The following is a 72089-nucleotide window of genomic DNA, read 5'->3' on the forward strand; positions in this document are numbered from 1 at the left end:
GGCTCTGAATCTGGCTCAGAATATGGCTCACATCAGTCATCAGGCTCTAAACACCAGGGCTCTAGCTCAGGCCGTTCCTCCAGCTCTGGAAGAAAAGGTTCGAGTTCGGGCTCAAGCTCAGGTCAATCCTCCTCTAACAGGAGGCACAGGTCCAGTTCAGAGGAGGAATCAGGAAGCTCTGGAGTAAAAGGACAAAGATCCAGCTCGCATCAGTCCTCTAGTTCAGGCAGATATGGCTCAGGCTCTGGCTCTAGCTCTGGTCAACATAGCTCTAGTTCAGGTCACTCATCTAGCAGACAGAACCATGGATCTAGTTCAGGTGGAAGGTCAAGCAGTAGTGGAGGACAAGGTCATAGATCCAGTTCCAAGCAGTCTTCCTACTCTGGCAGACATAGCTCTGGCTCCACTTCTGGCTCTGGCTCTGGCTCTGGCTCCTGCTCTGAATCTGGCTCTGAATCTGGCTCAGAATATGGCTCACGTCAGTCATCAGGCTCTAAACACCAGGGCTCTAGCTCAGGCCGTTCCTCCAGCTCTGGAAGAAAAGGTTCCAGTTCAGGCTCAAGCTCAGGTCAATCCTCCTCTAACAGGAGGCACAGATCCAGCTCAGAGGACGAATCAGGAAGCTCTGGAGTAAAAGGACAAAGATCCAGCTCACATCAGTCCTCTAGTTCAGGTAAATATGGCTCAGGCTCTAGCTCTAGCTCTGGCCGATATGGCTCTAGTTCAGGTCACTCATCTAGCAGCCAGCAACATGGATCTAGTTCAGGTGGAAGGTCAAGCAGTACTGGAGGACAAGGGCACAGATCCAGTTCCAAGCAGTCTTCCTACTCTGGCAGACATAGCTCTGGCTCCACTTCTGGCTCTGGCTCTGGCTCCTGCTCTGAATCTGGCTCTGAATCTGGCTCAGAATATGGCTCACATCAGTCATCAGGCTCTAAACACCAGGGCTCTAGCTCAGGCCGTTCCTCCAGCTCTGGAAGAAAAGGTTCGAGTTCGGGCTCAAGCTCAGGTCAATCCTCCTCTAACAGGAGGCACAGGTCCAGTTCAGAGGAGGAATCAGGAAGCTCTGGAGTAAAAGGACAAAGATCCAGCTCGCATCAGTCCTCTAGTTCAGGCAGATATGGCTCAGGCTCTGGCTCTAGCTCTGGTCAACATAGCTCTAGTTCAGGTCACTCATCTAGCAGACAGAACCATGGATCTAGTTCAGGTGGAAGGTCAAGCAGTAGTGGAGGACAAGGACATAGATCCAGTTCCAAGCAGTCTTCCTACTCTGGCAGACATAGCTCTGGCTCCACTTCTGGCTCTGGCTCTGGCTCTGGCTCCTGCTCTGAATCTGGCTCTGAATCTGGCTCAGAATATGGCTCACGTCAGTCATCAGGCTCTAAACACCAGGGCTCTAGCTCAGGCCGTTCCTCCAGCTCTGGAAGAAAAGGTTCCAGTTCAGGCTCAAGCTCAGGTCAATCCTCCTCTAACAGGAGGCACAGATCCAGCTCAGAGGACGAATCAGGAAGCTCTGGAGTAAAAGGACAAAGATCCAGCTCACATCAGTCCTCTAGTTCAGGTAAATATGGCTCAGGCTCTAGCTCTAGCTCTGGCCGATATGGCTCTAGTTCAGGTCACTCATCTAGCAGCCAGCAACATGGATCTAGTTCAGGTGGAAGGTCAAGCAGTACTGGAGGACAAGGGCACAGATCCAGTTCCAAGCAGTCTTCCTACTCTGGCAGACATAGCTCTGGCTCCACTTCTGGCTCTGGCTCTGGCTCCTGCTCTGAATCTGGCTCTGAATCTGGCTCAGAATATGGCTCACGTCAGTCATCAGGCTCTAAACACCAGGGCTCTAGCTCAGGCCGTTCCTCCAGCTCTGGAAGAAAAGGTTCGAGTTCGGGCTCAAGCTCAGGTCAATCCTCCTCTAACAGGAGGCACAGGTCCAGTTCAGAGGAGGAATCAGGAAGCTCTGGAGTAAAAGGACAAAGATCCAGCTCGCATCAGTCCTCTAGTTCAGGCAGATATGGCTCAGGCTCTGGCTCTAGCTCTGGTCAACATAGCTCTAGTTCAGGTCACTCATCTAGCAGACAGAACCATGGATCTAGTTCAGGTGGAAGGTCAAGCAGTAGTGGAGGACAAGGACATAGATCCAGTTCCAAGCAGTCTTCCTACTCTGGCAGACATAGCTCTGGCTCCACTTCTGGCTCTGGCTCTGGCTCCTGCTCTGAATCTGGCTCTGAATCTGGCTCAGAATATGGCTCACGTCAGTCATCAGGCTCTAAACACCAGGGCTCTAGCTCAGGCCGTTCCTCCAGCTCTGGAAGAAAAGGTTCCAGTTCAGGCTCAAGCTCAGGTCAATCCTCCTCTAACAGGAGGCACAGATCCAGCTCAGAGGACGAATCAGGAAGCTCTGGAGTAAAAGGACAAAGATCCAGCTCACATCAGTCCTCTAGTTCAGGTAAATATGGCTCAGGCTCTAGCTCTAGCTCTGGCCGATATGGCTCTAGTTCAGGTCACTCATCTAGCAGCCAGCAACATGGATCTAGTTCAGGTGGAAGGTCAAGCAGTACTGGAGGACAAGGGCACAGATCCAGTTCCAAGCAGTCTTCCTACTCTGGCAGACATAGCTCTGGCTCCACTTCTGGCTCTGGCTCTGGCTCCTGCTCTGAATCTGGCTCTGAATCTGGCTCAGAATATGGCTCACATCAGTCATCAGGCTCTAAACACCAGGGCTCTAGCTCAGGCCGTTCCTCCAGCTCTGGAAGAAAAGGTTCGAGTTCGGGCTCAAGCTCAGGTCAATCCTCCTCTAACAGGAGGCACAGGTCCAGTTCAGAGGAGGAATCAGGAAGCTCTGGAGTAAAAGGACAAAGATCCAGCTCGCATCAGTCCTCTAGTTCAGGCAGATATGGCTCAGGCTCTGGCTCTAGCTCTGGTCAACATAGCTCTAGTTCAGGTCACTCATCTAGCAGACAGAACCATGGATCTAGTTCAGGTGGAAGGTCAAGCAGTAGTGGAGGACAAGGACATAGATCCAGTTCCAAGCAGTCTTCCTACTCTGGCAGACATAGCTCTGGCTCCACTTCTGGCTCTGGCTCTGGCTCCTGCTCTGAATCTGGCTCTGAATCTGGCTCAGAATATGGCTCACGTCAGTCATCAGGCTCTAAACACCAGGGCTCTAGCTCAGGCCGTTCCTCCAGCTCTGGAAGAAAAGGTTCCAGTTCAGGCTCAAGCTCAGGTCAATCCTCCTCTAACAGGAGGCACAGATCCAGCTCAGAGGACGAATCAGGAAGCTCTGGAGTAAAAGGACAAAGATCCAGCTCACATCAGTCCTCTAGTTCAGGTAAATATGGCTCAGGCTCTAGCTCTAGCTCTGGCCGATATGGCTCTAGTTCAGGTCACTCATCTAGCAGCCAGCAACATGGATCTAGTTCAGGTGGAAGGTCAAGCAGTACTGGAGGACAAGGGCACAGATCCAGTTCCAAGCAGTCTTCCTACTCTGGCAGACATAGCTCTGGCTCCACTTCTGGCTCTGGCTCTGGCTCCTGCTCTGAATCTGGCTCTGAATCTGGCTCAGAATATGGCTCACATCAGTCATCAGGCTCTAAACACCAGGGCTCTAGCTCAGGCCGTTCCTCCAGCTCTGGAAGAAAAGGTTCCAGTTCAGGCTCAAGCTCAGGTCAATCCTCCTCTAACAGGAGGCACAGATCCAGCTCAGAGGAGGAATCAGGAAGCTCTGGAGTAAAAGGACAAAGATCCAGCTCGCATCAGTCCTCTAGTTCAGGCAGATATGGCTCAGGCTCTGGCTCTAGCTCTGGTCAACATAGCTCTAGTTCAGGTCACTCATCTAGCAGACAGAACCATGGATCTAGTTCAGGTGGAAGGTCAAGCAGTAGTGGAGGACAAGGACATAGATCCAGTTCCAAGCAGTCTTCCTACTCTGGCAGACATAGCTCTGGCTCCACTTCTGGCTCTGGCTCTGGCTCCTGCTCTGAATCTGGCTCTGAATCTGGCTCAGAATATGGCTCACGTCAGTCATCAGGCTCTAAACACCAGGGCTCTAGCTCAGGCCGTTCCTCCAGCTCTGGAAGAAAAGGTTCCAGTTCAGGCTCAAGCTCAGGTCAATCCTCCTCTAACAGGAGGCACAGATCCAGCTCAGAGGACGAATCAGGAAGCTCTGGAGTAAAAGGACAAAGATCCAGCTCACATCAGTCCTCTAGTTCAGGTAAATATGGCTCAGGCTCTAGCTCTAGCTCTGGCCGATATGGCTCTAGTTCAGGTCACTCATCTAGCAGCCAGCAACATGGATCTAGTTCAGGTGGAAGGTCAAGCAGTACTGGAGGACAAGGGCACAGATCCAGTTCCAAGCAGTCTTCCTACTCTGGCAGACATAGCTCTGGCTCCACTTCTGGCTCTGGCTCTGGCTCCTGCTCTGAATCTGGCTCTGAATCTGGCTCAGAATATGGCTCACATCAGTCATCAGGCTCTAAACACCAGGGCTCTAGCTCAGGCCGTTCCTCCAGCTCTGGAAGAAAAGGTTCCAGTTCAGGCTCAAGCTCAGGTCAATCCTCCTCTAACAGGAGGCACAGATCCAGCTCAGAGGAGGAATCAGGAAGCTCTGGAGTAAAAGGACAAAGATCCAGCTCGCATCAGTCCTCTAGTTCAGGCAGATATGGCTCAGGCTCTGGCTCTAGCTCTGGTCAACATAGCTCTCGTTCAGGTCACTCATCTAGCAGCCAGCAACATGGATCTAGTTCAGGTGGAAGGTCAAGCAGTAGTGGAGGACAAGGACATAGATCCAGTTCCAAGCAGTCTTCCTACTCTGGCAGACATAGCGCTGGCTCCACTTCTGGCTCTGGCTCTGGCTCCTGCTCTGAATCTGGCTCTGAATCTGGCTCAGAATATGGCTCACATCAGTCATCAGGCTCTAAACATCAGGGCTCTAGTTCAGGCCGTTCCTCCAGCTCTGGAAGAAAAGGTTCGAGTTCGGGCTCAAGCTCAGGTCAATCCTCCTCTAAGAGGAGGCACAGGTCCAGCTCAGAGGAGGAATCAGGAAGCTCTGGAGTAAAAGGACAAAGATCCAGCTCACATCAGTCCTCTAGTTCAAGTAAATATGGCTCAGGCTCTGGCTCTAGCTCTGCTCAACATGGCTCTAGTTCAGGTCACTCATCTAGCAGACAGAACCATGGATCTAGTTCAGGTGGAAGGTCAAGCAGTAGTGGAGGACAAGGGCATAGATCCAGGTCCAAGCAGTCTTCCTACTCTGGGAGACATAGCTCTGGCTCCACTTCTGGCTCTGGCTCTGGCTCCTGCTCTGAATCTGGCTCTGAATCTGGCTCAGAATATGGCTCACGTCAGTCATCAGGCTCTAAACACCAGGGCTCTAGCTCAGGCCGTTCCTCCAGCTCTGGAAGAAAAGGTTCCAGTTCAGGCTCAAGCTCAGGTCAATCCTCCTCTAACAGGAGGCACAGATCCAGCTCAGAGGACGAATCAGGAAGCTCTGGAGTAAAAGGACAAAGATCCAGCTCGCATCAGTCCTCTAGTTCAGGTAAATATGGCTCAGGCTCTAGCTCTAGCTCTGGCCAATATGGCTCTAGTTCAGGTCACTCATCTAGCAGACAGAACCATGGATCTAGTTCAGGTGGAAGGTCAAGCAGTAGTGGAGGACAAGGGCACAGATCCAGTTCCAAGCAGTCTTCCTACTCTGGCAAACATAGCTCTGGCTGCACTTCTGGCTCTGGCTCTGGCTCCTGCTCTGAATCTGGCTCTGAATCTGGCTCAGAATATGGCTCACATCAGTCATCAGGCTCTAAACACCAGGGCTCTAGCTCAGGCCGTTCCTCCAGCTCTGGAAGAAAAGGTTCCAGTTCAGGCTCAAGCTCAGGTCAATCCTCCTCTAACAGGAGGCACAGATTCAGCTCAGAGGAGGAATCAGGAAGCTCTGGAGTAAAAGGACAAAGATCCAGCTCGCATCAGTCCTCTAGTTCAGGCAGATATGGCTCAGGCTCTGGCTCTAGCTCTGGTCAACATAGCTCTAGTTCAGGTCACTCATCTAGCAGCCAGCAACATGGATCTAGTTCAGGTGGAAGGTCAAGCAGTAGTGGAGGACAAGGGCATAGATCCAGTTCCAAGCAGTCTTCCTACTCTGGCAGACATAGCGCTGGCTCCACTTCTGGCTCTGGCTCTGGCTCCTGCTCTGAATCTGGCTCTGAATCTGGCTCAGAATATGGCTCACATCAGTCATCAGGCTCTAAACATCAGGGCTCTAGTTCAGGCCGTTCCTCCAGCTCTGGAAGAAAAGGTTCGAGTTCGGGCTCAAGCTCAGGTCAATCCTCCTCTAAGAGGAGGCACAGGTCCAGCTCAGAGGAGGAATCAGGAAGCTCTGGAGTAAAAGGACAAAGATCCAGCTCACATCAGTCCTCTAGTTCAGGCAGATATGGCTCAGGCTCTGGCTCTAGCTCTGCTCAACATGGCTCTAGTTCAGGTCACTCATCTAGCAGACAGAACCATGGATCTAGTTCAGGTGGAAGGTCAAGCAGTAGTGGAGGACAAGGGCATAGATCCAGGTCCAAGCAGTCTTCCTACTCTGGCAGACATAGCTCTGGCTCCACTTCTGGCTCTGGCTCTGGCTCCTGCTCTGAATCTGGCTCTGAATCTGGCTCAGAATATGGCTCACGTCAGTCATCAGGCTCTACACACCAGGGCTCTAGCTCAGGCCGTTCCTCCAGCTCTGGAAGAAAAGGTTCCAGTTCAGGCTCAAGCTCAGGTCAATCCTCCTCTAACAGGAGGCACAGATCCACCTCAGAGGACGAATCAGGAAGCTCTGGAGTAAAAGGACAAAGATCCAGCTCGCATCAGTCCTCTAGTTCAGGTAAATATGGCTCAGGCTCTAGCTCTAGCTCTGGCCAATATGGCTCTAGTTCAGGTCACTCATCTAGCAGCCAGCAACATGGATCTAGTTCAGGTGGAAGGTCAAGCAGTACTGGAGGACAAGGGCACAGATCCAGTTCCAAGCAGTCTTCCTACTCTGGCAAACATAGCTCTGGCTCCACTTCTGGCTCTGGCTCTGGCTCCTGCTCTGAATCTGGCTCTGAATCTGGCTCAGAATATGGCTCACATCAGTCATCAGGCTCTAAACACCAGGGCTCTAGCTCAGGCCGTTCCTCCAGCTCTGGAAGAAAAGGTTCCAGTTCAGGCTCAAGCTCAGGTCAATCCTCCTCTAACAGGAGGCACAGATCCAGCTCAGAGGAGGAATCAGGAAGCTCTGGAGTAAAAGGACAAAGATCCAGCTCGCATCAGTCCTCTAGTTCAGGCAGATATGGCTCAGGCTCTGGCTCTAGCTCTGGTCAGCATGGCTCTAGTTCAGGTTGGTCATCTAGCAGCCAGCAACATGGATCTAGTTCAGGTGGAAGATCAAGCAGTAGTGGAGGACAAGGGCATAGATCCAGTACCAAGCAGTCTTCCAGTTCTGCCAAACAAGGCTCTGGCTCTGGCTCCTGCTCTGAATCTGGCTCAGAATATTGCTCACGTCAGTCATCAAACTCTAAACACCAGGGCTCTAGCTCAGGCCGTTCCTCCAGCTCTGGAAGAAAAGGTTCCAGTTCAGGCTCAAGATCAGGTCAATCCTCCTCTAACAGGAGGCACAGGTCCAGTTCAGAGGAGGAATCAGGAAGCTCTGGAGTAAAAGGACAAAGATCCAGCTCGCATCAGTCCTCTAGTTCAGGCAGATATGGCTCAGGCTCTGGCTCTAGCTCTGGTCAACATAGCTCTAGTTCAGGTTGCTCATCTAGCAGCCAGCAACATGGATCTAGTTCAGGTGGAAGGTCAAGCAGTCATGGAGGAAAGGCTCATAGATCCAGTTCCAAGCAGTCTTCTAGATCGGGCAGACAAGGTTCTACGTCTGGCTCTAGCTTTGGCTCTGGATCTTGCTCCTGCTCAGGTTCAGGCTCAGGCTCCACCTCTGACTCAGAAATTGGCTCTGAATATGGCTCAGGTCAATGTTCAGACTCCAAACACCAGGGCTCTAACACAGGCCATTCCTCCTACTCTCAAGAACATAGTTCAAGTACAGGCTCAAGTTCAGGTCAATCCTTTTCTAAGAGGAGGAATAAGTCCAATTCAGAGGAGTAAACAGGAAGCTGGTGGCAAAGGACAAAGTTCCACCCTCCAGCTCTTGAGAATATATCTCTGGCTCCAATCATTCCCATAGCTCTCATCTTTATTTGTCAGAATCAAGCCAGTCATCTAGAAGTGGGGTACATGTAATGCTTTATGTAAGAAATCAGGAAGTTCTGGACCACAACAGTATATTTCTGACTTTTAATTCCCATGTTGAAATGCCCTCCAAACAACAGGATACATGTCTGATGATTCACTTCATCATTCTGGGCAATCGAAAAATAGCCAAGAACTATCTAGATTCAGTCTAATGATAGAGCCAGAATCTTCTAGTCCTAAACAATATGTGTACTTCCTGTTCTAGTTATTGAGTTGGTTCTATACACTATATTTCCATGATTCTTCTTTGACACATGGATCAATTTGGGAGGGAACCTATTCATTTTCACATTCTGCCTTTCATATAGCTACTGTCAATTATTGAATCTTATAGCATTGATGGTCTTATTCAACTATACACCCTCATAAGACTGACCAACAAAAAGAAAAGAAATGAACAACACATGCTATGTCCCAATCCTTCATCTTAACACTTACACATGGGATAAACATCATCTTTTTATCATTCAATATCGTCCTTTATTCTTCTCTTTCTATTTACTCTTGATTTCTTTTTGCTATGCCATATAGTAATGTAGCTTGTAGATTCCTTGTTCATGACATCGTGAGGGGATTAAATGAAGGGAGCTAAAAACAGTCTTTGATTGATTTGGGTATTAAATTAGGAACTGTCTTAGTTACTTCACATAACAATGTAATCTGTCTTCATTTGAGAACTCTTTATTGAACTCCTTTGTAGTTGCAAACTAATATTGTGATTGATCAATAATGATTGAGGCAAAATGTAGTTGACTAGATTACCCGTCCTATAAGCCATATGTGTACTTGCAGACCTATGTTCCAGATTTAGAGTTCTTCTGAAGGAAGGCTGCAGACCATCAAAGTATGGTTGCATCTTCAGCACTTGTGAAACATAATGGTGACTAATTCCTGATTCATTAGTGCATCTTTGATGGATTTATCAACAGTTTGTAAGGGAATTTGGCTCCATGCTCTTCTCCCTCCAAAGTGGATAAAATGGTTATTTTTGAAATATAGGAATGCCTCCCATTTTCATCAAAAGAGCAGAAATGTGGGCTCTAACAACATTAAAGGAAATGCATTTAAAAACTGTTCCAGTGTGGAATGAAATATAGGGAATAATTCCTGGACCTCTGACTTTAAATTACCTCTTTCTTTCACTAGCCTTTCCCCTTAGGAGAATGTCATCTGTAAAGAGGAGAGAAGGATAAATGGATGTTACTATTCTATAGCTGTTATAATTGATCATAACAACCTCAGGATTACCGGCTTTTCCTTCCTTTAGGACATTGGGTAACTTTTAAAATTTGAACTTCATTATAATTGAGAATAAACAATTGGTTATCAAATGTTATGGTCTGTATTTTTTCTGCTTCATACCTACAAAAGTTAGAAAGTATTGATTCTGCCCAATTGTGGGAAGCAAAAGTAGGAAAATAGGGAGGTAATGGAAAACGATATCACATAGCTAGTTCTAAGAGACAATTCAATGTCTTCCAGGCCTTCTATGAAATGTAGCACTTAATCTGAGTATTTAAAAAAGCAAAAATTCTGGTAAGTGGAGCTAAGGTGGAGATTAAAAGTATCAGAGTTAGTCATTCTCCTATTGATAAATAGTCAAAGGATATGAACAGGCAATTTTCCATTGAAGAAATCAAAACAACTTATAATCATATGAAAAAAATACTCCACATCATTATTGATTCAAGAAATGCAACTTAAAATAAACTTGAGGTATCATTTTACACCTACCAGTTTAGCAAAAATGATTGAAAGGGGCAGCAACAAAAGTTGGAGCATATGTGGAATAATTGAGACACTAATTCATTATTGGTAGAACTGCAAACTGATCCAATCATTTTGGAGAGCAATCTGGAATTATGTCCAAAGAGGTATTAAACTGTCTATACCCTTTGACCCAGCAATGCCACTATTAGGTCTATTTCCAAAGATGATTAAGAAGAAATAAAAAGAACCTAGATGTTCTAGAATGTTTGTAGTCGCTCTCTTTGTGTTAGCAAAGAACTGGAAATTGCATGGATACCCATCAATTAGGGAATGGCTGAACAAGTTGTGGTATATGATTGTGATAGAATACTACTATGCTGTAAGAAATGGCAAGCTCAATGGTCTTAGAAAAACATGAGTAGACTTGTCCAAAATAACGAAGAGCAAAATGAGCAGAACCAAGACAATGTTGTATACGGTAACAACAATATTGTTTTAAGAGTGACTTTGAGCAAATATGTCATTTTGACTATTACAAATGCTCAAATTAACTACCAAGAACATATAACAAAGATGCTACCTGTGTCCAGAGAAAGAACTGACAAATAGAAGTATGTATAGAATAAATTTACATATTACATATATGTATATATGTGTGTGTATATATATGTGTGTGTGTATATGTATATATGTATACATATATATATACATATATACACACACACACATATATGCCCATTTGTGTCTAATGGTAGCCATCTCTAGAGCGGGTGGGGGGGGGGGAAGGCAAGAAAAAAAGGGAAAAAAGAAATTTATTTGATTATTATATATTTAAAAGAAATAGCAAGATGTACATAACAGATTTGCAATTTCATGTGCAATCATCTTTTATTATATTATGTCATATAATTGCTTATTTTATTCCACAAATTTAAAATAAATTGAAAAAACTAATAAATAAATAGAAGTATCAGAGATAGCTAGCTGATGCATGGAAAGAGATGACACAGTGAGTTCAGAGAACAACACGTAGACCAGTCTAGCTAAACCATAGAGTGTGTAAGGGAAAGTATCGTGTAAGAAGGTTGGACGGATAGAAAAGAGTCAGGGTGTGAAGGGCTTTAAAAGCCAAAGAGAGGAGTTCGTATTTGATCCGAGGGGTAATAAGAAGCCACGGGAGTTTACTGTGTGGGGGGAGGGGTGACATGGTCAAATAGATGATTTAGTAAAAATCACTTTGTGGAAGGTGAATTGGAGTCTGGAAAGACTTGCAGCAGGGAAACCAGGTAGGAGGCTATTGTAATAGATAACTGTGGGGAGCCAGCTATATCCTGTTTAGGCCTCTTAGACCCCTGCAAGGCAGGCTCAATTGAAAATGGGTCTATTCACGGCAAGGCCAGTTTTAGGATAAGAAGACTTGGCAAAGAAAACCTGCCTTCGTAGCTGATCACCCACATGGGAGATGACAGAAATGCTTCAGCCTGGTTATCTATATGTGAGAGAACATAAATGTTTCAATTTGGTTAGCCTAATGTGTCTCACTCCTAGGAACAAGGAGATAAAAAACTTAACCAATGCTTTACTGTACTCTTCTTTGAAGTCTGGATGATTCAGCAATTAACCTGTATAAAATACTGTCAGTAACTGCATTAAAATCAGTCTATAGCTTGACTATAACGACTCGCCTAGCCCCATGTCTTTGTCTTTTTGTGTCAATTGCTTCATCATATACTCACGCCACTGCGGGCACAGATAACTTACACATACGTCTTCCAAGGAAACATGATAGAACTGTCCTCAGGGAATAATACAAGAAAATTGGCTATAATTTTTGAATATAGACAATAACTCTACTTGATCAAATCTCCAGAATAATTACAAAGGAAGACGCCCCTGCTTGTACCCATTTATCATGTAGCGCCTGAAATTTCATAATTCCAGTACCAAAAAACAAAATTTTAAAGTCACTAGGAAAAAGACCTTCATTTCCAAAGGAACATTGTTTTAAATAGTTCAGAATTATTCTTCAGCCACATGAAATCAGAGAACTGAATCAAATATAATATTCCAAAACTTACAAGGTAAGTAGAACCTTTGAATTGAAAACACTCAAAATAAAAGAAATACAAGAAAGGCAAGTCAATTATCAAAAAAAAGGTGATAATGAAATAAAATCTCACATATTTATAGGCTATTGTTGTTTTGCTATTTAAGAAAAAAAGATGCATCCTGCAAAGCTGAGCCTAATTGTAATTATAAATGGAATGTCAACAACAACAAAAAAGTCATCTGTTGCATTTATATACAAATAGTAGTGATGCTTTGACTACAAGGCAGCTACCCAAATGGCGCAGTAGATTAGAGTGCTGGGCCTTGAGTCAAAAAGATCTAAGTTCAAATTTGGCCTCAGATACTTACTTAAAATATCTTGCTTATTCCCTCCCTCCCTTCCTCAAAAAGATCTCTGGTCAAAGAATATGAGCAAGCATTTCTTAAAGGAAGGAAAAACAGGTTCTAAATAGTAGTTTTGTGGTTTCATGTACAGTGCTTTCCTCTTCTAGAATGTGAATGGAAATACTCATCTTATTTGATGTTTGTTATGTTCAGAATTTTTTTAAGTTTAAATGGAGGTGACTTGAATTTTCAATTGAAAATGCTCAAAATAAAAGAAATATAAGAAAAGCAAGTCAATTATAAAAAAAAGAATGAAATGAAGTCCCATATTTATAGGCCATTGTTGTTTTGCTATTTCAAAAAAATGACTTGGACTGAGTAGTCTTTTTTTTGGAGGGAGGAGGTGAGGCAATTGGGGTTAAGTGACTTGCCCAAGGTCACACAGCTAGTAAGTGTCAAGTGTCTGAGGCTTGAACTCAGGTCCTCCTGACTCCAGGGCTGGTGATCTACTCACTTCACCACCTAGCTGCCCCTTGGACTGAGAAGTCTTAAAAAATTATCACCAAAGGTCAAAAGGGGACTAAAACTTTAAAGAGGAATTTAAATAATTAGGAAAGGAGGAAAGGAAGAAGTAAATTAATATTCAATGGACTAAATTCCATGTTACTTAAAAGTGAGTCAACACTTTTATGGAAGGGATTATGTAATGGGAAATCATATACATGGGAAGACAGGAGATAAGAGAAAGAGAGGATCTGGGGATTTCTCTCCACCTGGCCCCATGATGAGCAGAAAAGATTAATTTTTTATTTAATCACTCAACAAGAGGTGTAAAATCGAATCAATGGAGGAGAGGTATTTGAAATCAAATCTTACCCCAAAAAGTCAAGTAAAGGGATGCCATTAAAACATCACCATAACAGAGACATGGGGGTGGAGGGAAGGGTGATGTATCTGCCACAAAAAAACAGATACCTTGTAATGAATTCCATGTGAGTGAAATGGGCACAATGAGAGACTGCGTTCTCTCAAACGAGGGCTGTACCTCTCAAGACTTCATCTCATCCTGGAAAAGGCTATGTATAGGGCCTTGAGGGCAGCCAGAAGCCAAAATGGTAGGAGGAACATAGAATCAGAGATAGAATAACTTGATCTTAGGGACAGTGAGTGATCATAGTAAGGGTATGGTGTAGGATTAACCATCATAACTCAAGAAACCAAAGACCAAGATCATTAATGTAAAAAAATAACAGAATCCAAAAAAGCTATTGCAATAAATAAAATTTAAAATCACTATGACCAAATTGGACATACCAATAATAGAAAGAGGATTCTATTTTAGGAAACCAACATATTTAATCACATTTAAAACCAAAACAACCAAAGCCACATATTAATAAATAATGAAAAATTCTTTGACAAAACACTACAGTTATTTGTGCTATTTAAATCTATATATGTATACAGGTACATATATATACATATACATATACATATATATATATCTCCCCTGAAAAGTAGATGCTACTATTTTGAGTGTTCTCAGGATAGCCCTATGGGTGGCTATCCTCTTAATTCTCTCTTCAAGGCCCCCAGTGATGTGCTTCCACTTTACAATCAGTCGGTAGTCTCTAACAAAGGCTTTAACTCAAATGACATAGTAAAAGTAGTAATTACAGAGCATTTTCCCAAAAACCAGGTGTGTGCCCTTCCATAAATACACACAGAAGAGTGGGCACAGACTTAAAATACAATGGTAATGAGGCATGCGAACAGGAAACACACATGGTTGGACAACTCCCTACTTTAGAACTGCAAGACCTCTATATATTTTCTTTCTCCAGGGAGTCCCCATGAAGTTCACCATGAGGGATAGTTAATTCTTTTTTAACTTGCTCAGTAATAAATAAGTCTACTCAATGGGCTGGCTTCTCACCGGGTTTGTATAATTCAACTAGTCCTACTCCTTGTAGTGTGCAGTATCTTGGCTATATATGTCAGCTTGCTGCTGCACTAGGTCACATAGTTGCTTAGCTGCTGCTCTTAAGGGATTTAGTTAGCTACAGCTTGATTGGGAAGTATGCACTAGATGGACCAGGAAGCTACTGAGAGACAATGGCAGACAGGGTACTCTGTTATGGGCTCTTTTCAGGGTGTGACATATTGGAAGGATCAATCTGTTAGACTTCTTTAGCTCTTCCCTCTGTAGGAAGTCTTCTTCCACCTTCAGCCATTTACTCAGCTATGTGGTACTGTTCTTTCTTTAATATGAATGTTACAGTGCTCTTTTCAGCTGAGTATTTGTAGTACTTCTTCAGTTAGGGCAATGACCTTTACTTTAGGAATGATAGAGGCCTCCTCTCTTTGACTCCCTCAGAACCTCACCTTTGAGGTTGCTTGTCACCTTCAGGCAGGATGTGGGAAAAGTCTAGCTTCTCCCAACTCAAAAGCCCCTTCTCTCAGTATAGCCCTGCACCTTGCCTTAAGGACAGCTGAATTGCACAGTGGAGAGAGTACCAGGCCTGGAGTCAGGAACATTCATCTTCCTGAGCTCCAATCTGACCTCAGATACTCAGTATCTGTGTGACCTTAAGCAAGTTACTTAACCCTGTTTACCTCAGTTTCCTCATCTGTAAAATGAGCCAGAAGAAGAAATAGCAAACCATTCTTCCAGTATCTTAGCCAACAAAACCCTAAAAGGGGTCACAAAAAGTCAGAAACAACTGAAAATGACTGGGTGACACCACCAAACTTTGCCTTAGGGTAATTCAATCAATTCAATTTTCCATACCCTTCTGGAGACCTTAGGTAGATGAATGCCTTGAAACAGAAGTATATCTCTGTCTTGTTCATCTTTTCATCTCTAATTAATCCAAGTCAGAGACTCTTTACAGGAAGCAATCATCCATTTGTGATCTAAAGGATTTCCCAATTGCCTTTCTTCAGCTCATTACCTTAGCTCCTCCAGAAATCTTCTTTTTGCTAATGTCTCACCAGGGCACATCACCTTACCTCTGTAATGGAAGAAAGCTAGAGACTTTCCCAGTAAATACAAAGGTAAAGAAAGAATCCTCCCTCTCTCCACTATTATTTAATATATTTAGAGAAATGCTAATGATGGAAATAAGACAAGAGAAAGAAATTAAAGGTACAAACATTTGCAAAGAGGAGATAAAATTTCCTCTACTTTTGAATGATGTAATAGTTTATTTAGATTCCTCCCCCAATTAACTAATTGAAACAATTAATATTTCCAGAGAAACAGCAGTATATAAAATTAATCCACAAAAATTCTACATAGCAGTAAGAAAATTCAAGAGGAAATGATTAAAAAGTGAAATCCATGCAAAGGAACTTCAAAATGCCAAAAATATCTGGGAGTCATTCTAACAAGAGTCATTTCATATTTATACAATTATACTTGCAACTCACTCCTTATGAAAATAAAGGAGGATTTGAGTAGAGGGATATATTGTTCAAAGGTGGGCTGTTCAATAAGATTAAAATGATGATAATATAATAATTAATTTATAGATTTCATGCTATGACCATCAAATCGCCAAAGCTTACTTTATAGAGCTAGACAAAGTTATAATAAAAATTAATTTCATGGAAGAAATTATTCTGGAATCTTAAGGAAATATTGAGAGGAAAGGAATGTAGAAAGATATAAGCTATATTTATTTGGTACAGATTTTAAAATAGATCAGTGGAGTAGATTACATGAGAAAGAAATAGAATAATAATTAATGTTAATATAGGGTTTACTAAGTGCCAGGCACTGTGCTAGGCACTTTACAATTATTATCTCATTTGATTTTCACAAAACCCCTGGAAGGTAGATGCTATTATTATCCCCATTTTAGAGATATGAAAACTAAGGCAAAAAAAGGTTAAATTTCTTGTCCAAGATCTGAGGTGGAATTAGAACTCAGGTCTTCCTGGGGAGCAGAGCCAAGATGGAGGCAGGAAAGCAGGGACTTGCTCAGGCTCTCCCCTAAATCCCTCCAAACACCGGTTAAAAAAAATGGCTCTGAACAAATTCTAGAGCTACAAAACCCACAAAAAAACAGAGGGAAACAGATCTCCAGCCCAAGATGCCTGGATGGTCTTTGGGAAGGGTCTATCACACCATGCTGGGAGCTGAGCGCAGCCTAGCATGGGCCACACCAGGACAGACCAGGTGCTGAGGAGATCAGGTGGAGCAAGCTATAGGACCCTGAATCACTGAGCTGTGGCAGCTACCAGATTTCTCAACCCACAAACGCCAAAGACAACTTAGCAGGTCAATGGGAAACTGCTGGATAAGGGTGAGAGGAATGCGCTGTCAGTCCCAGTCTGGAAGGTGGTGGAGGTGGTGCAGCACCAGCAGCTGCAACAGCAGGAAGCTCTAGCGGCTACTTCCAGAGTTCCACCTGCAGTTGCTTCAGGCCCCAGGCCCACCTGGTGGGAGGAGTCAAGCACCAGATCAGAGCAGGAGTGCAGGGAGCACTTTGCTGGTGCAGAGGCAGGGTTCTCTTGCTTTGCCCTGCTTGGATCTGGGTTGGGTCCTGGTTGGCAGTTCTTGGGGGAGGAAGAGCACTGGTGTGGCAAAGCTTGCCGTGTAGAAGTAGCTCTGAAAACAGCAATGCAATGCCCCTGAAGCTTAAGACAAAGCACTCACCATTCTGAAGCCAGTCATACCCTGTCAAAAACCTCAAGGGTCAAGTAGTTGGCTGGGAACATGGCCAGGCAGTGAAAGACTCAAACTATTGAATCTTTTTTTGGTGACAAAGAAGATCAAAACATACAGCCAGAAGAAGTCAACAAAGTCAAAGAGCCCACATCAAAAGCCTCCGAGAAAAATATGAATTGGTCTCAGGCAATGGAAGAGTTCAAAAAGGATTTGGAAAGGCAAGTAAGAGAAGCAAAGGAAAAATTGGGAAGAGAAATGAGAATGATGCAAGAAAATCATGAAAAACAAGTCAATGACCCAAAAAAGTACTGAAGAAAATAACACCTTAAAAAACAGACTAACCCCAATGTCAAAAGAGCTCCAAAAAGCCAATGAAGAGAAGAATGCCTTAGAAGGCAGAATTAGCCAAATGGAAAAGGAGGTCCAAAAGTCCACTGAAGAAAATACTACCTTAAAAATTAGAATGGGGGGGCGGAGCCAAGATGGCGGCTGGTAAGCAGGAACTAGTGTGAGCTCCATACCGAGTCCCTCCAAAAACCTATAAAAAATGGCTCTGAACCAATTCTAGAACGGCAGAACCCACAAAACAGCAGAGGGAAGCAGGGCTCCAGCCCAGGACAGCCTGGATGGTCTCTGGGTGAGGTCTATCCCACATGGAGCTGGGAGCTGGGAACGGAGTGGAGCAGAGTCCAGTGTGGGCGGCGTGGACCATCCAGACCAGAAGCCGGGCGGAGGGGGCCCTAGCGCCCTGAATAAGTGAGTTGCGGCAGTTACCAGACTCCTTAACCCACAAACACCAAAGACTGCGGAGAAGGTTAGTGGGAAAAGCTGCGGGAGTAGAAGGAGTTCGTGGTTCGGCTTCCAGCCCCGGGGGCAGCGGAGGTGGGGCAGCTACAGCTGTTGTTACTTCCGGCTCCAGGCCCACCTGGTGGGAGGAATTAAGTGGTGGATCAGAGCAGGAGTGTACGGCCTGCTGAAGATCTAAGCCCAGTCCGGGTTGGGGGTTGGGGAAGGAGCAGTGCTGGCGTGGCAGAGCTGGCACCTCCCCCCCAAACGGGGAACATAGAACTCTCTAGTCTACAAGCAGTCATACCCCACTGAAAAACTCAAAGGTCAAGTTAGTTGGCTGGGAATATGGCCAGGCAGCGAAAACGCACCAAGATTCAGTCTCAGACTTTGCATTCTTTCTTTGCTGACAAAGAAGACCAAAACATACAGCCTAAAGAAGTCAATAAAGTGCAAGAGCCTACACCAACAGCCTCCAAGAAAAACATGAACTGGTCCCAGGCCATGGAAGAGCTCAAAAAGGATTTGGAAAAGCAAGTTAGAGAAGTAGAGGAAAAATTGGGAAGAGAAATGAGAAGGATGCAAGAAAACCATGAAAAACAAGTCAATGACTTGCTAAAGGAGACCCAAAAAAATACCGAAAAATACACTGAAGAAAACAACACCTTAAAAAACAGACTAACTCAAATAGCAAAAGAGCTCCAAAAAGCCAATGAGGAGAAGAATGCCTTGAAAGGCAGAATTAGTCAAATGGAAAAGGAGGTCCAAAAGACCACTGAAGAAAATACTACTTTAAAAATTAGATCGGAGCAAGTGGAAGCTAGTGATTTTATGAGAAATCAAGATATTATAAAACAGAACCAAAGGAATGAAAAAATGGAAGATAATGTGAAATGTCTCATTGGAAAAACCACTGACCTGGAAAATAGATCCAGGAGAGATAATTTAAAAATTATTGGACTACCTGAAAGCCATGATCAAAAAAAGAGCCTAGATATCATCTTTCAAGACATTATCAAGGAGAACTGCCCTGATATTCTAGAGCCACAGGGCAAAATAGAAATTGAAAGAATCCATCGATCGCCTCCTCAAATAGATTCCAAAAAGAAATCTCCCAGGAATATTGTCGCCAAATTCCAGAGCTCCCAGATCAAGGAGAAAATACTGCAAGCAGCCAGAAAGAAACAATTTCAGTATTGTGGAAACACAATCAGAATAACCAAAGATCTGGCAGCCTCTACATTAAGAGATCGAAGGGCTTGGAATACGATATTCCGGAGGTCAATGGAGCTAGGATTAAAACCTAGAATCACCTATCCAGCAAAACTGAGTATCATGCTCCAAGGCAAAATATGGGCTTTCAATAAAATAGAAGACTTTCAAGCTTTCTCAGTGAAAAGACCAGAACTGAATAGAAAATTTGACTTTCAAACCCAAGAATCAAGAGAAGCATGAAAAGGTAATCAAGAAAAAGAACAAGAAAAAGAAATTGCAAGGGACTTACTAAAGGTGAACTGTTTCGTTGACATTCCTACATGGAAAGATGATGTGTATGATTCATGAGACCTCAGTATTAGGGTAGCTGAAGGGAATATGCATACATATATGTTTATGTATATATATATGGGTGAATGTGTATGTATGTATATATCTATGTGTGTGTGTGTGTGTGTGTGTGTGTATATATATATATATATACACGGAGAGAGAGAGAGACAGAGAGAGAGAGAGAGAGGGAGAGAGAGAGAGCAGACACAGGGTGAGTTGAAGATGAAGGGAAGATATCTAAAAGAAATAAAATCAAATTAAGGGATGAGAGAGGAACGTGCTGAGAGAGGGATATAAGGAGAGATAGAATGGGATGGATTATCTCCCATAAAGGTGGCAAGAGGAAGCAGTTCTGTGGGAGGAGGGGAGAGGGCGGATGAGGGGGGAATGAGTGAACATTGCTCTCATCAGATTTGGCCTAAGGAGGGAATACCATACACACCCAATTGGGAATCTTACCCCACAGGAAAGAAGAGGAAAGAAGATAAAAAAAATGGGGGGGATGATGGAGGGGAGGGCAGATGGGGGTGAAGGTAGTCAAAAACAAACACTTTCAAAAGGCGACAGGGTCAAGGGAGAAAATTCAATAAAGGGGGATGGGTTGGTAAGGAGCAAAATATAGTTAGTCTTTCACAACATGAGTATTGTGGAAGAATTATACATAATGATACACATGTGGCCTATGTTGAATTGCTTGACTTCTTAGGGAGGGTGGGTGGGAAGGGAAGAGGGGAGAGAATTTGGAACTCAAAGTTTTAAAAACAGATGTTCAAAAACAAACAAAAATGTTTTTGCATGCAACAAGAAAATAAGATACACAGGCAATGGGGCGTAAAAATTTATCTTGCCCTACAAGAAAGGAAGGGAAAAGGGAATGGGAGGGGAGTGGGGTGACAGAGGGGAGCGCTGACTGGGGAACAGGGCAACCAGAATATATGCCATCTTGGAGTGGGGGGGGAGGGTAGAAATGGGGAGAAAATTTGTAATCCAAACTCTTGTGAAAATCAATGCTGAAAACTAAATATGTTAAATAAATTTAAAAAAAATAAAAAAATAGACCAACTCAAATTGCAAAAGAGCTCCAAAAAGCCAACGAGGAGAAGAATGCCTTGAAAGAAAAAAAAAATTAGAATGGAGCAAGTGGAAGCTAATGATTTTATGAGAAATCAAGAAATTGTAAAACAGAACCAAAGAAATGAAAAAATGGAAGACAATGTGAAATATCTCATTGGAAAAACCACTGACCTGAAGAATAGATCAACAGAGATAACTTAAAAATTATTGGACTACCTGAAAGCCATGATCAAAAAAAGAACCTAGACATCATCTTTCAAGAAATTATCAAGGAAAACTGCCCTGATATTCTAGAACCAGAGGGTAAAATAGAAATTGAAAAAATCCACTGATCACCTCTTGAAAAAGATCCCAAGAAGAAAACTCCTAGGAATATTAGAGCCAAATTCCAGAGTTCCCAGGTCAAGGAGAAAATATTGCAAGCAGCCAGAAAGAAACAATTTGAGTATTGTGGAAACACAATCAGGACAACACAAGATCTAGCAGCTTCTACATTAATGGATCAAAGGGCTTGGAATATGATATTCTGGAGGTCAAAGGAGCTAGGATTAAAACCAAGAATCACCTACCCAGCAAAACTGAGTATAACACTCCAGGACAAAATATGGATTTTCAATAAAATAGAGGACTTTCAAGCATTCTTGAATAAGAAAAGACTAGAGCTGAAGAGAAATTCTGACCTTCAAATACAAGAATCAAGAGAAGCATGAAAAGCTAAACAGGAAAGAGGAATCATAAGGGACTTACTAAAGTTGAACTGTTTTGGTTACATTCCTACATGGAAAGATGATATCTGTAACTCATGAAACCTTTCTAAGTATAAGGGTAGTTGAAGGAAATATATATATATATATATATATATGTATATATATATGTATGTATATATGTATGTATACATATATACATATATGCATATATACATATATATATATAGATGGATATATATATAGATGGATATAGATATAGATAAAGGGCACAGGGTGAGTTGAATATGAAGGCATGATATCTAAAAATAAATAAATACAATTAAGGGATAAGAGAGAGGTATATTGGGAGAAGGAGAAAGGGAGAGATAGATCTCACTTGAAAGTGGCAAGAAAAAGCAGTTCTATTTGAAGGAGAAAGGGGGCAGGTGAAAGGGAATGAATGAATCTTGCTCTTATCAGACTTGACTTGAGGAGGGAATAACATGCACACTCAGTTGGGTATCTTACCCTGCAAGAAAGTAGGGGGGAAGGGAATAATAGAGAGGGGGTGATAAAAGGGAGGGCAGAGAGGAGAAGGAGGTGATCAAAAGCAAACATTTTTGAACGGGGCCAGGGTCAAGGGGGTAAGGTTGAATAAAGGAGGACAGGATAGGATGGAGGGAAGTGTGGTTAGTCTTTCACAACACGACTCTTGTGGAAGTGTTTTGCATAATGATACATGTGAGGCAGGTGTTAAATTGCTTGCCTTCTCGGGGAAAGTGGGTGGGGAGGGAAGTAGGGAGAGGATTTGGAAATCAAAGTTCCTAAAAGCAAATGCTCAAAAAAAAAGTTGCTTTTTGCATGCAGCTGGGAAGTGAGATTACAAGCAACGGGGTATAGAGAACTATCATTCTGCAACTGGTTTCAATGAGTCAACCATGTGATGAATAAAAGACTTTAAGGCTATGGATTCATTCCCAAAAGGACTCACTAACCAAAGCTCTGGCCATTCTCTTCAGCAGCTCTCTCTTAGCAGATATCTGCTCTTGCTTGAACCCTTTTGCTGATAGCATCCAATGAGAGACAATATTATAAAGCAGAAGGCCTTGGGGACTTTCCCTCCAGGGGTGATATATTCTCCTATTTAAACAGGCCTTCTTCCTTTGCCTCATCATTGTGTAGGTGAAGGACATCAATCTGCATATATCAACCTTGTAAGTTTTAAAAGGTCAGGAGAACAAGCCTTCAGATTTAAGGGCCTGGGAGCTTGTGAGCCAGAGTCCATGTCACATTTTATAGCCATTCTAGAATCAGTACATGGAGGAGCAAGGGGTGACCTTTGGGACCCAGGCCAGCAGTAGTTGAGACAAGGACTCATCTGACAGCATTGCCATATTTGGATATGAAATTGGTGGGCACCAAAGCTATGTAGGAACTGAGCTAAATTTAAGTCCATTCTCACCCCAAATCAAGGCTGTATAAGGGATAAAGTATGCCCCTCTAAGGTGTGAGCAACAGGGGGAGAAATATTTGTACTTTTGTATTTGCTCTATTTTCAAAGTAAATATTTCTTTGTAAAAGCTAATCGATGTCAAATGGAGTGGGGGTGCTAGTCACTGGCACCTAAAAGTGAAGGGAACAAAGCTGATGGAGGGTTGATATGATGACATAGAGAAGAGATTCCCTAAACCTTCAGGGTACCCCTAAAACCTTGGGGAGAGATGAAGCTAGTCTGACTCTAGGATGTTAAGCCTAGAGCAAAGAGTACTCAATACATCTATAGTCAACATGTTCATCATTTTTTATATCACAATAATATACCATTACTTTCGTAGACCACAATTTGCTTAGCCATTTCCCAATTGATTGGCATCTACTTTATTTCCAATTATTTGGGATGTACAAAGGTTCAGGTAAGACTTGTTCCTCTGGTGCGAGGGCTTCTATGTCCTTTTCAGGACTGCTTTCTCCCTTTTGTGTCTACCTGATTCATTTTACCCTCACCTGTTGTTCCAAGAAGCTGTAGCATGCACAGTGGACACACTATTTTGACAGGTAGGCTAAACCAGTTTGGGGATAACCAAGTGGTCTTAAATCCATCAGTGAGTTAGAGAGGTATCTAACCCAAGCATGTGAAAACTTCCCCCAGCTGAATGGATGGATGAGAAAAATTGGTTTTGATGGCCATGAAGGCAACTGAAGCAGGCGCTGTGGAGCATTCACAGCTAGGTTGGACATCAAAGACACCAAATCCATCTTGAGCCATCACCAGTAGTCTTGACTTTTGTCTTGCCACTAGACTCCAATTCATTATGGGTCCTTTGGAATTGTCTTGGATCATTGTTTTGATCGGAGAATTAAGCGTTTCACATTGATCATGCTTACAATATTGCTGTTACCATGTAAAATGCTTTCATTTTGCATGAGTTCATATAAGTCTTCCCAGATTTTTCTGAAACCTTTCTGAGAAGAATACATTATTAAGATGGAAATGACATGTGTGTGTGTTGTGTATGTATGTATATATATATATATATATTACATATGTTATATATACCATATAGGTTATAGGTTATGTACAAGACATGTGCAAAGTAGATCTAAGATAATCTCAGACAGGAAAGCACTAACTGTTTGGCAGACCAGGAAAATCCTACAAGAGGTGACACTTGATCTGAGTCTTAAAGGAAACCAGGGACCCTAACATGCAGATATGATGAGGGAGAACATTACAGGTATGGAGAACAGACATTTGATGTAAAGACACAGAGGTGGAGATAGAGCATTTGTATGAAGAGAAGCCAGCCAGCCAGTATGGCTGACCATGGAAGGGAGTACAGTGTAAGAAGCCTGGAAAGGCAGGAAGGGGCCAAATTATGAAGGGGCTTAAATACCAGGGTATATATATTTGATCCCAGAGGTAATAGGGAGTAACTAGAGTTTATGAAATAGAGGGTGACAGGGTCAGGCAGCTCTACAGAGAATGGATTGCTGTAAAGCAGAGATGGAGGCAGGAAGATTATTTAAAAGGATCATAGCAATAGTCTAGTCAAGAGGAGAGGAGGGCTTAAACCGGGGTAGTGTCTATTCTGTAAAGAAAAGGCAACAGATATGAGAGATGTTTGTGGAAATAAAAATGACAAGATGTGGCAAGTGATTAGATGTGTGGGATGGATGAAAGTGAGGAGTTCAGGATGACGCTGAGTTTGTAAAGCTGGGTGACTGGAAGGATGGTGGTACCTTAGCCAATGAGCAGAAGAAGGGTGGGTTTGAGAGGAAAGACAGTTAGGAAACAATCAGTTCAAAATATTCAATATTCATGATGCAGAAATGGACTTCTGTAGGGTCTGGGGCCACATACATAGTTCTGGAAGTCACCTGACTACAGGCTATGATAAAACTCATGGGAGCTGATGAGATCACTGAACGAGGGTGTACTGAGAGAAAAGGAAAAAGGGCCAAGACAGAGCCTTGGGAGACACCTACATTTGGAGGAGTGTGGCCTGGATAAAGATCCAGCAAAGGAGGCAGAGGAGTGGACAGAGAAGTAGAAGGAGAATCAAGGGAGAGTATTGATCCCCAACCCAGAAAACAGAGTATCCAGGAGAAGAAAATGGTTAAGAATGTCAAGTGCTTCTGAGAAGAAGGGACCAAGGGCAACAGAAGCCGTTACCATACCAAAAAAAACCTCTAAATCTATAAAAGATTAATTCATCTTCTTCTTGTTGTTTTTTTTATTTTTAATACTATTTTATTTTTCCTCCCTCTTACATGTCAAGAAAATTTTTAGCATTCATTTTTATAACATTTTGACTTCCAAATTTTTCTCCCTCCTTCCCTCCCCTCCCTTATCTTTAAAATGGCAGGCAGTTTGATATAGTTTATACAGGTGCTATCATGTGAAAAGTATTTCCATATTGGTCACAGTGGTGAAAGAAGAAATAGATCCAAAAAAAAAACACAAGAAAGAATAAAGTGAAAAAAATTATGCTTTAATATGCATTCAGAGTCCATCAGTTCTTTTTCTGGATACAGATAGTATTTTCCTTCATGAGTTCTTGTATTTATCTTAGATCACTGTGTTGCTGAGAAGAGCTGAGCCATTCATGGCTGATAATCACACAATATTGCTGATACTGTGCACAATGTTTTCCTGGTTCTGCTCATTTCACTTTGCATCAGTTCATACAAGTCTTTCCAGGATTTTCTGAAATCTGCCTGTTCACTTCTTACTGCACAATAGTATTCCATTTTCACATACCACAGCCTGTTCAGGCATTCCCCAATTGATGAGCATCCCTTCAGTTTCCAATATTTTGCCACCACAAAAAGGGCTGCTATAAATATTTTTGCATATGTATGTCCTTTTATCCCTTTTTTATGATGTCTTTGGGATACACACCTAGAAATGATATTGCTGGATCAAAAGGTTTGATCCAACAGTTTGGTTGCCCTTTGGGCATAGTTCCAAATTGCTCTCCAGAATGGTTGGATCAGTTCACAACTCTACCAACAGTTCATCAGTGTCCCAATTTTCCCACATCCTCTCCAACACTTATCATTTTCCTTTTTTGTCATATTAGCCAATTTGATAGGGGTAAGGTGGTGTCTCAGTGTTGTTTAATTTGCATTTCTCTAATCAAAAATGATTTAGAGACACCTTTCTTGGAGGTGAGTGAATGGATGAGTGTGTGAGTGTGTATGTGAGTGTGTGTGTCCCTAGGATCAGTTAGAGAAGGGAGGAGAAATGAAGTGCTCCAGAAGATAGAAAGCTTTATGATGTTTGGGTTGAGGGAGGCAAATGACTAGGATACTAATCTAAGTGCTTTCCTACTTTCTGCTCTGGTTGTTTTCAATGATCTCCTCCATCCTTGAAGTTCTGCTAATATCAGAGCCAAGTAGTCAATTCAGATAATCAGAAATCCCATTCCTTGAGTTTCTGAGCTGTGAGCAGTTAAGTCCAAAATAATCAACAAAGTAAACTAAACCAGAGTTTATTTTAATAAAAATAAGTTCATTTAAATTCATTAGTTTAATTTAAATTTAAATCCATTCATAAGTTCACTAAAATAAGTTCATTAAAATTTAACCACTCAAATAAGTGGGTGACTAATGTTTTGAGGACCCTTTCCATGAGCTGAGTGATTCTTGGTTGGTGTGGCAGCCAGATTACAACAGCAGCCTGACCACCTGTAACAAAAACAAGAAGAACAAAAACCGTTCTGTGCAAATCAACATAGTCCAGTCTGGGGCAAGTATTTGCCAGTTTTGAAACACACAAAACACCAAGTCTTTCCTCTGGAAATGGCTACTGAGAATGACCCCAATAAGCTCTAAGAAATGTTAAATGATTTATGTGGGAAAATAAATAAGACTGAAATTGTACTAGTTGAGGAGAAAGAGAAGTATGCATGGTGTAAGGCAAATGTGTAGATTATGAAAAAGGCTGTTGTACCAAAATATAGTAGAATGTACCAGTTCTTAAGAAAGGAAGAACAGCAGCACCTAGGAAGATTGGACAAGAAGGAAAGAAAGAACTTGGGAACATTAAAGAAGATTGAGTTAAAATTGTCCCAACAGTTCAAGACCTACAAAGAACAGCCATACAACTTGGATTGGATTTTAAGAAGCTAGATTTGAAAATGGTCCTGGATGTGAAAGACATGTTGAATCAGAGTGAAATACTACTACTTCAATATCCACAAGATGATTTCCCCAAATGGACAATGTGCCACATCACTGGGCTGAGGGAAATGATGACGACCTTCCAGAGAGATATAACACTGGATCCTAAAACCAATCCCTATCCCATTTTGTCTCCTGATCTGAAGAGTGTGAAACACTCCTGTGTCCCCCAGCACATACCTGATCACCCAGAGAGATTTAACTATTCTGCCACTATGTTAAGTGCTCAAAGTTTCACCTCAGGTATACGCTACTGGGAAGAGGAGGTGGCTGGCATGACTGAATGGGAAGTGGGGAACTGTAAGGACTCCATTAACAGAAAGTGGACCCCCCATTGTTACCTGGAGAAGTAACTGCCCCGAAAACCTTCAAAGTGGGAGATAATTTCTGCCCTGCAAAGTCACACATTGAGGGTAACATTCACATAAAGAAATCTATGCCAAAGATTAGCATTTTCCTTGATTGTGAAAGTGGACATATATCATTTTCCAATGTTACAGTTGGATTGCTTATCTATGGTATATCAGCTATTGCCTTCCAAGGACCTCTTCAGTCTTTCTTCTCTCCTGTTTCAAAATCAAGATAACACCTCCAGATCTCATTATCTGTCCATGTATACCCATTTCTCAGCAAGTTCATTTAACCTAAACCTTCAGACCTAAGACTAACAAAGAGCTGATAATGATGATAACAATTGTCCAAGAGATTCAATTACAGGTGACTGAAAACAAATGGTAAATTTTTTTTCTACAAATTGGAATCTATGTTGAACTGATCAGTAAAGAACTTGACACTTAAATATCAGGCTTTATTCAAACTGTGCTTCGAAGTCCAGTTGCTTCAACCTCACATAGTACTGGGCAACCACCTTCACTAAGTGAAACCAGCCCTTCCCTCCCCAAGGGACCACTACTTTCTGTATATCTCAAAGAATCTTGACTACTCAGGTAGGGCACTGATCTAGAGTCCCTTTGCTGAGTTCGACTTGATGATCTTCTCAGGAGTTAAGCCTTTGTATAGAAATTTTGTTCATTGATGGAGGGGATTTGACTCCATTTCCCTATAGAACATGGATTCTTAACCTGGTGTCTGTAAACTTTTATTTTTAATATTTTGACAAATTTTAATTTTTTTAATTTTCTTACAATTCTATGCATTTCATTTTGTGCACTAAACATTCTGAGAAAGTTCATAGGTTTCATTAAACTAAGGGGATCGATTACACAAAAAGTTTTAGAAGCCTTGCTGTGGAGGATGGGATGATTCAGTGACTGAGGGTTTGACTCATAGCAGGATAGACATTTGTCAGAAGAGTCATCCAACTCCACTGGCTTATAAAAAGGTGAAGTCCTTGAAGCCCTACTACAGTTTTTTTTTCCTTTTGAAGGCTGACAAAACCCTCTGAGGCCTTAGATTCCCCTTGGGATGAAGCACACTTTGGGGGTTAGTCAATGGAAAATCTTCCCACTGGACCCCTGAAAAACATCTGTAAAGCAAGTTACACTGTGTGGATGTGTAGTCTGTTTGATATACTAAGATATACATCATTTTGCTTTTTATGTGAACATTTGATCAGTTGCTATATCTAACAAAGGCATGTTAATGACTTGGGGAAAATGTGATTTAGAGCATTTCTTGATATGCATATAGATAGCTTTGATTTCTTCGTCCAAAAACTGCTTGTTCATATCTTTTGACCATTTATCAGTTGAGGAATGGCTTTGTCGAATGTAATTTTTATTGCATTATGATCCATGATTTCTGCCTTTTTACCTTTGATTTTGAAGTTTTATATCCTATTACATGTTGGTGGTCCTTAAAAATAAAAGGCTACATTCTAGAATGTGTTCTTAACCTGAGATGCCAGATAGACAGATAGATAAATGGATGGATAGGCAGATAGATAGATAGATAGATGGATGGACAGAAAAATAGATAGATACACAGATAGATAACTGATTTTCAATACAATCGGATTCCTTTTTAACCCTCTGTATTTTATTTTATGTATTTAAAAACTTTCTGAGAAAGGGACCGTAGACTTCATCAGACTGCCAAAGAGGTCCATGACACAAAAAGATTAAGAACCTATGGTTTGGGGAGTCATCTGAGAAAGGAAACAGATCTAAAGAATATAAACACTCCTTAGAGAATGAAAATCACTCCTTGCCTTTGGGAGGGGGGCGCAGGATGGGATTTCTTCCTCCTGCCCCCCACCACTGGCCGTGATCTTGAAGTCTGCCCAGTAGGAAGCAATGCACCCACAAAAAAGCAGGCCTAATGAGTCAAGGAATGAGACAAAAGAAGCAAGGTTGTGAGCTGAGAGAGAGTTCACCCAGGTGATCAGGATTTGAGCTGCTAAGAAAAGGCCATGGAGCTCAGCTGAATAATTTACCCGACAGAGATGCTGCACCCTCAAGAAGGGAAAGAAGATCAGGTCTTTACAATATAAATATATATTCCAAAAGAGTAGATACTCTTGTGGGGTTTTAGACATTCCCATCTCGTTACCCCACTCTGGGATCTTCTCTCAACCCTCATTTCCCCCCAAAACAGCTGATGTGACCCAAAAGACCTGGAGCTGTATAAGCTGGCTTCTTTCTTACAGGCACATCATTCTGACCTATGCTGGTTTACTTTGGTTTCCTACAAGGAAGCAACGCCATCAAGGAGAATAAAGGTATTAAAAAGATGAAACTGGAAGCGCATCTGAAAAACTGGATCATTTTGACCAAAGTCAACCCTCTTCTCCTTCAACTCTTCCCGAAGAAATAACATCTGACTACTGAGGTACTGTCCTGCATAGCCACATAGGCGAGCAGACTGACAAAAATGCCAGCTTCAGCTGTGTCAAAAGAGGATTCATCTGAACCGATGCCAACCTGGAAACAGCTTCTCTGTGGCAACAGCCAGCCGCTGAAGGAAATCAGGGCTCACTCAGCCCAAATTCCAACTCAACTCCCCTCCTACAGCCTCAGTCACACCTCCACAATGGCCATTCCTTAAATGAAGCAATGGCTCACTGGCCCAAATCAACATCCCAGATGCCGTATGGAAATAGGAGAGGTAGTGAGTAGCATGCCCAGTGGGTAGGTTCCTGGAAGAAAACAGGTTGCTGTGACAGAAAATACTAGAATATTTCTTTACAAGTCTTCTAACAAAAGTTATTATATCATTTTATTATATATAACAGTATATTACATAACATATTATGCATATTCTATAGTATTATATATTATAATAGCTAGCATTTATATAATACCCTTAAGGTTTATAGAGCACGTTACAAATACTGTCATCTTTTATCCTCACAACAACCTTCAGAGATAGGCATTTATTGTGGTTATTATTATTATCTCCATTTTATAGTGAAAGACACTGAGGCAGACGCAGGTCAGCAACTTGCTTTAAGTGAATTCAGGTTTTCCCAGCTCCAAGTCCAACACCCTATCCACCATGCTACATTGTTGTTTATAGGGTATGCTTCTCAGGGGGTCCTCTTTTTTCGTCATGGACTAGACAAGATGATTCCTAAGGTCCCTTCCAACTCTGAAATCTTGGGATTCTATGTTAAATGGATTGAATTTGGGACCAAGTCATCCACCACTCCTGATCTTTGCTGAGTTCTTTGGCCCTGGTGGCCAAACACACAAGTTTAACTCAATAGAACCTGTGTGGGTCAGAACACTACTCACATTAAAAAATAGACAGAGGCTGTTCTTGAGAGAAGGCAAAAAGGAATTTTATTGCTTTCTCACAAAAAAGGATGCCACCTAAGCTTGGCGGGGGTGGGGGGGGGGGTGTTAATTATGTTTTACATTTATTCCATCTGAATAAATATGCACAGCCCCTGAACAAAGTACAGGAGAATATAAAGGACTCAGATGGACTAGTCCTTTTATTGACTTTCCCTTCAAATCTCTTGCCAGGCTCTTCATTGGCCAGATACAATCCCCTGACTGCCTACATCATGCAGTCCTCAAAGGGCTCATTTAAGCATGCATACAAGCCTCTAACCTTTCACCCCAGGACTTTGATTAGAACTAGTTCTAACCAGTCACCTGACTTACATTCTGCTAAAGCTGGGGTGGGGGAAGGGGGAGGAAGAGGAATGCTTTCAACTCTGTGGAAACAAAACTGCTCCCCACCCCCCCTTACAAACCCAACTGGTCCTGTTCAATCATTATATTGGTGTTTACTGTCAGGTCACAGGGGTTATAAGGATCACAGGGATACAGGACAAAGTTTCCCTCATTGACAACTGTTATGGCGATCAGACCTTTCCCAGTTCTTCCCTTTTGGGATGCTAAGACTATCAAGTCTCCCCTTTGTTTGAATTGGTGGGAAACCTTTTGTTGTCTTTGTCTTGGAATATTTCTCAGCTATTTCTCAGCTTTGAGACAATCAGGAGTCATTGATGGTATGTGATGTGATACTGGGGATGAGGAACTTTCACACACCCAGCTTGGGTGAGGTCAGAGCCCTCAGGTCTCCAAACAGGATATAATTGAGGGGAGCTTGGTGTTTGACTTTTGGGGCACACTCATGGAAGGAGTGTTGAGACTCTGGGCAAGCCATAACTGCCCCCTGGCTTTGCTAACCCAGACCAATTGATTCTTCTCTGGTAACTATGTATTGTGATTTGATCAGACAAGGTCTGTCTGTTGCTGTTTGTAATTTATTTGTATTTGCTCTGAAGTTCAGGTTGCTGGCTTTTCCTCCTGAACTAAGTGAGTTATATTTGCATGTGTGATTAAAGTAAGATTGTTAACCCCTTAATGTTGCTTTCCTTAGTAAAGCAGATCAAAGAACCTGTGTTAGTGGCCTTCTGTGTGCTGGTTGTTGTTGGTTTTACACAGCCGCAGCAGCTGCTAAAAGATTGTTGCTACAACACACAACAGAAATCCAACACATCTCTCTAATCTGAAGATTCATTTAAACATACACCCTAAATAAAATCATGTTCTAAGGTAGAAAAGGGTTCAAAGTGACCCTCTAGCTGCTCCCCATAAGCAGCATTCCATCTCTTCTCTTCATGCCTTTGTACAAATGATACCACACTGCCAAAGTGTACTTACTTCTTCAACTCCACCTCCCAGAATCCCTAGCTTTCCTTAGGGCACTGCTCAACCACATTCAATACAAGGAATTTCCTGATTCTCTTTCCCCTTAGTTCTTAAGGCGCTCTCTCTCTCTCTCTCTCTGTATCTCTCTGTCTCTGTCATTCTCTCTCTATGTTTCTGTGTATCTCTTTCTGTTTCTCTGTCTTTGTCTTTTTCTCTATCTCTGTGTTTTTCTCTCTGTTCAATGTCTGTCTGTGCCTGTGTGTCTCTCTGTCTCTCTCTCTCACTTTCATTGTATCACTCTTTACATAATTTATGTTTATTTGTCTGTGCACTGTGGAAAGAAAACTAACTCAGGATTCAGAGGAACCAAGGTAAAATCTTGCCTCCAACACTTAATACCTATGTGTCCCTGGGCAAGTCATTTTGATGAGGGCACAGTCTCTGGGAACCCCTTTGAATCTGGAATACAGTCTGTGGGAGCCCCCTTGAACTGTCCTTGAATCTTCCAACTAGATCTGGCCTTTCCCTAAGGCCATAAGCCTCACATTATCATTAGGCCCAAATCTCTACCTAAACCTTGCCCTCTGTTGTTACTGTAGATATGCATGCCTTCAGTTACTTCCCAACCTTGATACTATTGATATCCATGCCTTCAGCTGCCTCATCCTTAATCCTATTCTCTTGGTTCCTGGACTCTGACCTCACCTGGTCCTCCTTAGACTCCTCCTCAAGACCCTCCCTACACCCCTCCTCTAGTCACCCCAGACCACCCTTCAATCCCTCCTACAATCTTTGTGTATATAATCTCCATCTTGTCTCCATGAAGGCGCTCAGGTTCAATCTAGCTCAGTAGGTTGAATCTGGCCCGCTTGTGAAAACAGGCATCACAAAGCGTGGGATTTCTTAAGACAACCCATTATGGTGAATCCTGAATAAACTTTCTCTTTTCCCTTGGCTGAGAAGACTTGAGTCGAACTCTTTTGGCAGGACCCGGCATGTAGGTATTTTGGGGTCTTGAGCACCTCTAGAAACCTATGGTTCCCACCCATCATCATATTTACTTAAACCTCTTCAATTTGACTCTGAGTTTCATTATTTTCATTTGTAAAACAAGGAGTTTGGACAAGCATGGAGGTATCTTCCAGCTTAATGTTGTAACTCTGTCTCCCAGAGAATGTAAGTCCCCTGAGAGCCAGGCTGGTTTTCATTTTTGCCTTCAAAAATGCCTACACCTAGCACAGGGAAGGCCCTGGACATGGCAAGCATGTAAAATTTGTAGAATTGGGGCTAGATTGCCTTTAGGATTGGTTGTATAGACAGGAGTAGGAACTGAGCCAGCTTTCCCCCTCCTATCCTTACCCAACAATGGGAATGAAGAAAAGGACCCATGCTGGAGCTTTTTATGCCTTGGTCCCTGCTGTCCTGAAGATGCTAAATCCAAAGTGACATTAATCATGGAACCCAAGAAGGGCTTGTGGCAGCAGCAGCAGCAACTCTTCTCATGTGATCTCTATGACATTTCTCTCAGGAGTAACCCATTTCTACTTCCCCACAGTGTGCTGGGTGTCCTTCTGCCCTAGGACAATCAGATTCCAGGATAAGGTGCTCCATGGGTGTAGGATTCATTATAAGGTGACCAACTCCCTTAGAAGGGACTTTTTGCCATGCAATGATTTCATAGGATCATATTGCTTTCCTTGACATCATGGCCCAAGGCTGATAAGGGTAATCCATAAGCTGGATATTATTACCAAAGAGATGCAAGGTGAACCTGATTAGACTCCACCCTGATTTCTGTACCTAGCCTGGCCTGTTGGGTGGATTTACCTAAACTCCATTATTACCTCTTTGGGATTAACCCAGATTGATGACAGATTTAGCATTCGCCGTGCCGTGCCAAGCACGGTTTACACGATGCCCTATGCCTGTGTTCAGGCTCTCAAACAGGCAGAGGCTGGCACCTGAGTACCACTGCTAGACCCCTACCCTTGAAATTCAAGCCCCCTCCCAAAAAAATATGGCCCTTCCCTATCCAGCCTTATTTCCTTGGCACCAAACAAACTCCCTTCCGGTCTAGGCAGGCTGGTCTCCTCACTCAAGAACACACCATATTAAGGCTCATCTCTATGCCAATCTTGCACATTATTCCTCTCACCTTTTCTGCTCCCCACAACCTAACCAATGCAACCTAATATTCAACTGGCCAGTTTAGTATAGTAGAAAAAAAAAGTTAGACCGGGAGTCAAGAGAGATTTCAGTTCAAATCCTATTTCTGATGGGTCAGCATGGACGTAGATTCACGGTGGACATAACATATGAAGCCGGGCTTTTACAAGATAGTAGGTCTTTGACCGTCATGAGACTCAAGGCGGGACAAGAAGTCCAGACACAGGGAATTCCGTGAGGAAAAGCCCAGAAGAGAGCACAAGGCCTAAACAAGGCATCGTAAGTGGTCAGGTGAGCTAGAGCATAGAATGAGAGGGCTTGACCTCTCACAACCCCAATTTCCTCACCTGCAAAATGGGTGCAGTATCTAAAGTACTTACTTCACAGGATCAAGAGTTTTGCAAGCCTTGAAGTACTATACAAATGTCAGGTATTATCATCACAATTATTAATTATTACTAATATGTGGTTATTGTTCAAGGCCTAGCCCAAACGCCACCTCCTCCAAGGAGTCTTCTCTGATTATTCCAGTTCTTACTCATGTGTCTCTCCTCTGATTGCCTTGTTGTTCAGTCGTTGATTCAAGTCCTACTCTATGTGACCCCATGGTTTTCTCGGCACAGGTACTAGAGTGGTTTGCCATTTCCTTTCTCCAGTGTATCTCCATTTTCACAGATGAGAAACTGAGGCAAATGGGAGAGAAGTGACTTACCCAGGGTCATACAAGTTAGTAAGTGTCTGAGGCCAGATGTGAACTCAGATCTTCCTGACCCCAGGCCCAGTGCTGTATCTACTGCACTGCCTAGCTGCCACCCATCTCTTAGTACTATATGATTTAGCACTTTTTAAAAATCTAAATTTCTGTTTGTCCTCTGTTATTTCATAGTTAATCTAATTCAATTAGGCTAATAATTATTGAGCACCTTCATAGGACGATAGAATTTTGGAAGGTACCTCAACTTCTTGACTATTGAATGAATTGACTGAACTTTCCTAGTTATTATGGTAGGGTAATGGGAAGGGAACAAATATTTACCAAGTATTTACTATGTGCGAGGCACTATGGTAAGTTCTTTACAATTATTATTTCATTTGATCCTCAGAACCCCGGGAAGTGGGCATTGCTACTATCCCTGTTGAGGAAACTGAGGCAAAGATGTTAAGTGACTTGTCCAGGATCACACTGCTAGTAAGTATCTGAGGCTACATTTGAATTAAGGTCTTCCTGACTCCAGGTCCAGTGCTTTGCACACTATGGTACTCCTTAACTCCCAGGCCTGGAGTTAGGAGGACTCATCTTTGTGAATTCAAATCTGACCTCAGACACTTACCAGCTTTGTGAGCTTAAGCAAGTAGCTTCACCATATTTGCCTCAGTTTCCTCATCTGTAAAATGAGCTGGAGAAGAAAGTGGCAAACCAGTATTTTTGCCAAGAAAACCTCATTTGGGGTCATGAAGAGTCAAACACAACTGAAATGAATGAGCAAGTGAAAGCTCCCAAGTAACCTCACAACTGGCCTCTGTGGTAAAGAGCAAAGAGCGCTGTGCTAGGTTTGGGGAAGACAAGAAGATTAGATAACACCTATCCATTCCCTTGGTAGAAATTCCAGTATGTAGGGAGATAGAATACTCAGAAAAAAACAAAAACATAATGTCCTATAATTCAAGACAAGCGCGCAGGAGAGACACAAGCCAAGTGCCATGTCATGAGGGACAAGGGCTATGTGAAGTTACTGCGGGGAGGAGATTCTTACATCAGGCTTCATGGTGGGAATGATATGTGAGAAGGGCTTTAAAAAGATGCTAAGACAATGGGCAAGAGTGTTAAGATAGGATAGGAAGTGCAGGGACAGCAAATACCATGAACAAAAGCCAAGGAGAAAGGACCAACATGGACTGAACAAGGCATCCTGAGTGGCAATAAGCTGGAACATAGACTATGAGGAGGGAAGCAGTATTCAATAAGGCGGGCAAATTATCAAGGGCCACAGGGATCCACTGAAAAGTTCTAAGCAGAAGGGACACAACCAAATAGAGTACCCATGAAGAAGATTAATCCAGCGGCCTTGTGAAGGATGGATTGGGCGGAGAAGGGACAGTGGGAAGGCTGGATGGGAGGCTACTACAATAACTTAGGAAAGCCCATCAACAGTCAATAACCTGAGGACCCTTCCAAATCTGGATCTAAAATCTTGTCATCAAAGCATCACAGCATGCTCCCCTATACCACCTAGCTGCCTTCTCTGACTTTCATCCCCAGACCAGTGTCTTGGACTTCCTCCCTGCTACTGCAGCTGAGTCGTGTCTTCCTGCAGCCAAGTGGCCTTGGTGACTTGGTGACAAGGGGATCGGATTCGCCATAGTGAGTGATCTGTGCAAGACATTCCCCAGGAACCTGACCCTGGGCCAGGAGGCTGTGAAGAAGCTGAAGGAGGAGGGACTGCACCCTCTTTTCCACCAGCTGGACATCAATGACGTGCAGAGCATTCGGACCCTGCGGGAATTTCTCAAGGAGTGGTACAGGGGTGTGGATGTGCTGTTCAACAATGCTGAATAGCCTTCAATAAGGCTGATACCATACCTTTTCCTATTCAAGCTGAGGTGACACTGAAAACCAACTTTTTTGGCACCAGAGCTGTATCTGCAGAATTACTGCCTCTGATTGAACCCCAAGGTAGAGTGGCGAATGTCTCTAGCTTCCTGAGTGTATTTTCTCTTAGAAACTGCAGTCCAGAACTACAGCAGAAATTTAGGAGTGACACTATCAGAGGAAGAGTTGGTGGGGCTTATGAACAAGTTTGTGGAAGATACAAAGAAGGAAGGTTGGCCTAACACTGCTTATGGAGTGTCCAAGATTGGAGTCACTTTTTTGTCAAGAATTCATGCCAGGCAACTGAATGAGCAGAGGAAAGGTGATAATATTCTGCTGAATGCCTGCTGCCCAGGATGGGTGAGAACTGACATGGCATGACCCAAGGCTCCTAAAAGTATAGAAGAAGGAGCTGAAACCCCAGTTTATTTGGCTCTTTTACCCCCAGGTGTTATAGAACCTCATGGCCAGTTTGTATCAGAGAAAAAGGTTGAAAAATGGTAAACTTAATTTGTGAATCCGTTCTGTTAATACTTGAGTGTTACACATTTGGATTTGATTTAAAAGTGCATTTAAAAAGAAATAAGCATTAAAGTACCATGACTGTCACAGCTAAGGTATTCTCTTTGAGTTGCCTACTAATTATGTTAGAGATTTTGGAATGACTGAGATTTGAAATGACTCCATACTTGTAATGGAAGAAAAACATGCAAAATTCAGATTGTCTAAATAGAATAAAAAAAATTTCAAAAACTCAAAAAAAAAAATCTTGTCATCCCATGAAACATAGGTTCATATGCTCTATTAGGCTCCTACTATGACTTAAGCACTGGACATATAAAGACAGACGTGAATTAATAGTCCATACCTTCAATGAGCTTACATTCTATATTAAGAATGTAATGAACATTGGGTGGGTACCACTGACACCATGTGATAGAAAAAGAAAAAGGGTCCAGGGCAGAGACTTGAGAGACATTCATGGTTAATGGGATGACAGATGGAGGTGAAGCAAAAGAGACTAAGAAAGAATGATCAGACATGTAGAAAAAGAATCAAGATCCATCTTTTCAGAAGAGAAAATTTAAGTTAAATTAAAGATTAACAGGGTCCAGAACATACACAATAAATTTTGGCCACTAAAAAAGTTTATATTTTTTTTGGAGGGGGGAAGGCAAGAGGATTGGAGTTAGGTGACTTGCCCAAGGTCACATAGCTATTAAGTACCAAGTGTCTGAGGTTAGATTTGAACTCAGGTCCTCCCAACTCCAGGGTTGGTGCTCTATTTACTGTACCACCTAGAGGCCCGTGTAGATTTTCAAGAAATGAGCTCTCAGATTGACTTTTCCAAAAGAAAACACATAACAGAATGGCATCAGTGTCTCCCATTTACTGTTCAGTCTGCAGCACGGTGAAGAAGTCTCCACATGTTGAGCAAATATCTACAAAGAGGCTATCTGGCTTCCAAGTTTCCAGTTCTCCTGGTCTAAGAGGGAGCAGCAACCACAAGAACCACAAGAACTTTTTAAGCAGCTTCTTACTTGGCAGGACTAGCTTGTAATAGTGCAATCGCCTCCTTTCAATTTGAACAGGAAGATTCCAGAGACTCCAGCATGTGCAGCAGTTCTGAATTGTCAGTCTCTAGCTGCAAACCTGTGATCTCCCTTGCTAAACTATCAAGCATGGCTTAAATCAAAGGCCACAAAGGCTCTCTCACCATCTGTTTCTTTTCCTTCAGAAGAGCAACCACCAAGATGGAATTTTGTAAGGGGCTCCAAACTCTGTACATGAACTGCAGGCTGAGGTGCTATGAAGACTGGATAGGGGCTTTGGACATTTGAAGGGTATTTGTAAAGACAGATAGTTCTAGGTTCAGGATAGCTACAAAGAGTCTGAGATAAATTTTGCACAGCAGTGAGGACCCCAACTTACTGAGGTATAATAGGGAAACCATGAGAAGCCTGGGCTTTACTGGTAAGAGCCTGATGGCAATGAGTTGGGCATGACCCAGACTGGCTGATGGCACGTGACACTCCTTAGAAGCTGTGAGATCTCCCAAGTTGTTGCCATCATGAATTATCTGGGCTATTTGATTGGGTGCATAATAACAAGGTCTATTCTGAGCCTGGGCCACTGCTGGCATGAAGCAACCCTCCTGGGAGTCAACCAAAACTGATTCATGATCCTATTATCAGAAAGAGCTCTCATTCCTGCTGCATGTACTGATTGTTAAAGATAGGCTTTTCTTTCTTCTTTCCTTTGGGCAAATGTGACATACAGTGGCTTAGAAACCACCATGCACGCATTCATTTCTTTCACTGCTTTGGTAACTTCATCAAGTGAGGAAAAATAGCCAAAGCTAAAACCTTTGCTTCACCCATCTTTGAGCATCACATTGGCACCAGTAATTGACCCAAAAGAAGAAAATTCCCTCCTTAATATTTCATCACTGGTGTCATCCAGGTCATTAGAATAAAGATTCATGCCCTAGTAGCAGATAATTCTCTCCTGTTTTAGCTGCTCAAATTTCCATTTTAACTCAGCTTGGCATTTAACCTTTTTTTTCTCTGCCCAGACTACAGACACCACTTTCCAAATGATGTCTTTTTTAAGTTAATTTATTTATTTTTAGTTTTCAACATTCACTTCCATAACTTTTAAATTTTCTTCCCCTCCCCAAGATGGCATGTAATCCAATATAGTCTCGACATATACATGCCTATTAAACATATTTTCACATTAGTCATGTTGTATAGAGGAATTAGAACAAATGAGGGTAACCATGAGAAATAAAAACATAAAACAAAACATAACAAAAAAAGAAAATAGTCTGCTTCAATCTGCATTCAGACTCCATTTTTCTTTCTCTGGATGTGGATAGCATTTTCCATCATGAGTCTTTTGGAATTGTCTTAGGTCCTTGCGTTGCTGAGAAAAGCTAAGTCTATCAAAGTCGATCATCACACAATGCGGCTGTAACTGTGTACAATGTTCTCCTGGTTCTGCTCATTTCACTCAGCATCAGTTCATATAAGTCTTTCCAGGTTTTTCTGAAGTCTGTCCATGCTTTCTTATAGGACAATAGCATTCCATTACATTCATATACCACACCTTTTTCAGCCATTCCCCAATTGATGGGCATTCCTTCAATTTCCAGTTCTTGGTTACCACAGAAAGAGCTGCTATGAATATTTTTGTACCTGTGGGTCCTTTCCCCATTTTATGATCTTTTGGGGATACGGTGCTAAAAGTGGTATTGCTGGGTCAAAGCAAATGATGTCTTTTCAATCAGTTTTCTCAAAATTCACAAAACCAAAGCATTGGTCATCACTTTTACACTGCATTTTATGATATTTGCTGAAAAATTCCTTTCATCATCCTTGTCATCTCCAAAGTTTTTGATATAAATATTGGTGAATTCCTTTGCTTTGGCTCTCATCTCACCTTCCTACTCTTTCCTTGACTTAAATCTACCAACAAACATTTTGCAATCCTTCAGAATCATGCCTTTCTTCTTCGTAGCCCTATCTGCAGCATCCTAGGTCACCAAGTACCCAAATGGGTAATTGCTGTTCTCATCACACACCACCTTGTAGGACAAGATGTTACCAAATGCTGAAAAGGTGTCACAAAGTACCTTGTTGGCTACAGATTTATCCAGGTTTTTAATGATGATGATGGTGGTGGTGGTGATGGTGATGGTGATAGCTAACCTTTATATAGTGCTTTTTACTATGTGCTAAGTGCTTCACAATTGTTATCTCTTTTGAGCCTCGCTACATCCCTGGGAGGTAGGTGCTATGATTATCCCCATTTTACAAGTGAGGAAATTAAGGCAGACAGCAGTCCCAGGGTCATACAACTGAATGTCTGAGGTTGGATTTGAACTCTGGGCTTCCCAACTCCAGAATCAGCTGCATCTAGATGTTTTTAATGAAAATAGTCCCAGCTCCAAATTTCCTCAATGAGGAATCCCACTGTGACGACACAAATGGGTTTGCCTTCAATTACCTCTACGTTCACAGTATCCAAGGCCTCTTTGGCGTCTGCTGGCTGCTGGAACTTGTCAGAAGCATACTCCAGAATCCTCCTGGTAATCACGTCCCTGCAGATCTGAATGGGGAGCATGGGCCTAACAGGGCTGAACTTCTCATACAGCATGGTTTCAATGACATTTGAGTGCAAGTCACCCACATAGAGAGAGGCCATGGTGTAACTTCGGGCAGCAGAATGCAGTCCCCTTCCCCCAATATCCACCAGGAGTGATTTTTTTTTTTTTGAACCAAGGCAAGAAGAAAAGACACTTAAAATTTTGGGTGAGGCCAAAATTCAGTAAACAGACAAAGGCAAGAGAAAGTCTAAGGCTCTAAGCTGATTAGGCTGTCAACAACAACCACCATGAAAAGGTTGTGAAGCCTAAAGAAAATATAGAGAAACAGATTTCCCTGGAATCACAGGGAAGATGTTAAGGGAAATAACCAGCTAATCCAGAAAAGCTTCTTTCTCCCCTTTCCTGGGTCATGGATAGTATTTAACTTTTCCAGCAAAAATTCCGAATCTCTAAATAGATTTCTCTTCCTCTTCTAAATTTTAATGAATGTCAAAGCGGACCGTTAGACTGCCTCCATAACGTTTGCCCATTTAAAGGGCTTTTAATATCAACATCCCTGTTTCAATAAGGTTCTTTTACTAGAAGGGCAAGCCTTGGGGCATGGGAGCTTTTTAAAATAAAAACACCAGCAGTAAACCGCAGCACAAAGAGGAGATGAGATATATTCACCCGATCTGTTCAGGGCACTGTAGACAGGCTGTGGCAGGAGAGGACTTGGCCAGAAGGTGGATTCCCCCCAGTGGAGGGGAAGGAGCCACTGCTGCAAGTTCATGGACTCGGGAAAGGGCAGGTGCGTGGGGGTGATGAGGTTAAAGAAAAATGATGATAGTGATGAGGGCACAGTCTCTGGGAGGCCCTTTGAATTCTCCTTGAATCTTCCAAGTAGATCTGGCCTTCCCCTAATTATCATTAGGCCCAAATCTCTACCTAGCCTTGTCCTTTATTGTCCAGCTACTTCCCTCCCTGGATACTATCAATATCCATGCCTTCAACTACTTCCCACTCTTAATCCCATTCTCTTGGTTCCTGGACTCTGACCTTAACTCACCTTCCTTAGACTCCTCCTCAGGACCCTCCCTAAAGCCCTCTCTAGTCACCCCAGACCACCCCTCAATGCCTCCCACAATCATTGTGTATATAATCTCCATCTTGCCTCCATGAAGCCGCTCAGATTCAATCTAGCTCAGTAGGTTGAAGCAACCCATTCTGGTGAATCCTTAATAAACTTTGTCTTTTCCCTTGGCTGAGAAGACTTGAGTCGAATTCTTTTGGCAGGACCCGGCGTGCAGGTATTTTGGGGTCTCGAGCACCCCTAAAAGTCTATGGTTCCCTACCATCATCATTTTACTAGACCTCTTCAATAGTAGGGACCCATACATTTTTGGGGGTGCTCAAGGCCCCACATACCAACATGCCAGATCCTGCTGAAAGAATTTACCCCAAGCCTTCTCAGTCAAGGAAAAAGACAAAGTTTATTAAGGATTTGCCATAATGGGTTGTCTTAAGAAATCCCACCCTTTGTGACACTAAGTGGGCCAGATTCAGTCTGAGCTAGACTGAATCTGAGCTAGATTGAATCTGAGCGCCTTCATGGAGGCAAGATGGAGATTATATACAGAAAGATTGTGGGAGGGATTGAGGGGTCATCTGGGGTGACTAGAAGGGGGGTTTAGCGGGAGTCTTGAGAGTCCAAGGAGGATCCTGATGGGACTGGGGTTACCAGACGTCAAGACTCCAGGAAACAAGAGAATGGGACTTTGGTAGGATTAAGGGTGGGAAGCAGCTGGATAATAGAGGACTGGGCTAGGCAGAGATTGGGGCCTAGATAATGAAAGGCTGATCTAGTGGGAGGATTCCAGGAGAGTTCAAGGGGGCTCCCAGAGACTATATCCCATCAGGTTCAAGGGGGTTCCCAGAGACTGTACCCTCATCAGGGGGAGGGGTGACAGCAGGGGGCACGACAGGGCTGAGGATGGAGAACAGAGAGGAACACATAGGGGCACACACAAGTGGAGGGCCAGACAGACAGGCTAAGACAGACACATGGGGGCTGGGGACAGATGCGCATTTTTTTGAGGGAGAGCAGATAGGACAGATAGGGGAACATCTGGGAGCCAGACAGGACGCTAAAATGCAGAGGCAGCAGCAGTGGGGAGGACGAGTGCCAGGGTGGGGCAAAGCTATTCTCTCTATATGCCAGAGGAATAGAGATAGATAGATAGATAGATAGATAGATAGATAGATAGATAGATAGATAGATAGATAGATGGATGGATGAGGAGCAGAGGGAGTGGAAAAGGAAGAAAAGGAGAGGGGGGAGAGACAGAGACAGAGATTTTGCCAGCTTCTGCTTTTAGGAGGGCTTGGGGGGCGGGTAGGGCAGGCATTTAGCATTTTTTTTTGGTTGGCTAAGTGGGTCAGCAGTGTTCTGGGGCCGCCTGCTGCTAGCTGTTCTATTTATGGAATTTCCAGGTAGCTCAGCTACAGAGGGATCTCTTTCCCTAGGGGAAATCCCAGAGGCCTTCCAGCTGCACAGAGCCACAGAGTATGATCATAGCGGGGTGCTTCTCTGCACAGTGAGCAATATGAAGTGTCAAAAACTCTCAGGACAAAAAGGGGCCAGGTGCATGTTATTCCTCTTGGCTCCTAGTGACTCCCCACTAGGTGAAAACATGCAATTTCATAAAATGTAGTTTTATGCTGGTCAAAGAATGAAGTTTTGTTGATCAAAGAAAAAAAAATCTCAGAATGGAAGGCTTTGGAAGTAAAAGCACACCCTTGGACCCGGCAATATCACTGCTAGGCTTATACCCCAAAAAGGACTTTTAAAAAGATGATAATCTAGATATATGAAAATGTTTATCATAGTTCTTTTATAATAGCAAAAACAAACAAAGGGAGAGGGTGGGGGTATCATGTCACAACATTATGAGGTAGGGGGTATCATTGTGCTAATTTTACAGATGAAAAGACTGAGGCAAACAGATATTAAGTGACTTGCCCGGAGTCACACAGCTAATAAGTGTCTGAGGCTGAATTTGAACTCAAGTCTTTCTAGCACCGGGCCCAGTGGTCTCTTTAGTGGGCTACCTAGCTGACCATTATGGTATATAAATACAATGGAATACTAGTGGCCATAAGGAAAACTTGTATGAACTATGCAGAGCAAAGTAACCAGAAGAACAATTTATACAAGAAAAATAATATTGTAGAAATGAACCATTTTGAAAGATATAAGAACTCTGATGCAAACAATCAGCCACAATTCCAGAAGCCTCACCATGAAACATGGCACCCAGCTCCTGACAGGGAGGTGATAGACTCATGAGGTCATTTTGGATGTGGTCAGTGTGGGAATGTTTTGTTTGCTATTTGCTACGTGGGTTTTGTTTTTCTTTCTTTTTTTTAATGGGGTGGGGTAGGGGGGAATAGCATTTTTATAACATATATTTTATCATTTGGTCCTCACAACAAACCTACAAGGTCCACTGTGCCACCAGCTGCTCTTGCGGGAGAGGGGAAGGTAGGAAAAATTGATTACTGTTCATTGAAAAAATTAAGTGAAAAATAAAAGTACCCACCAATAAGCAATCCTTTCCAAGGAATTTCAGCCTCTCCTTCCTAAACACCTGCCTATTATCAGGTCTATTTATATAGCTGGTCTGTGGTGTCCTCTGATTCCGAGGTAGCTAGATGGTGCAGTGAATAGAGGTCTGAGACTGGACTCAGGAACACCTGAGATCAAGTCCACCTCAGACATTTACTATCAGTGTGATCCTGGGCAAGTCACTTAACCTCTGTCTGACTCAGTTTCTGCTACTGTAAAATAGAAATGATAATAATAGCCCCTACCTCACAGAGTTGTTGTGAGGATTAAAATAGATAATACTTGCAAAAGTGCTTAACACAGTGCCCAGTATTGCCCAACACTTCATGACCCCATTTGGGGTTTTCTTGGCAGAGTTACTGGAGTATTTCATTCTCTAGCTCATTTTACAGATGAGGAAACTGAGGCAAAGAGGGTTAAGTGACTTACCCAGGGTCACACAGGTAATAAGTATCTGAGGTCAGATTTGAACTCAGGAAGATGAACTTCCTGACATCGGGCCATCACTCTATCCCCTGTGCCTTCAATCCACCTTCCCTTCAATACCTAGAACATAAGTGCTTAATAAATGCTAGCTCTCTTCCCCTCTCCCCCCAGGTAATGGTAAGATAGGATCATTGTTCTTCACCCTAGTTGTAGCAGCTAATATCTTAGGGTGATTTGAAAGATCCCATTCTGAGAAGTTATTTAGTTTCTTTTTGGTGCTATTTCTTATTTTTTTTTTGTAAGTACTCCTTCTGCCAGTCCAGACTGGCCACTGTTCTTCAACTTAGACTCCTAGGGAGTTGCCTAGGACACGGAGAGTGTCAGCAGTGTGCCCAGAGTCACAGCCTCAGTGTGTCAGGGAGGACTTAAACCCAGATCTTCCTAATTCCAAGAGTCACCTACCCACTGCTCTCAGCTGCCTTTCACTTCAGGCTTAAGAGAGACAATTTGGGAAAAGGGAGGTTGTTTTTCTAGCCGCTGGGCAAATGAAGACAGCAGGCTTGGATTAGGGACATCCCCTCCCAGCAGTGCGAGAGACAAAGGTTATCTTGGAGCTTTGCAGTCATTGTATTTGTACCTGATGCTCCAAGAGAGAAAGGCTTTGGGAGGTGGAGGGGAGCAGGATCCCAGTTTCCTTTTTAAGGGGCTGCAGCAAAGGGTCTCACCCTGGGGAGTGGGGGAAGGTTCAGTGAAGCTGAATGGCTCAGGTCAGGGGGTGGGCAGAACCATGCTTCCCGCCTGACAGGTAATGGAGCCTGACCCTCTTCAGGAGACAGGGATGATGAGACAAAGGAAGGAAACTGAGGCTCACAGGCAGGACCAGAGTCCCGTCATTAGTAAATATCAAAGGCAGGACCTGGACTGTACTTTCATTAAGTTCCAACACTATATCCATTATCACGGCTGCCTAAAGGTGATCAAGGTCAAATCGCAGCACAGACAAAAGGGGACGACAAGGACTTCATAGGAAAAGACAGTTCTGAATCCAAAAAAGTGAGACCCTAATGGTGGAATTTCAGGTATTGAGTCTTCTCAGGGGGAAAGATAGATATAGAGGCCTTCCCAAGTGCCTCTTAAATCTCACTGTAAGCCACTGGGACCCTAGGAGGGGGTGGATTAGGAACAGAGGAGATAAAGCACTGTATTTGGAATAAACAAGGCTGAGAAACAATGCTGGAGGAAATGTGGAGGTCATCCTGCCACCTGCTGGGAGCTGCCCAGAACTGCAGGGGGCCCTCCTGCCACCAACTGAGACCTGCCCAGAACTGCAGGAGGCCATTGTGCCACCTGCTGGGAGCTGCCTATACCTGCAGGGGGCCGTCCTGCCACCTGCTGGGAGCTGCCCAGACCTGTGGGAGGCCATGGTGCCACCTACTGTGAGCTGCCCTGTCCTGCAAGGGGCCATCCTGCCACCTGCTGGGAGCTGCCCAAAACTGCAGGGAGGGGGCCATCCTGCCACCTGCTGGGAACTGCCCAGAACTGCAAGGGTCCCTCATGCCAACTGCAGGGAGCTGCCCAGAACTGCAAGGTTCATGTCCTTTCTACTTATGAACGATACTTTTTCTAGGTTCTTTGGAAGTGGTTACTCATTTGTGGATATCTTTACTTTATTTTTTAAATTAATTCTTTTCCATTAACCATAATCATTTTCCTTCCCTCCTTTCTAGAAGCACCTGGTGGCACAGTGGACCTGACAAAATGTTTGTGAGGATCAAATGAAAAAAATATATAATCTATATAAATATTTATTCCCTTCTTTCCCTGCACCCCCAAGGAAGAGAGGGAGTGAGGGAGGGAAAAAAAGAAAAAGAAAAGAAAAAATCCTTGTAACAAATAGTCAAACAAAACACATTCCCACACTGGCTATATCCAAAAAAATATGTCTCCTCCTGCACCATGAGACTATCAAAACCTATCTGTCAGGACGTGGGTAGCATGTTTCATCACTAGTCCCCTAAATTTGTGGTTGGTCATTTGCATACATCAGTGTCCTTAAGTTTTTCAAAATGGGTTTTTTAGCAATATTGTTTTTATTGTATAAAATATTCCTGTAACTTGCCTACTTCACTCTGTATGGTTCATACAAGATTCCCTGGGTTCTACTGAAAACTTCCCTTTTGTCATTTCTTATGACATGCTAGTATTCCATTATATTCATTTTAACATATTTTCATTTCATTAAATATTTACGAATTACATGTTATAAAAAAGTTTGTAACATTTTTTTGAGTTCCAAATTCTCTCCCTCCTTTCTCCACTCCCTAAGAAGCCAAGCAATTAATATCAATTATATATGTGAAGTTATGCAAAGCACATTAGCAATGTTGCAAAAGAAAACACAGACAAAAACAAGAAAAATAAAGTTTAAAAAATGTGCTTCAATATGCATTCAGAGTTTACCAGTTCTCTCTTTCATCATGCATCTTTTGAAATTGTCTTGTGTCATTGTCTTGATCAAAATAGCTCAGTTTTTTGCAGTTGATCATTCTTACAATATTGCTATTACTGTATACAGTGTTCTCCTGGTTCTGCTCACTTTACTTCATATTAGTTCATGTATATCTTCCCAGGTTTTTCTGAAACCATTCTGCTTGTTATTTTATATAGCACAATAGTATAGCAGCATAATTATGTACTACAGCTTTTCAGCCATTCCCCAATTGATGGGCATCCCCTTGATTTCCAATTTTTTGCCAACACAAAAAGAGCTGCTATGAATATTTTTGTATAAATAAGTCCTTTTCCCATTTTTTTTATTTCTCTAGCATATAGACCTAATTGTTGAGTCACATGGCATGCAAACTTTTATAGCCATTTGTGAATAGTTTCAAATTGTTCTCCAGAATGGTTAGACTAGTCCACAACTCGACCAACAGTGCATCAGTGTCCCAATTTATCCACATCTTCTCTAGCATGTCATTTTCCTTTTCTGTCATGTTAAACAATCTGATAGGTGTGAAGTGATATCTCAGAGTTGTTTTAATTTGCATTTCTCTAATCAGTAGTGATTTAGAGCATTTTTGTGTGACTATTGATAGCTTTGATTTCTTCTTCCAGAAATTTCCCATTCATATCCTTTGACCATTTATCAACTGGAGAATAGCTCTGATTTTTATAAATTTTGCTCAATTTACTAGATATTTGAGAAATATAAGTGTACCAAATTGTCCCACTTTTCTGTCTTCCTTCTAATTTTGGCTGCATTAGTTTTGTTTATGCAAAAGCATTTATTTCATATAGTCAAAATTATTCATTTTACTTTCTGTGATCCTCTTTATCTCTTTCTTGGTCAGAAGCTCTTCCTTTATCCACAGATCTGACATGTACATTTTTCCATGCTTCCCTAATTTATTTATGATATCACCCTTTATGTTTAAATCATGTACCCATTTTGACCTCATCTTGGTATGAAGTGTGAGATGTTGGTCTATGCCTAGTTTCTGCCAAACATCTTTTCAGGTTTTCCAGCCAATTTTTATCAAATAGTGAGTTGTTGTAGTCCCAAAAGCATTTATTAAGGACTTATTATATGCCAGGCACTGTGCTAAGCTCTGAGAATACAAATACAAGTAGAAAGAAAGATAGTCCCTATCCTCAAGGAGCTTATATTCTAAAGAGAGAAGATAGCCCATAAAGGGCAAAAGGGGCAGTCCAGAAATTCAGGAGTAGAAAGATGAATAGCAATGAGTACTTGAAATCAGAAATACCTAGGTTTGAATCCTACTTCATATATATACTGGTTATATGACCCTGGACAATCACTTAATCTATTTGCCTTAGTTTCCTCATCTGTAAAATGTGGATAATAATAGCGCCTACCTCCTGCGGTTATGGTGATGATCAAATGAGGTAATATCTATGATTTGCACACCTTAAAGTGCTATATAAATGTTAGCTACAATTATGATGGTGATGATGGTGGTGATGGTGATAGTGATGGTGGTGGTGATCATGTGACGGGCCTGGACATTTTCCTTAAAATGGAGATTCTGGGAAGAACCAGCTAACCAGAAGAAGGGGCTACAGAGGCAGAGTGTACTTGCGGTGCAAGAAGGCCAGGATGGCATAGTCATCTTCCAGGATGAGAAGCCTGCTGTGGCATGGTGGATGAAAGTCCAGAGAATCAGGATTGGAGGAGCAACAGCTGTACCACTTACCTCACAGCCTGATTGAGACGAACAAATGAGATAGTATACATAAATTAATTTGAAAACCTTAAAACACTCTGCAAAAGTCAGTAATTGTCCTTATTATTAGATAAAACACCAACCTACCACATACCAATATACCATTACAGACCTCCTTCGATGTTATAGAAAGCTGAGTTGAATACATACATCAGACTGAAGAGCAGGAGCCATTGTCCTACCCCTAGATGCAGGAACATCATTTCCTTTCCAAGGTTATTCAGAATGAGTCCCCAGTCATATTTCTGGGTTTTGAGTCCTAAACACCATGTGCTTGGTATCTCTAAATTGCCACTAGGTGTCTACAGAGACTGACTATTCATTTCTCTAGTGCCAAGTTCAGTGACGTCAAACTAGGAGAGAAACTTTTCAAAAGGCAACCCAACCTGGAGATTGGATACAGTAATGAAACATACTTCTATCCTCTAGGCAGAAATGTCAGGGGACTACCAGTGCAGAATACTGTATACCTTGTAAGAGGGGGCTCTAAGTTAATTGTTTTTGCTTAAGTGCTCTTCTTTGTTACAGGGGAGCATTCAAGGTTAAATGGAAGGTGGGAGTAAGGTATATAAACAAATAACTGCATTGTTAAAACAAAAGGCATTAATTAAACATATTTAATAGCAATAATAGCTAGCATTTAAATAGAGCTTTAAAGTTTGTGAGGTACTTTATGTATGTTATCTCATTTGATCCTTACAACAACCCCATTAGAAAGGAGCTATTATAATCCCCATTTTAAACATAAAGAAACTGAGGCCTAGAAAAGTCATGTGGCTAACCTAGGATCACCCAACTAGTGAATGTCTGGAGCAAGATTTGAACCCAGATAATCTGTCCACTGTGCCACCTACCTACCTTAGTTAAAAAGCAAAACAAAATGGAAATCATAGAGGCTTGGGCCTAGAAAGAAACCCACTGAATCACCTTACCTTCCATTTGTGTTAACACTAAAATGATTCCACCTAGATGAGACCTCTGCTCTGCGTTTACATTCCACCTGAACTAAGAGAAATCAATCATCTCCCCTCAGTCTCTCACCCCAATGTCTTCAATCCTTCACTTCTCAGGAATTCTCTCCCAGGATAAACTCAGAATAGCCACTAAAAGTGCCTTAGGATTACAAGTCTATGACCTGAATGGGGCAGGAGCCTCAGAGACAGGGCCAGGCTAATCTGATTTATCACTTTGCATCAATAAATGCTGACTGTGCTGGCATTTCTGTCAGGGAGCAAAAGTCAGAAGGATCATAGGGTTGAGACCTGGAAAGGACCTCAGACATTATCTAGTTGAACCCCCTTACTTTACAGAGGAAGTAGGCCCACAAAGACAAAATATTCAAGATCACACAGATAATCAACAGGACATTTAGGATTTGAACCCAGGGATTCTAACTCCAAATCCAGCACTATTTCTGCTACAATATTCTGCATCCCTTAAGAGAGATATCCCAATTCCAAAGCTTTATGAGCCATCCTCCTTTCCCTCCTTCCAACCCTCTTACTCTCACAAAACTAGATGTGGGTGTACACCCCCAAAGCCGAAGTTTAATTGCAGCAGAGGTATAGGCATCATGATGACCTGAAAGGACTCCCAGGTCTTATGGGCCCATAGGCTGAAGGGACCCAAAGAGGCCAACCCATGACACCCAAAGCGACTCAAAAGAAATGTGAGGCTCTCAAGAATGAAATCCTGATGTTAAAATAGAGAAATATCCCAATAAGGAAGAAAAGGGAGAGGCCTCTAAAGAGACTAACATGGCTTTACCAGGTGTTCTGTGATGAACTCAGATGCAGAGAGAACATGTATAAAAGACTGAAGCATCTTCTTTAGATGTCACCCAAGAATATTATCAAATGGTGACAAGTATCTTTAAGAACCGAATGGGAAAATCTAAAGAACAGAAAAATGCCAAGGATGATAGAAATGGTCTTTAAAACTACATCCAGGGGAAAAGAGAAATAAGGGTGGTATTGGCCCGCCTGGGGAAAATGGAACAAAGCGAACAGATGACAAAGAGAAAACAGAACTAAGAAGAATGATCTTTATGTTGGGGGGAGGGGAAGAGTCTAAAGAGGTAATTAGAGATGAGGTAGGTAAGGAGAGCATATGAGAAAATTATCTCCTCCCAATAAGCTCAAGTCTCTGGGCCCACGGCAATTACATTTCAGAGTTCTGAATAAAACGTAGCTGTGATTTCTGAACTATTACTAGTTGTTGTTGGGATATTATAGAAAACAGTGCAGGTATAGCAACACTGGGGATAAGAAAATACCCTCTTTAAGGACAGGGAGATTCAGATTCCCAAAACTACTGCTTTTGTAAGTATAGATCTCCAGTTAAATTCTACAACAGGTTATTAAATGGACAATTAGCAAGCACTTTAAAAATGAAGTTTTGAGCGCCAGGAGCCAACTTTAGTTCACTAAGAATAAATCATGCCAGACTAACCTCGTTTCTCTTTTTTTGGACAGGGTTATTAGATTGGCAGGTCAGGGAAATATGAAAGAGAAAATGTTTCTGGAGTTCAACAAGACATTTGACAAAGTTATGATATCTTGTGGACAAAGTGAAAGAAGTAGTGAGAAGAATAGTAAATATGACCCAGCACCACCCCCCTTTCAAGGATTCTGAGTTTAAACAGAGTGTGTTCGATCCTACAGGTTGATTCCAAGGGGCTATTTTCTCATATTAATTCATGACGAACCTCAGAGGTGAATTCAGCTTAAGTATGGCTAGTCCCTATGACCCCCAAATGGAATCTCCAACTTCTACATAGATACTCAATGTAGAATAAAGGTATCAGGTATTAGATAGTCTTTTTTCACCCACTGTAGAAAATAAATAAGTTGAAAATGACTCACAAGAGCCCATAAATTAGTACAGAAACATAACTACTCAAATAACCCATTAGGTTTGTAATCCATACTTCCTCCTGTGATTCACGGACAGAAAGGGTTAAAGATACACTAGATTTCTCCCAAAAGATAAGAACACTTTGAGAAGCTGTTTTTAAAAATTATTCTCCTTTACATCAAACCTCTCCTCTCTGCAAAACCCTTACAATGTTGTTGTTCATCCTTTATTCTTAAAGAGGACCTTGGACAAGTCATTTAAATTCCTCGGGCCTCATGGTCTTCATCTATAAAATGGGGAGGCTTCCTAGATGGCCTACAAATCTCTTTCATCTTTAGATCTATGCTTCTAAAAATGGTATCTGAGACAAACTGAGACCAGAGAAAGACTTTAATTTAGGAAGGTCAAGGTCACCCACTACATCATGAACCACTGCCAGTCATCTTGACCGTAACAATCACAGAATTGGGAAAGTCCAGACCTATTGGCCCCATATGACATGACTTTAGTCCCTCAGCTGCTAAATGATCCCCTTCATATCCTCTAAAAGGTTAATGCCTTAACAAGGGAACTCAAGATCAGTTGGCCACTTGAAATAACGGGAGCATGCATGAAAAGACCATCATCTAGAAATCTAGTCTCTGGTCTCCTCTCAGAAAAAGAAATATAAAAGCATAAGCGAGCAGCTAGTAGTTGACAATCCAAGAACTTCCCTCTGAGATTTGCTTGAGTTAACACAAGCTAATTCCTTGGGGAAAGATCGTGTAATGAGTTGAAGAAAATCGGTTATACCTCTTGGACTATATACAAAAACAGCAAGCTAATCTGGAGCCAGTCAGTCAAGTGAGGGAGGGTTCCAAAATTCAGGAGCTGAGGATTCTAGGTCCCCAAGAAAGAATCATTCTTAGGTGGAGAAGTAGTGCCTCCCCCTTCCCTTAATCTCCTCCTCCATCCCCACTGAACAAATCACCAGAGACTGGACTAGCAAAAGACAATTCATCTAGTGGTAGAGTGAGGCATGCCAAGAGCAAGCAGAAAGTCTCCCAAGAAAAGGCAACTGAGTATCCAGGAAAAAAGTTGATCAGTCAGTCAACAAGCATTTAGTGCTCAGGTTATGATCTGGTGGATTGCCAGCCAAAAGACCTGGTAATAGGTCAGTGTTGGTAGAAATGACCATAGCATAGCAGTGGCTGCTGGTGGCATCTTTGTTAAGAGCTGAGAGACACAACTTGACACAATGAGGAAAGTCAGCTTCACAGCTCTACAAGGGCACCAATCCTCAGAACCCAGAAATACCTAAGACAAACTCTATGAAGATTTCATGAAATAGAGAAAAGGGCTTCTAGTAACCAGGAGCTGTGAAGTAACACTTTATGATATGGGCTTTCTAAATGTGTGCCTCATTCCCATTTTACTTTAAGTTTGAGGCCTCTCTCCTCCAGGAACCTTGTATTGCAAGAGGAGAATGATTTAGGACAATTGCTTTTATAAAAACTGTTCTTGCTATATTTGCTTAGTAAATACTCTTTCTAAAAGCTAAGTAGATGACTGACAATTAGTAAGAACTATATCAGTGGGGGCTTGTGACACAAGTACTAGAAAAACCCAGCCTCTAAATAATTACCTTTTAGAATCTTGAGAGTCAAAGTAGCAGCTGACCGTTGAGGACCAGGATCACCAATGTGAGTGAAAGTTGGGCAAGCAGCTTCAGAGGAGGTCCTACATATTCATTTCTTGCCATCAAGTTTTAAGAAAAGAAAAGATAAGCTGGAGCTCATTGAGAGGAGAACAACCATGATCATGTGAGGACTTGAAATAATAGCATCTTTTAAAAATGGTTGTGGAAAATAGCTTAGTTGTACTGTAATATGTATGAAATGGAATAACATGGAAATAAGTTAAGAAAGGTAGATTGGAGCCAGGTTGTTAAGAACCTAAAAAGCCAAACAGAGGAATTCATATTTGATCCTACAAGTAATAGGGAGCCAGTGAAATTGATTAAGAGAGTGACAGTGGCTCAGGAAAATCACTTTAACAGCTGTATGGAGAATAAATTGGAAAGTTTTGACTTGATACAGAAAGATCAGGAAGGAAAAGAAGAGAATATTTGTAATATAGTAAACTTCTCTTCTTTGACAGTACTGCAGAAGGAGCAGCTAGGTGGTTCAGTGGCTAGAGCACTGGCTCTGGATTCAAGAGGACCTGAGTTCTCAAATCCAGATGCAGACTCAAGTGACTTAAGGCAAGTCACTTAACCCCGATTGCCTCCCCCTGCAAAAAAAGAGTATTGCAGAGGCTAGATTACCATGTCTCAAGGATGTTGTAGAAGGATTTACATCTCAAATAAGTATCAGATACAGAATAGCTTTATGTAGTTATAGTGTTTATGAAGCCTTTCACATACATCATGTTTTTAATACCTTTAAATAATTCCATACTCTCACAGATCCTCCCTTATTGATCAAAGATTGGAAGTCATTCATATCTTGTTGTATGTGATTCTTATCCATATATTCCCCTAAATCCTCAACAAGTATCTATCCAATATGCTGGAAACTTTCCCCCAGTTTTCCACTGACATCCCCATAGCATGATATAAACAATTTTATATCACAAACTAGTGTCACCCTGGGTCGTGAAATCTTTCCATTTGGCAACAAGATCGATTTTGGCTAAAGCAGCTTCTAGGTTCTTTTATTCTTATTGTATCAATTGATTTATATCAATAAATTCATTAGACAATTATGAGAGTCTATATCATTCTCATATTTTTATCCATTTCCCTGTTTTGGAGTACCAATTTCTTATTTTAATAGGTCAGGTTGGAGTTGCCCTAAATTCATGCCATGTGGTCTCATTTTTAGTCTTTCTTCTAATATGGCATTTATTTTTATCTTTGCTCTAACAAGTCAGTTGTCTGACTGGACAAAGACATCTGAGTCAGCAGTGATTCTCACATCAGCAACCAGAAATTTCCTGTCAGAATATGTTTGGTTCAGCAGGTATTATTATCCTCATTTTATAGATAAGGTAACTGAGACTCAGAGATGTAAATGACTTGCCCAAGGTTATATAGCTCATAAGTTTCAGAGATGGAATCTGACCCCAATATCTGCTGATGACAAACCCAATGCCCTTCTGAACTAAGCTTCATTTATATTTCGCTTCAATACTTACAAAAATAATTTGTATACATTATTTTATTTGTTTCTCCCCATAACCCAAGGAGGGAGGTCCGCAGGCATCGTTGCCATTGTTCACAGCCCCCAAGATTTTGTTATTCTATGCATGATAATTTGGAGGTCTGGTGAACTGGAAGCTCATCAGTTCCCTCCTCCACCCCTCCTATCCCCAATTGCCTTCATTTGTCAGGGATATATGTAAGGGGGATCTCTGTTCAAGTATAAAGTGGGCTAGACAGACTCAGGAGGCCCTTCCAAGTCTGAGGTTTTGTAATTCTACTCCCTGAGTCAGGGGATTATTGGGCAGACACATTCATTATGCAAGTATTTATTAAACCCCTACATGTAAAGCAGGATTGGAGGCGGGATGGCAGAACTGAAGATGGAAGTTGATTTGACAGCGGCTGTAACTATGTGCCCATTCCCCATACACAAAGCAATTCCTCCCTTAGAGCTCTGATCCTGTTGTAGGAAGCACCTTCCTTTCTTCTGACTCTTACCCTTGGACCATCTATATGTGCTCATGCTCCTGCTGAGGAAAGGAGACAGGGAGAACCGAATAGGCACTGGAGAAGGGGAGGGAAAACCAGGAAATGATACTTTCCAAAACTTCTAAAATAGCTTCTTGCAAATGAATTAAGCAATTGGAAGGTTGCCCCTTGGGCAAGATCCTGGCACACTCCCAATTCTGTGTACAGGCTGTATGCTGTGGAGCACATCCTGGGGAAGGAAACCACGCAGAGCAAGTACCAGCATTGTCCCTTAAAAACAAGCCTTGGCACAACCTACCTTCCCAACGTATTATACAATATGCCCCTTCCTTCACTCTACAATCCAGCCAGGCTGACCCTCTTGCTGTTCCCCAGACATGACACTTCATCTCCCATCTCCACACCTTTGCACTGACCCTCCCTCATGCCTATAATGTACCCCCATCTCATCTCCACATCTTAAAATCTCTTTTTTATCAAAACTCAGCTCAAGTGCCCCATTTTCCATGAAGCCTTTATTGATCCCGCTAGCTGCTAGTATACTCTCCCCTAAATTATACCTTGAATCTTTTATTTTCCATAACACAGTAGAATAAAAAGATGATTGCACATGAAACTACAAATCTGTTATGAACAAATTGCTATTCCTTTTAAATATATAATAAAGTTGCCATTTAAGTTTCTTTTTTTCATTCCTTTTTTTCCTTCCCTTCCTAGACATGGCACAAATTGGCATATGTGTGTATACATATGTATGTCTATATACACATGTATATGTATGTGTATATATGCATATATGTATTATGTATGTGTGTATGTACATGTGTACATATATGTATAGATATATACATATATGTGTGTGGATATGTATATACATCTGTAGAATTATTCTATACATACTTCTAGTTATCAGTTCTTTCTCTGGATACAGAGAGTTAATATGGGTATTTATAATGACCAAAATGACTTATTCACTCAAAGTCATTCTTAAAACAAGATTGCTGTTACTGTATATAATATTCTCTTGGTTCTGCTCATTTCCTTCTTCATTATTTCATGTACATCTTTCCATGTTTTTCTAAAATCATTGGGCTCATGATTTCTTATACCACAGTAGTATTCCATCACAATCATATACCACAACTTGTTCAGCCATTCCCCAGTTGATGGGCATCCCCTTAATTTCCACTTCTTTGCCACCACAAAGAGAGTTGCTATAGCACCTTGTGTCTTTGAATGTATGGTGCAGTGAATAGAATGCCAGGCCTAGAGTCAGGAGGACCTGAGTTCTAAATCCAGCCTCAGACAATGACTAACTGTGTGACCCTGGGCAAATCACTTAACCCTATTTACCTTAGTTTCTTCATCCGTAAAATGAACTAGAGAAGAAAATGGCAAACCACTCCAGTATCCTTGCCAAAAAAAAAGAGTCACAAAGAGTCAAACATGAATGGAACAACCAAACAACATCGAAAGCCTTTAATGTATTTTGTATATATCCTGTCAATGTTGCAAATGGGAACAACAGATTGGCCAAAAAACATAATTTGGACCAAGTAGGGTTTTTTGAGTTCACCAGCGGGAGGCTGTCAGCCGAAGAGGTGAAATCTCCCCAAATGAACAGAACATAAGGTTTATGTAGGTTTTAGGGCGTGAGGAACAGAGTAAGGGAATCAGGGAAAATGTCAGTTGCTCAAGGTCCCTGTTGCTGGGGCTGAAGGCTGATCGGGTATAATAACACTTTTACCCATTTCAGGGTTAGGGGTTTCTGCATAACAGGAACATGTTGCCCAAAAGGATACCATGGCACATCCTATTTTGGGTTGTTTGCATTGTAAACACTAATAGAAGAGTACAGAAATGTACGTGTGAACAAAATGAGGTGATTCTCAAAACGAACAGCTCTGTGCCCACAACACTTACTTATGCTTAGGGATGGTTTCCTTTTTGTCTTGTCTTGGGGCCTACCACAATCCCTGTCACTCAGTACTGTAAGTATTTAATGAATGCCTGTTGATGGCTTGATTTATCCATGTCAGTCCATTTGAATTCAATCAACATTTGTGGAGTGCCTAAACCACACTAGGCAATGGAAATGCGAAGATGAAGGCTGGTACTGTCTTCCCTTAAGGAGCTTGTATTCTGCAAGGAGGAAAGTAAGGGAGACACCTACACAAATAACTAAAAGTTAGAAAATATTTGAGTGTCTAGGACTAGCATGAAAGATTCAAGGCAAGAGGGATCATTTCTAGCTGAGGGGATAAGAGAAGTCAGCACTTGAACAGGGCCTTCAGGAAAGAGCAGGATTTCACTAGGTATAGATAGGGAATGGCAGGGTGAGAGACAGATAAAAGAGAAGGACCAGATAAAAAACAATTAGGAATCCAGTTTGGCTAGAGCAAGGAAAATGCAAAATTGTGTCTTGTGAAATAAGACTGGAAAGAGGTTTGGAGCCAAAGAATGGATGGCCTTGCCTGGAGGAATTTGCAGTTTGTTTAGTAGGCAATGGGGAGCCATTGAGGATTTTTGAGCAAGGAAGTGATGTTATCAAGCCTGTGCAAGGGGAAGATTACTTTAGCAGCTGTTGGAATGATGCAGCACAGCCTGGAAGAAAGGAAACCAATTAGGAGAACTGTTACATGAGTCTGGAAAAGAAGTAAAGAGGACCTGAACTAGGATGGACAATGGAAATGGAAAGAAGGTGACAGGTGTGAGAGATATTTTGGCAATAGAATTGACAGAATTTGGAAACTGATTGGATATGAGAGGAAAAAGTCAAAGATGACTCCAAGATTTTGAAAATGTTAACTGAAAGAATGATGGTGCCGCAATCATCATAGTTGACATGTATATGACACTTTAAGCCTTACAAGAAGTTTTTTTTTTTCTTTTAGCCTATTCTGCTTTTTAAGGAGTTCTTTTCTTCAGGGAATTTTTGTGCCTCTTTTACCATTAGAACAACTCTGAGTTTTAATGTGTTATTTTCTTCGGCATTTTTGGTGTCTCTCTTACCAAGCTATTAATTCTCTTATTATAATCTTCCTGAATCATTTTCATTTCTTTTCCCAGATTTTCCTCTACCACTTATCACTTTTTTAACTCTTCTAGGAATTTTTATTAGGCCTGGGTCCAATTAGCATTTTTCTTTGAGGCTTTGTTTGTTTCTGTTTTTGCATTATTGTCTTCTTCTGAGTTTGTGTCTTGGTCTTTCCTGCTACTGTAGTAGCTTTTTATGGTCAAGTTCATTTTTTGTTGTTTGCTCATTTTTCCAGTCTATTTCTTGATTTTGAACTTTATTTTAAAGTTGTGCTCTGCTCATTTGGGGGTGGGTAGGCACTATTCCAAGCTTCAGGCTTTTTCATGCAGTGTTTTTTTAGAGCTAGTTCTGGGGGTCTGCAAGTTTTTGGTGCTTCCAAAAGTGGTGTAATCTGGAGAGAGGTGTGGTCATCACTCTCCTGGTGTGTGATCTGGTCTTTACCCAAGAAGGGCTTCTCCTCCTCTACAAACACTGGTGCTCCTCTTGGCCCTAGAACTATGACAAGTGCTCCTGCTCTCCTGCAGCCACAAGCCCTAGTGTTCCTCCCTGCCTTGGAACTGCAACCAGGGTCTGTGACCCCTTGTGACTGACCACCAGCACTCCTTTCTACCCTGGAACAGTGACTCAGAACTTCATATGGGCAACAGATTTGTCAATCAGCAATGGCTGTACCCTGTGGAGCAAAGGGTCCCCTGTAATCTCTTTCCGACCACATGTCTGACTCCTTTACCATCTCTGGGTTGAGAATTCCTGCTGCTGTCATAGCCATCCCACAGCTAGTGCTACACCACCTGCACACTGGCCTGGCTCACACCCCAGTGTCAGAGACATCTCCTGCCGACCTCCCGAGTTGTTTTAGGCTGGAAAAATACCTGACTGACTTTTTGTTGGCTCTGACTCTCCAAAATTTGATTTGGGGACTTATTTTAAAGTTCTTTGGAGGGGGATGTTAGTAGAGTTCAGCTGGGTGGCTGCCTGTTCTCCACTACCTTGGCTCCACCTCATCCTTCATTTCAACATCTTTTCATTACATGCTAAAATTTCCAAGTGCCCATTTAACATGGATTAAATGTTTAGGGTGGTTGCTTCCTGACAATTCCTAGGGAGGCACCTTAATTTCATCAGTTACTTGTCTCCAAATTACACTGCTGGATAGGGCACTTCTGAGAAATTTCCTCTAGATCCCATCCATGGTGTGTGGATTTTTGTTGTTCTCAAAGTGATACCTCCTGTGACTTGGGCATGTGCAAGGGTTTTTTTCTGACCTTTTACTTCTGCCATTGTTTGCCTAGATCTTAGGGTCCATCTTATTTTTATTTCAATTCAACTCACTTATGTGCCAAGCTTCCTGTTAGGCACTTGAGATACAAAGACAAAAATAAATTCCCTGCCCTCCAGGAGTTTATATCCGGGACGGTTGAGGTTAGAGGACTTTGCACTAGGAGCATTTAGGGGCACGTGTGTCAAGGAATAGAATGTGTACACAGCTATGTAAAGATGAAATATATGCAAAGTAATTCCAAGAGAGAGATAATGCTAATCACTGAGGCCTTCTGTGACCCTTTTTACATCTTACACATAAATTGGTCAAAAGCATCTCACTCTAAACCCTAGCCCTGGCCCTCGGGGCCCAAAGTGGAAGGAGTCAAGATGGGTAGCCACTTGCTCTCTATGCCCCTGTATCAGATGAAGTAAAACAACAAAACTTGGGGCAGGTAGGTTGTACAGTGAATGAGCACTAGGCCTAAGGTCAGGAAGACTTATCTTCCTAAGTTCAAATCTGGCCTTAGACACTAACTAGCTGTGTGACCCTGGGAAAGCTACCTAATGCTGTTTGACTCAGCTTCCTCATCTGTAAAATGAACTGGAGAAAGACATGGCAAACCAGTGCAGTATCTCTGCCAAGAAAACCCCAAATGGGGCCGTGGAGAGTCAGATACAACTGAACAACAAAGGACTTCTGTTTCTTCTTTTTCATCCAGCTGAGGACCTGAAAGGTCAATTAATCCCACCTGTTCCTGATTAGTAAACTCTGTTGGGCAGCAGTAGACAGAGCCCCCAACCTAGAGTCAGGAAGACTCATTTTCCTGAGTTCAAATCCGACCTCAGACACTTGCTAGCTGTGTGACCCTGGGCAAGCCACTTAACCCTGTTTGCCTCAGTTTCCTCATCTGTCAAATGAGCCGGAGGAGGAAATGGTAAACCACTCGAAAACCCTAAATGGGCATGACTGAAACAACTGAACAAAAACAACAATAAAACAAAGCTGTTTTGGTGCACCCTGAGACTACACACTCTGTTCTTCACACACATCATTCTGTCACCCCTCTCCTTTCAATCTCTTCCTGCCTTTGCTCTGTCTGTTGCCCATGCCTGGAATGTACTCTCTCATTTCTGCCTCATAGAACAACACTCTTCCTTTAAGACAGAACTCAGGCACCATCTTTGGCATGAAGCATTTCATGATCCCCCAACCCTCGATGCCCCTCCCCTCAAACTCCTATTTATTTGCATTTATTCACTTTATAGTTATACCATATATTATATATTTAAATATGTACCCATTGACTATTCTATTCAAACACCAGCTTCTTGCAAATAGGATTTTTTTCACTTTGTACTTGTATTCCTAGTACCCAGCACACAGCCAGGTCAATAACAATCATTTAATAAATATTTGTTTATTAATTGTTTAATTGATTGATGGTGCCTTCCCCTGCAAGGTCACCTTCCTTCTATCTACTCAGTATGTATCTTGTATCTACACAGTTATTTTAATGTTGTCTTCTCCATTAGAATATGAGCTTCATGAGGGCAGGGACACTATGTTTGCTTTATTTGTATCCCCAGTGTTTGGTACAGTGTCTGGCACACAGTAAGCATTTAATAAGTGCTTGCTGATCAGTTGTTCATTGAAGCAGACTAGTGGGCGGCCTCAATCAAATGGATTCTCTTCTCAGAGTCCTACTATAAAGGCCATCTCTTCAGAAAGGACTAACCTTCGTCTATGAGCTGTCTACTGTCACCAGCAGGCCCTGCTTCCGTAGGCCTAGACCCAGACAAGCCAGAGAGCTCCCCAGGAACCCCAAATGAATTGTAGTTGTTGCATGATAATATTAATTTCACAGAGACTTTCTTATGATAAGAACCATCAGCACATTATAATCATAATGCTAGTAATGATACTAATAATCATCGGAGGTTCTCTTGGCCCTTTACATCCCTGAGTAGAGCCTCTTTTCAACATTATGCAAACCAACCGCACAGTTGAGACAGCACAGTCATTAAGCACAAGCCCTCTGGCTGTCTTTTCAGAAGGCTGGCCAGGATAACCAAACTGGCCCATCACTTGCCCTTCCACAGGGTATTCATAGAGTATATAGATCACAAATAGGTCAAAAATCCCACACAGGGCTGACTGTCTGCAAAAGCGGAGCTTGAAATTATTCACCCACCCACCCACCCCAAAACCTTCAGACATCTGGTCCAGCCTATTCTTAGATTGCTTAGGAAATGAGAGAGTAGCTCTGGGCTATAATTGAAGGGCTGGTCTCACAGATGACAAAAACCTAAGACCTGCCCAAACACAACTTTCTCAGGAATTGCCTGAACTCAGAAGCCTTCATCTTGAAACTTTTCAAGACTGTTCCCAAGGATCTTTTTGTGAAACCCTTGCTTGTCTTTCCTTTGCTTCCTCAGAAAACAGAAATCAAAAAGGTGGATTGAATAGAGAATCTAGGAATGGGGAAGGGATTCTAGCTAAATTTGAACACATTTAAAAGAAAAGGAATTCGCTCAGGGGAATTTGTCTGTAGTAACCAAAAAGCACCTTTAAGATAAAATTGTGAAGATGACATTTGTCTTAAGCATCTTGACTTCTCCTTTTGGCATCTTTCTGATCTTCTGTTTCAATACCTTCTTGATCAGTTACCTGAGGCTCTCGTGTCGCCCAAATCCCCTCTTTCATGTGGGGAAACAAATTGATGGAGCCACAACTGGGACCTTTCCCCCTTCTTCCATTGTGAGTACATGGCAGGGGTGGGGGGGGGGGCGGCTGGGAATGAGAAGTGTCTAAAGACCAGTATAGCAATAGATGGGATTAGTAACTGGTGAGGCCTGGAGAAGATAAAAGGGATCCAGGAAGGAAAGAGTCATGAAGCCAAGAAAGAGGGAGAGGAGTCTGAAGGTTTTGCCTTCTTTTTCCACAGGAGAGATAGCACTAGTAGATTGAAGAACCCTAGAAACTTGTCTTTGCCTTGCCTAAGAAACCGTGCAGACTACATTGTTTAGCAGAGCTATTGGAAATGGTTAGAAGTTAGAAAGGAAAAGGGAAAGGGAAAGGGGAGAAAAGAAATTCACTACCACTTAAGCCATCAGAGAACAATGGAAAAAGATTTGTGATGGTGACAAAAATCTGCTACAGGAGTCCTCAAATATACAGAGAACTGAGCCAAATTTATAAAAACAAGAGCCATTTCCCACTTAATAAAAGGTCTAAGGATATGAACAAGAAATTTTCCAAAGAAGTAATCAAAGCTAACAATAGTCACATAAAAATACTCTAAATCACGACTGATTAGAGAAATGCAAATTAAAACAACTCTGAAATATCACTCATACCTATCAGATTGGCTAACAGGACAGAAAAGGAAAATAGCAGATGCTAGAGGGAATGTGGAGAAATTGAGACACTAATGCATTGTTGATGGAGTTGTGGACTAATCCAACCATTCTGGACAACAATTTGGAACTACTCCCAAAGGACTATAAAACTGCCTACCCTTTGACCCAGAAATACCTCTATTAGGTCTGTTTCCCCAAAAGATCAAAGAAAAGGGAAAAGTACATGTTTGTACAAAAATAGTTATAGCAGTTCTTTTTGTGGTGGCAAAGAATAGGAAATCAAGGAAATACCCATCAACTGCTCATCAACTGAACAAAATGCGGTATATGATTGTGATGGACTGCTATAAGAAGTGCTATAAGAAATGATGAGCAAAATGGTTTCAGAAAAACCTTAGAAGACTTATATGAACTGATCTAAAGTGAAGTGAGCAGAACCAGGAGAACACTATACACAGTAACAACAATTCTGTAATAATTAAAAACTGTGAAACACTTAGTTGCTCTGATCAAGACAATGATCCAAGATAACTCCAAAAGATGCGTAGTAAAAAATGCTGTCTACCTCCAGAGAGAGAACTGGTGAACTCTGAATGCAGATTGAAGCATACTTTTTAAAAGTTCTTTATTTTTATTGTTTTATTTTGTTTGTGTTTTCTTTTGCAACATGACTAATATGGAAATATGTTTTGCATGACCTTACATGTAAAATCAAAATCAAATTGCTTGCCTTCTCAAGGAGGAGGGAGGGATGGAAAGGAGAGAAGGAATTTGGAACTCAAAATTTTAAAAAATGATTGTCAAAAATATTATATGTAATTGAAAAATATTTAACAAAATAGAAATAATTTTAAAAAATAAAAACAAAGGACTTCAAAAATCTACATAATTTTGAAACTGCTGGTTGTTCATTCAAGGGACTCTGCCCTTTGCTGCCAGCATATGGGCCTATGGGAAACTGTACTAATTTGTGTATGTGGCAGTGGTGATGAGAGACAGGGCAAGATACATTCTATTGCTTGACATTTCCCTGTTATTTACTTGGCTATTGTGTCCAAATTAAATACTTTACTATTTGATTTCTGGTTCATGCCGTAATTGGGGCTTAAGACATATGTTTCCCCTACACTGAATGCAGTAGCCCATGGGAATTCCAGAATGAACTACATTTGTCAGAATTTTCCCAGCTTCTGCTTATGAGAAAGTTGTCAAGTAAAAGAAATAAGTATCTGTTGAACTGAAGTATAAAAATCCCCCAAAGTGTTACATAAGCTCTTCATATAAAGAGAATCTTTGACATATAAGGCAAATGCTTTACTTTATCCAGGTGAATCTATATTTTTAAAAGGATACCCAGAGAGAAGTTTGGCATAGTGGAGGTAGCTATGGTTTTGAATCATAATACCTGGGTTTGAATCCTGGATCTGCAACTTAATAGCTGTATTAAATTGGCCAAACCATTTTACTTCAAAGGTCCTCATTTTGTTCATCTCTAAAGTGAAGGTGTTTAACTAGAATTTACCTAAGTTTACCCACAGCCCTGAATTTCTCTTATTCTATAATCCTAAATGAACGTTTAATGGTAGGATTCCAGGCCCTGTAGCACTTGAGCCAGAGATTTTTGGGGGCAGAGGGTGGGAAGTAAGAAGACCTTTCTAGTGCCTCATCAATCACAAAAATGATTACCGACCTTATGTTTAGTCATGTGACACCTAAAAGATCACCTATCTTACCTGATTATAATGTGGTCCCTGTCCTCCATCCTAGGATCTGGACATATATCTGAATGGTCAGAAGGACGTGGAATAAGGCCATTCTCTCGAGGAGAAGAAGAAACTGTACCTTTCCCTTCTCTCTGCTTCTTTTCCTATGTGATAAAACACTTCTAACATGCCCCATTAGTCATTCTGAGGGCCCTTGGTAGCCAATTTGCTCATTAGCTTGGGATCATGAAATCCTAGAGTTAGCAGGGATGTTGTAAATCATCTCCCCCAACCTTTTTCACTCTGTATTGTTCCTGACAAATGATCACCCAGCCCCTATTGACAAGGGACTCATTACTTCATGAGGCAGTCCATTCTTGGACAATACAAAATTTTAGGAAGTTCTTTATATGCCTAAATTAGGTAAAACTCTTTCATATAAAATGTTTTCAGATTCTTTCCATCTTCAGATATTTTCTTCCATCCAGATATAAAACTGCTCCCAATGATAGTCGAGTTTTACAGAAATGAAAACCTTGCTTCGCCAGTTAGCAGGGTTCAGTCCTTGATCTGTTTTATTTTTAATGAGAAATTTTAATATTCTCCTATTTATAGTTGCCTTTCTATAAGTATCCTGAAAAGAAAAGTTTAAATCACACAAACAAAAATGAGCAGAATGAAGAACATTGGCACAATTTTAAAATAGGTTTTTAAAAATCAGATGCAAAAATACCAGATGAAAAATGTAGTGAAAGTGAACCAGAAGTAGTATCTAAAACAAGTTTAAAATGTTCTCAAGACACTATAAATGAATAACAAATAAGCAATTTGAATGAAAGGAGGAGGTGGAATTGCCCCCCACCAAAATTGTAACATTAAATAAAGAGGGAAAGATAGGTTTCAAAATCAACATATTTAAAATATTCATGGAGTATAAAAACTCAACAGTGAAATCAATAAAAAAGTGTAATTATTTCCTTGAAGGATGGAATGGCTGATAGAACAAGAGGAAAAGAAAATTTAACCCAAAACCCAACTCAACCAAAAAAAAGATTGAAAAGCAAGACTAACGTCAAAGGTCTTAAAAACAGATCAAGCTGACAGAATTTAAGATACCAGATTCCCTTAAAACTGACAATTAAAGAACCTAACAAGTAAATTTTAAGAAACTATACTAGCAAATTTTCCAGAAATGCTGGGAACAAGGGATTATAAATAGACAGGTGATTCACATGATGCCAACAAGGAATGGTATAACATTCAATTTCACCTAGGTATAACATTAAGCTTCAAAACTCCAATAAAAAAGAGGTGAACTTACAAGAAGCCAAAAAGAAAGGTATCATGCATTAACAAGCACTGATTCAAATTTCCTAGGATTTTTTAGAAAAATTAAAAAGACAAGAAACATCACAAGCTGAAATATGACAAATCAGAAATTAGGAAATATAGGGTTTTAAACCCTGAATAAGTTTCCCAACAAAATTAAGCATTCTTTTGTAAAGAAAAGATTAACATTTAATAATCAAAATCACTAGGAGCAAGGTCAGAATAACTATTTTAAAAATTAGAAAGAGCACTCAAGATATTAAACCTAGAGAGAATAAAGTCAAGAATAAAGGAAAGAGCCTCTGGAAAATGTCTGAGCTCTTACTTCAAATGTTTTAATCAACAGATACTTTCCATCTATAATTAACTAATTACTACCTCAATGCAACCACGAACAGAAGGATTTTTTAAAAAACTAATAGTACTAATGTTTTTATTAAATACTGACTGACAGTCATAGCTAAAGATGAAGAAAAGGAACAAATTAATGTTTTGATTATGGACATCATAGAAAAAGAAGAGTGAGGAAATGAAGTTAAGAAGTAAAGGGAACTATCTAGAGCAAAATTCCTATTTTAGACAAGAGAAAGGGAGGGTCGAGTTTTTCTTTCTCAAATTATAGTCTTACTAGTAGAAAATCTATCAACTTTGCTTATTTTAGGGGAAGGATTTGTATTAGTGAAATTAGGAAGATTGTATTCCCTTCTAATAAAATGAGCAATTTAACAAAGAAGGGGATAAGTCAAATGCTACCATTTTACCTTGACTACAAACAGATACAGTGACGTGAACAGAATCAGGAAAACAATTTATACAATAAAAAAACATTGTAAATAAAACAATCTTGAAAGACTTAAGAACTCTGATCAATGCAGTGACCAACTATGATTCCAGAGGACTACAGATGAAGTGTGTTATCCATTTCCTAAGAGAGAAGTGATAGACTCAAAGAACAGAATGAGACACACATGTTTTAGTTGTGACCAATGTGAGGATTTGTTTTGCTTGACTGTGCTCATTTGAAAAAAGAGGGAGGTAAAAAGGGCTAGTGATAGGAAGGGAGGAAGGAAAGGAGGGAGGGAGGGAGAGAAGGCAATAATGAAGTAGGGAGAGAAGGAAGGAAGAAGAGAGGGAGGGAGTCATTGGAGCATTTTTAATGGATAAAGGAAAACAGAAGAAAAGTAACCAAGGAACATAGACAAGCAGGATAGCTTTGAAAGTTACACATTGAATTTATTATATACTGAAAAGGAAAAGCAAGCTGTACATAATAGTGACAGTTTCATGTACAATCATCCTTTTTCTGTTCTACCTTGCATAGGGAAATGCTCATTTTATTGCGTTTACTAAGTTCAGAAGAAAGACTAAATTATTGCAATAGCCTCCTAACCAGCATCCCATCTCCAATGAGAGAACATATACACCTTAAAAATACACATAAAACATTCCCCCAAAGTGCAAAGAAGTTATAAAGTCAGAAAGTTAGAAATACAATGAAATTATGATCAACAAGGAAGGTATAATCAAAAGGTTTAGATCTAAAATGACCCATTGGATAATTTCTGGATTGATGAACAAATTATAGAAATAATAAAGATAGAGTATATCAGCTAAAGCAATACTCAACGACAAACTTACATACATGAATGCTCATGTTCGTATAAAAAAAGACAGGGAAACAGTTGAGTTTAGAAACCAGTAGATGAACACAATTATTAGCTCTCAAATCCATGTTCCCAACATGTTGTCCCTCTACCACATCCCACAATAAGAAAACATAACTTAGTATGTAACATAGTGGTCAAACTTTTCAAATATGCTTCTAAGAAGCCTTTTTTGTCTTACTTGACTAGACTTGTGAGAGTATGACAAAGCCATATGTTCATAACCCCAACCCAACTTAATTCCTCTAAGGTCTCTTAACTGTGAAACTCCTTTGTCACTAACCACTCCTTTTGTTTCTTAATTACCATACCTCCTAGGCAATCATACATCAGGGTCAATTCTGAAGCTTCATAATAGCCCATAATATTATGTGGCAGCTATTATTAAGAGATTCAGGAGGCAATGAGTCTCTGCAGTACTTTGTTGCCTTAACCTTTGTCAGACTTACAGTTGTCCTTTGGCTAAAGTTCTCATGCTTTCATTATCTCCTTTTTGCCTTGGTCCATGCTATTTTTCATTCAGTCTAAAATAGTCTGTAACTTCCTCCAATCCTTTTCTATCAAGATTAGTCTATGACTACCTGGAGTATCCTGCAAAGAATATGCTACGATAGTGTGTTTTTATTTTTAAACAAAGTCAATGTGGTTCTTACAAATATCATTAAGGGAATTTCTGTTTCAAGGAGACAAGAATAATACACCAAAAATAATCATAAAGAAGATTGTTAAAATAAATTATGTGTAGTGAACCTTCACACTATAGCCTCCCCCTCCACCTGTTGCAAATAGCAAGGAAGGTCTTGAAGAACAAGGGGGAAACTGGAGAAGGGAGAATAGAAGTGGTGTGATTCAGTGGCAGCATAGAGTGGTGGACAAGGTCTAAGTGAAAGGACCATAGGAACTGTGATGATTGAATGAGTCCTTGCTGAGACTGGCTGCCAATTCCACTCACAGTGCTCTGTGATGGGTAAGCTGCAACTAGATAAGGCCAGAAGTGAACCAAGAATCACAGAAGAGTTGGAATGGACCTTGGATGCCATCTTGTCCAATCTTTATCTGAAAAAAGACCCCTACTACAGCATACCTAGAAAGTTATTATCTCCCCTCTACTGGAAGACCTCCAATGAGGAGGAACCCTTTCCTTCCTGAGGCTGTTTATTCTATGTTTGGAGAGCTCTCACTGTTGGGAATTTTTCCCTGCCATGAAGATGAAATCTACCTACGCAATGCACACCAGCTGTAACTCCTAGTTCTGCCCTAAAGGGGCAAACAAAACAAGTATAAGCCTTCCTCCTTCCAAATACCCTCACTTCCCCCGACTACCATAAGACTGTATAGTCAGCATCCTTCTCCTAGCTCACTAAGCATTCTTTCTCTGTCTCCTTTATTGAACTTTTATTCAGGTAATCAAGACAAGGGAAGTATCAACCATCCTGAGTTCTGGTTCAAACTTGATCATGAGTCCTATGTTCCCCTACCATGAGTGAACGAAGACACCAACTCCAGAGCTTCTATATGTGTATCCAATGACTAGAACTAAGGGAAATGTAAATGAACTCTTCTGAGGGAACTGTGTTGTTGCATTCCTTTACCTAGTGAAGAAAGGATTCAAACTATGTCCCAGAACTACTGGGCCCAAATTATATTGCTAACTATAAGCCATTGTGATTAATATGATGCAAAAAATGTAATATTAGCAGAGTCTACAGAATACAATAATGAGTAAGATAGAATTTATACTAGGAAAGCCATGATAATTCAATTTTAGGAGAGCAATGTATATAATAAATCATATTCATAAGAAAAATATATGATTACAACAATAGAGAAAATATCTTTAATAAAACTCAACACTCATTTATGTTTAAAACACACCAAAAACATAGGAACAGAGGGATTTTTTCCTTAGCATGATACAAAATATTTATATTAAATCAGCAGTTGGAATTAGACATAATGGAGAAATGTTAGGAGCTTTCCAACTAAGAACAGAGGTAAAGCAGAGCAGATGATTTCCAGTTACTTTTTACCATAGTTTTAGAAATGCTAGCCATGCAACAGAGCAAATAACAGAAACAAATGGAGTAAACATAAGCAAAGAAGAGGTTAACATGTTTTTATCTGCAGATAATATTATTATATATTTAGAAAATGCGAGATAAAAACTAATAAGATAAAATCATCTTTACAAGAGAGCTGGGTTTAAGAAAATCTATGAAAATCAACATTTCTATATATAAGAAAAAAGATGAAAGATATAATTTACAACAATGACAAAATATGTTTAATGTTTGCTCATTAACTTCTAGATACACAGATGACTTCCATAAAAACATCTAGAAATCAAGTTTAGCAAAAGAAAGGACAAATGATTGGAGAAAAATTCAATATGCATGGCTAGGTCAAGGCAATATAGTAAAGATGACAATTCTGGAAATCAAAGGCATGTCCATCAATTGGAAAATGGCTAAACAAGCTGAGGTATATTATTGAAATGGAATGTTATTGTACTGTAAGAAAAGACAGGCAGGATGATTTCAGGAGAAAACTGGAAAGAGTTACATGAACTGATGCATAGTGAAATGAACAGAACCAGGAAAATGTTGTACACAGTAACAGCAACATTGTTCGATAAAGAACTATGAATGACTTAGCTATTCTCAGCAATTCAATGACCCAAGACAATCCCAAAGGATTAATGATGAATGGCACTATCTGCCTCCAGAGAAAGAACTGATATTGATCGAATACAGAATGAAGCATGCTATTTTTCACTTTCTTTTGTTTTTTTTTTCTTGTATTCAAGTCTTGTACAAAATGACTAGTATGGAAAGGTTTTACATAATTGCACATGTATAAACTACATCTGATTGCTTACTGTCTCCAGGAAGGGGAGATGAGGGAGGGATAGAATTTGGAATTTGAAACTTTAAATAAAAAAATTTTTAAAGGGTGACAATTCTACACAATTAGTTTATTGATTTAATGCAATGCCAATCAGAATAACAATGGTCCACTTCATAGAACCAGATGAAATGATAAAATGAACATGGAGAAACAAATGATAAAACTATAGGGAGGAGATGGACAGGGAGAATTTCTAATTATAAACTGGTATTTATTAAAACTCCCTAATACTAGATTTTTTTCATAGAAAAGAAATATGTCAATGATACAGAATTGAAATTCCAGAATTGCTAAGTCAACAAGCAGTTTTAGGCTCTTACTAGATGTCAGGTACTGTGCCAAGGGCAGGAGCTATAAGTAATCTCTGCCCTCAAGGAGCTTACATTCTACTGGAGAAGACAAATGTGCATATAGGTAGGTATGTTATATACATATACAGCGTGTCCCTAAAGTCTGGACACACAGGAAAATTGACGGCACTGGGGAGTTACTACACTGAGTTCACGTGAATCTTGCAAAGTGCATCAACCTTTACAACCTTTGAGTGTGTGTGTGTGTATACTTTTTGTGGAGAGGGGCAGCAGAAAAAAATAAAATGTTCACAGCAGAGAACAAAAGAAAACTCAGAAGGAAGCACAGAAAAGCAGGGTAGCTTTGAAAATGGTGTGTAGTGTTTATTATATATTTTTTAAATAGTATGAAGTGGAGATTCATGGTTTCATATTGAATCCTCTTTTTCTGTTGTGCTATGTATGTGGAAATTTTTTTTCTCTTTGTCTTTTCGTATTTAAGTTCAAAATGAATAAAAAATTTTAAAAGAATTGTAAGTGGGAAAGCAATCTAAATATTTTTGAGCCATCATTCTACAGATGTAGAAACTGAGACCAAGTGAAATTAAGTGACTTTTAAATTTTAACAAACACTTGTTAAGCACCTTCTATGTGTCAAGCACTAGGAGAAGAGGTTTAAAAAAACCTCTCCTTTGAGCTTCACAACAACCCTGGGAGATAAGTGCTCCAGTTTACAGATGGGGAAACTCAGGCAGACAGAGGTTAAGTGACTTGCCCAGGGTCACACAGCTGTTAAGTGTCTGAAGCTGGGTTTGAACTCATGTTTTTGTGATTAACTCCAGGTCTCTATCCACTTTACCAGAATCACATGGCTAGTAGTGCCTGAAACGGGATTTGAACTGAGTCTTCATAATTCAAAATCCAACATTCTATCCACTACTCCAAGTTCCCTTTTAAAATGGGAAGAACTCTTTTCT

General features: G+C 41.2%; 1 protein-coding gene and 3 pseudogenes across 1 annotated transcript in view; 3 read left to right on the plus strand and 1 right to left on the minus strand.

Annotated features, from left to right (window-relative positions):
• LOC118857497 (hornerin-like) overlaps window positions 1–8112 on the plus strand; it is a 12329-nt gene extending 4217 nt beyond the window's left edge. The window contains exons 2-8 of the mRNA XM_036768169.1: window positions 1–2110; window positions 2261–2338; window positions 2402–2536; window positions 2729–2812; window positions 2900–3901; window positions 4001–6335; window positions 6384–8112. The exon at window positions 1–2110 is cut by the window's left edge and continues 2862 nt beyond it. Of these exons, the coding sequence (XP_036624064.1) occupies window positions 1–2110; window positions 2261–2338; window positions 2402–2536; window positions 2729–2812; window positions 2900–3901; window positions 4001–6335; window positions 6384–8112 (7473 nt within the window). The remainder of the gene's footprint in view (window positions 2111–2260; window positions 2339–2401; window positions 2537–2728; window positions 2813–2899; window positions 3902–4000; window positions 6336–6383) is intronic.
• An 18324-nt stretch (window positions 8113–26436) lies between these two features.
• On the plus strand, window positions 26437–27403 carry LOC118856471 (annotated as a pseudogene).
• Window positions 27404–33337: 5934 nt separating this feature from the next.
• LOC118857498 lies at window positions 33338–37153 on the plus strand (annotated as a pseudogene).
• Window positions 37154–38028: 875 nt separating this feature from the next.
• Window positions 38029–40848, minus strand: LOC118857499 (annotated as a pseudogene).
• Between the last annotated feature and the right edge of the window lie 31241 nt (window positions 40849–72089).

The sequence above is a fragment of the Trichosurus vulpecula genome, chromosome 7 (assembly GCF_011100635.1).
Source record: "Trichosurus vulpecula isolate mTriVul1 chromosome 7, mTriVul1.pri, whole genome shotgun sequence".
NCBI lineage: Eukaryota > Metazoa > Chordata > Mammalia > Diprotodontia > Phalangeridae > Trichosurus > Trichosurus vulpecula.